This window comes from Perognathus longimembris, chromosome 25 (genome assembly GCF_023159225.1).
Source record: "Perognathus longimembris pacificus isolate PPM17 chromosome 25, ASM2315922v1, whole genome shotgun sequence".
Classification (NCBI taxonomy): Eukaryota; Metazoa; Chordata; class Mammalia; order Rodentia; family Heteromyidae; genus Perognathus; species Perognathus longimembris.
The window spans coordinates 20,967,320-21,036,541 of NC_063185.1; the positions used below are offsets into that span (position 1 = coordinate 20,967,320).

General features: G+C 47.0%; 4 protein-coding genes across 7 annotated transcripts; 3 read left to right on the top strand and 1 right to left on the bottom strand.

Annotated features, from left to right (window-relative positions):
* Positions 1-10,668: 10,668 nt before the first annotated feature.
* On the top strand, positions 10,669-16,962 carry Ccng1 (cyclin G1). The gene is made up of 6 exons (XM_048333971.1): positions 10,669-10,854; positions 11,404-11,667; positions 12,528-12,781; positions 14,398-14,476; positions 14,552-14,650; positions 14,877-16,962. Exons 2-6 carry the CDS (start codon positions 11,404-11,406, stop codon positions 15,066-15,068), a joined length of 888 nt encoding a protein of 295 aa, XP_048189928.1. The 5' UTR covers positions 10,669-10,854; the 3' UTR covers positions 15,069-16,962.
* A 1,354-nt stretch (positions 16,963-18,316) lies between these two features.
* Positions 18,317-23,096, bottom strand: Nudcd2 (NudC domain containing 2). The gene is made up of 4 exons (XM_048333972.1): positions 22,835-23,096; positions 22,151-22,199; positions 21,802-21,953; positions 18,317-18,876 (listed from the first exon to the last, which is right to left on the bottom strand). Exons 1-4 carry the CDS (start codon positions 23,021-23,023, stop codon positions 18,793-18,795), a joined length of 474 nt encoding a protein of 157 aa, XP_048189929.1. The 5' UTR covers positions 23,024-23,096; the 3' UTR covers positions 18,317-18,792.
* Positions 23,097-23,757: 661 nt separating this feature from the next.
* Positions 23,758-48,844, top strand: Hmmr (hyaluronan mediated motility receptor). 3 transcript variants are annotated; one of them, XM_048333968.1, is made up of 21 exons: positions 23,759-23,827; positions 26,333-26,431; positions 26,804-26,883; positions 27,965-28,012; positions 29,117-29,305; positions 30,043-30,129; positions 30,220-30,320; positions 30,538-30,612; positions 30,741-30,916; positions 31,424-31,572; positions 33,700-33,914; positions 34,665-34,781; positions 37,984-38,130; positions 38,759-38,911; positions 39,241-39,340; positions 40,081-40,257; positions 42,321-42,480; positions 42,781-42,883; positions 43,100-43,199; positions 45,645-45,647; positions 48,833-48,844. In XM_048333968.1, exons 1-18 carry the CDS (start codon positions 23,782-23,784, stop codon positions 42,798-42,800), a joined length of 2,139 nt encoding a protein of 712 aa, XP_048189925.1. In that variant the 5' UTR covers positions 23,759-23,781; the 3' UTR covers positions 42,801-42,883; positions 43,100-43,199; positions 45,645-45,647; positions 48,833-48,844. The 3 variants fall into 3 exon arrangements, with proteins under 3 accessions (XP_048189927.1, XP_048189925.1, XP_048189926.1); XM_048333969.1 differs by having other exon boundaries at positions 27,968-28,012; XM_048333970.1 differs by lacking the exon at positions 38,759-38,911 and having other exon boundaries at positions 23,758-23,827.
* A 4,254-nt stretch (positions 48,845-53,098) lies between these two features.
* Positions 53,099-65,713, top strand: Mat2b (methionine adenosyltransferase 2B). 2 transcript variants are annotated; one of them, XM_048334198.1, is made up of 7 exons: positions 53,099-53,149; positions 57,791-57,985; positions 58,872-58,986; positions 59,171-59,323; positions 63,138-63,329; positions 64,217-64,329; positions 64,832-65,713. In XM_048334198.1, the coding sequence occupies exons 1-7, from the start codon at positions 53,120-53,122 to the stop codon at positions 65,000-65,002; spliced, it is 969 nt and encodes a 322-aa protein (XP_048190155.1). In that variant the 5' UTR covers positions 53,099-53,119; the 3' UTR covers positions 65,003-65,713. The 2 variants fall into 2 exon arrangements, with proteins under 2 accessions (XP_048190155.1, XP_048190154.1); XM_048334197.1 differs by lacking the exon at positions 53,099-53,149 and adding an exon at positions 54,451-54,566.
* The last annotated feature ends 3,509 nt before the right edge of the window (positions 65,714-69,222 follow it).

Genomic DNA, 69,222 nt, shown 5'->3' on the forward strand with positions numbered 1-69,222 from the left:
CCACCCCCTACTAATCTTCCTGGATAAGAGAATCAGAGCTGACAGGCTATTACGGCAGTACAGTACCCTGCTGACAATATTGACTGAAAAGCAAGTGCCTTGTTTGTTTTCTGTTGACTTAAGGATGGGAGAGGCATAAGTAGAGCTTACTGCCTACGCTTTGGGTCTTTAAGGCCGTCATAGCTCTTAAGCACTACCATATTGCTCATGTGGAAAGAGGTATCAAGCTCAAAACAAAAGCTTGTCCAGGGATTTTTCGCAATACCAGACTCACTCTGATACTGAGTGGGCATTCTTTTATGAAAATGCATTCCAAATCCTTCATTAAAAAATAATTTTCGTCTGGGGTGTTGGAGGCGTGGCTCAGGACAAAGAGCTCCAGCCAATGAGCACATCTGATACTGAGTTTGAGTCCTGGTCATGGACAAAAACTATTTTTTGTCTGAATCTTCAATTATAGGTAGATATACATTTAGATATAGATAGTTGTATCTTTTTCCTGGAGATTTCAGTTACCAAAAGTGGTGTGTTGAATTTTCACACGGGATGGTGCCATCTGTAAAATTTTGTGTCCTCTGTGAAAGTCTGTCAAATTTTGCCTCAATCATTTTGAGAAATATTAGCAGTGCACATATTTTTAGATATCTCAAGAAATTCTCCTTTTAAAATTATGAAGTAAATCTCTTCATTTGTAGAAAGGAAAATAACAATTTGTTGGCACTTGACTAGTACTCATATACAAGATGCTAAGTCGATCTCTGGCACCATATAAATAAGTAAAATACTAATTTTTTACTGTAAAAAATGTAAAATATTTTATGCAATATTTGTTAAACTATTTGGCTCTAGGTAACCCAGTGGATTAATATAAGCAATCATGACACATATTTAAAAATTCTTGTTGTTGTTTTGGGTTTTTTTTGGCCAGTCCTGGGCCTTGGACTCAGGGCCTGAGCACTGTCCCTGGCTTCTTTTTGCTCAAGGCTAGCACTCTGCCACTTGAGCCACAGGGCCACTTCTGGCTGTTTTCTGTATATGTGGTGCTGGGGAATCAAACCCAAGGCTTCATGTATGCGCGGCAAGCACTCTGCCACTAGGCTGTATTCCTAGCCCCCTATTTAAAAATTCTTGCTATAAGAAAATCCATCTTAAATTTCCAAAGTGAATGAAACTTTATGATTTATTTAAGAATTAAATAAAATAGACAAAATGCTGCATTTTGTGAGTATATGACATTTATTACATCAAATTATTAAAGTTTTTCCTGCCACTTTCAAGCCAATTTTAAAAAGTCTTTTTCAGATCTAAAATATGGCCCTTTTAAAAGCTCTGAAGTCTTAATTTCTCTGCCATTAGCATCAGCCATGGGGTAGAGATGAACAGACTCCTGTCCCTTTTCAGAGAAAGACAAGGGAAGTAAAGTCTTTGCCATCCTTAAAAATATGTATGTTGGGGCTGGGAACATGGCCTAGTGGCAAGAGTGCTCGCCTCATATACATGAATCCTTGGGTTCGATTCCTCAGCACCACATATACAGAAAAGGCCAGAAGTTGGCAGAGTGCTAGCCTTGAGCAAAAAGAAGCCAGGGACAGTGCTCAGGCCCTGAGTGCAAGCCCCAGGACTGGCAAAAGAGAAAAAAATGTATGTCTACCAGAAAGGAAGTACTTGAAGCATTTTTTTCTCAAGTTAGTTTTCTACAAAGTGGTCTAGAAATAGCAGTTCTACCTAAACCAAATATGCACACATCTTTTTTTTCTGTAACAAAAAATGATTAGGTTAAATTATTTTACCCTGAGCCTCTGTGTCCAACTATTTTGGAACTTCTGATGTCCTAGAAACTCTTTGGAAAAGTTAAATTTAGGTCTGATTGCTTTCAGAGAAACGGTTTGCATATAAAACATAGTCATGGGTACACATTTATTTTGCTCTCTTTCCCTTTCTTTCTTTCCCTCCCTCCATCCCTCCCTCCCTCCCTTTCTTTCTTTCCTTGCTAGTCCTGGGCCTTGCACTCAGGGCCTGAGCACTGTCCCTGGCTTCTTTTTGCTCAAGGCTAGCACTCTGCCACTTGAGGCACAGCACCACTTCTGGCTTTTTTTGAATAGTTTCTGTAAGAGCCTCCGGTGCCACTTGCGGCTTTTTTGAATAGCTTTGGTAAGAGTCTCGCGGATTTCCTGCCTGAGCTGGCTTTGAACCATGATCCTCAGCTCTCAGCCTCCTGAGTATTGGGATGACGGGTGTGTGCGCCCCCAGCGCCTGCTGCCAGTGTGTTTGAAGAAAGTGTAAATCGGTGTTGAGGAGAAGATGTCATCCCAGGTGTGATCCACTCAGTCACCGCTCTCCCCAACACTTCAGTATTAGTGTTTGCTGCAATTTGAAGCAAACCTTGTAAAGCACATTGATGATTAGGTAATTTTCCTCTTCAGCTAATTTTTTCTGAAACTCATCTCCAATTGAGCGCATTAATATTAAAGTCTGGAAAAAATAGCAACCCTGGGAGGGAACAAATGGATGCTCTTAACTTTTCCCCATCCACAAGTGACTTCATCAGAGTCTGAAGTGATCTGACTCTCTACCAGCGGAATATCAATGATGACGATTAATATTTATGGAGCATGAGAACATGCCAGCCCTGTACCAGGCACTTTACATACCTCATTTGATTTCTACACCGACGCCATGGGATGAAAATCATTGCTGTTCCACAGATGGCAGAACTGAGGCCTGGAAGACTTCGGCTGACCACACGGTCTCCCATCTGAGGAGCGGTGCAGGTTGCAATCCAAAGTCCAAGCAATGTTAATCTGACTCTAAAAGCTTACACCTTTATCTCGAAAAGTCTAACTGAACCCATAGTTTTGTTGGCACAGGAAGCATTCTAGAAGGTGATGGATTTTGCTTTACTAGACAAATGGTTTTGACTAGGGCAACAAGAGCCTGAACTCTCAACTGCTAAGAGGTATTGTTTCTTACTGTCAGTTATTCAAAACAATTCAACCAGCGGTGAATGCAGATAAAACCTTTCCAATTAGTGGGATGGAGACCTAGGCACCCCTGTACCACTGGCCTTGTCTTAAAAATTACACCTTGAGCCGGGCGCTAGTGCCTCATGCCTCTAATACTAGCTATTCAGGAGGCTGAGATCTGAGGATGGTGGTTTGAAGCCAGCCGTGGCAGGAAAGGCCATGAGATTCTTCTAGTAAAAGCTCTCTAGTAAAAGTCCTAAGTGGTGCTGTGGTTCAATCAGTAGAATGCAAGTCTTGAGTAAAATAAGCTCAGGGACAGTGCCTAGGCCCTGAGTTCAAGCCCTAGGGCCAGCAAGAAATTAAAAATAGATGAAGTATAATCTTAAGAAAGCTACAGCTTTTTATCTTCAAAGTAAAAAATTGATTGACTTGGGCTTTGTGTTCACTAACTTTTGAAAACAATGTGGCATGAAAATAAAAGGGTTAGCTAGGCTGAGAAGATGATTAAGAAATAATAGATCAAGGAAGGAGCAGGAAGAAAAAGAAAAATCTCTCCCTCTCTTCTTCCCTGTCTTGTGACTGCCTTGGTCTTAGTTCCAGAGAACTCGAGTCAGTTTTCCTGATGTAAAATAAGGGTGGGGATGTTGGGAGGATTCACTGAAACACCTTATGTAAAATCCCTGGCCTCCGCCCTTACCCTTCCTTCTCTGCCCTGAGGCAGTGCCCTATGAGTATAATTAAAACTTTGGCTTTCTACATCTCTGTGAACAAAAACTTTGAGTATAATAATTAATGGATAACTCTGAAATTAAAAAAAACAACAGGATGTCATAACTATGCACAGGATAGAAAGTTTCAGGGTGTTTTGGGGTTTTTGTTTTGTTTTGGTCTGTTTTTCCTCCCTAAATGTAGACTTCCATTTGCTTGGTAAATGCCCCGACCGTGCCATCTAGTGGCTAAATGAATGAAGACTCCATTTCATTTAGGAACCAGAGTAAGGAATTTTTTTTGAGAGGTTTTTCTAATTAGACTAAAAACAAAACAGTGTTGTAATAGATCGCATGGAGGGAGGGGAGATTGTGGAAGGAGTGACATTGGTCAAATTGTGTTGTATTCATAAGTTGACGTATTGAATTGAAACCCCTTTGTGCAATTACTTTAGGATCATAAGAAATGAAATAACTTTTAAAAACAAACTAATAAAATGTGTCAGATGAAAAATAAAGTAACCTACTAGATGATGGAAGAGAACCAGACACGTCAAAGATTCTAAAAAGAGAAATCTGCCATATTCTAAATTATTCAAAGCAGCATGCTGTTATCGTTTGAAGCCTGGTGGCCCGAATGTGGCACTGTGGAGCAGTAATTAGATCCAAAAGGGCTTACTTCATCAATGGAATTGCTGAATTCGTACCCCAACGGGCTTCCAGGAGGAGGAGTCTAGTAGGAGGAAAGGCAGGGGTTGGGGTGGCCTTTGAAGCCTGTATCTGATCCTGGCCCCTTTCTGCTTCTCACTCTGTTTACTTCTACCGGGAAATGAACATCTTTCTTCTACCTTGAAGCCCTTCTGCCAGGCTGTTTCTGCCTTCTGACAAGCCTGAAAGCACTGATGGAAGACAACCACAGACTGAAAGCCTGGGCCAAAATAAACCTTTCTTCCCCAAAGACTTTTATCCCAGGCACTTTGACACTGTGCCAAAAAGCTAACCAAACCTTCTCAAACTACCAAGATGGAACGTGTCTCTTTAGAATACCCCCATTATTTCAGGATAATTCATAAAAGAATATCAGATCTGCTTAAGAGGGAGATACTATTTCATACTAAATAATGGCGAAACAACAGATTTCATAGCAGCAAGATCGCAGACAAGGGAAACTACAGATTATGAAATAAATTTATGCTGCTTAAAAATTTATGGTCACAATGATGTACTGATTCATACAACAGACAGAAATTGAGTTAAGGATTGATTTTTTTTTTTTTTTTTTGGCCAGTCCTGGGCCTTGGACTCAGGGCCTGAGCACTGTCCCTGGCTTCTTCCCGCTCAAGGCTAGCACTCCGCCACTTGAGCCACAGCGCCACTTCTGGCCGTTTTCTGTATATGTGGTGCTGGGGAATCGAACCTAGGGCCTCGTGTATCCGAGGCAGGCACTCTTGCCACTAGGCTATATCCCCAGCCCTAAGGATTGATTTTTGACATCATTCTGCTAATAAAACTTTGTGAGATTCCTTGTCAGTCTTTCCTCCATATTGAACTTCAGACTGTTTATAACATATTCTAGAATTTCAGTGATTTCCTCACGGGCTTTGCCTTACCCTTTGATATTCAAATAATTCCTTTTGCAGTCATCAAACAGTCTCGTCATCAGCCTTCTACTGGACTTGTGATTTCATTTTGTAGTCCATTTGTGTTTTTGCTTTTTAAGGCTATTGACCTTATGGGTGAGCTAGACACAAGTGCTAATTGGTGAAAGAAGCTTTGAGAAGGGTCTACAGTCCACAATTGTAACTGAGGGGTAACTAGGACCACAGCCCTCAAGTAATTTAGGCTCCTTGCCCTCACCACATTGCGCTGAGCCTACATACAAACAGCGGCTCCACTGCCCTGGAGAATAATAAAGAAGAGTTAACCAGATATTCTACTTAACTGGTAAGTAGTAGGATTTCCTTCCCTTTAACCAACAACTCCTAGAAGGAAACTGGAAGTCAGGACGGGAAGCCTAAGAAAAAGAGCATGAAGCAGTGATACCTTTCTTCTCAAACTAATGTCATGATGATTAATTCTCACAACCAAAAATTCATTCACTTAATGCTCTTGTCCAGTGAGTTTCCGATCCACCCCCGCTCTCAGATGAGAGGCCTAAACTCAGGCTTGAGCTCAGGACCTTACTTACCCCTGAGCTATTTCACTCAAGGCTGGCATGCTACCATTATGAGCCACAGCACCACTTCCAGTTTTCTGGTGGTTCATTAGAGACAAAAGTCTCACAGACTTTCCTGTCCAGGCTGGCTTTGAACCACATTCCTCAGATGTCAGCCTCCTGAGTAGCTAGCAGTAGAGATGTGAGCCACCAGTGCCCAGCGAGCTACAGACTTTGATTTAAGTACTAAAACTAGATTTCATGTGAGAATATCAAATGTACCCATTTTCTAGAACTTTCTGAGTATCAAATGACAAGCAATACAAATTTGGGCCTAGGTGTGAGAATCTTTCCCAAGATGAATTTAACCTGGAAAATAATCTCACCTTGGTTATTATATAAATGCTACTCACTTGGCTTACAGTTCAAATACTCACTGTCACAATGGTTGGCACTCAAATGCAACTAAACCACTGTTCTCCACAAAACTCTAAGTGACCTTCAAATGTACTTCATTTATTGGTCTTTCCTTGCCTTCCCCCCCCCACCCAGCATTCATCTTTCAAACTGTCTAAACCTTCCTAACTTTCTAGTGCGATTGCTTCAGAGTTTGCAGAGAGCCCACACTGATGACACCAGAATGCGCTTGAATGGCCTCGTTTCTGTACAAGATAAAGCAGCAATGATAAAGGAATTTATTAGAACATTGCCTTCCAATCTAGGGATTAGTGAGTTTGCAGAAATACATTCTACTTTGCCAAGCTCTGCATGGGGAGCAGTTGACTTAATCCTCGGGAAAGTTTATTGTTCCCTTTCATAGCAAATCCCTGCACCGGAGAGGGCAAACACAATGCATACGTGTTTACCAAGTAGAATACGTGTCTGCCTACCTACCACTTAAAGGTTATTAAAGGAGCTGCATAAACGATCCCTCCTATGGGTTATGCTTTCACACCGGAAATTCCTACTTGGACATTCATTTCTTGAAATCCCCAAATTACCTTTTAAAATATACGTATACTTTTATTAAATTATTTGTTTATTTATTGCTGATCCTGGGGCTTGAACTCAGGGCCTGGGCTCAGTCTCTGGGCTTCTCTGTGCTCAGGGGTAGTCCTATACCACTTGACCCACAGTGCCACTTATGACTTTTTTTCTGAGTAGTTTAGAGGAGATAAGACTCTTTCGGACTTTCCTGCCCTTGGCTGGCTTTGAACTGTGATCCTCAGATCACAGTTCAGATCCTCTCCTAGACTGCTGAGCAGCTAGGATTTTTTGGTTTTATTTGTAAGATTTATTTTGTGTTATCTTGATAGCGTTGTACAAAGGGGTTTCCATTTCCTATGTCAATCTATGTGTAAAATGCACCTTCGTCAACATCAAAGTTTCATCGTGCACCCCACCCCCAGTCTATCCCAAACTCTAACGTCATCTTTTTTTGTTTGTAAATTTACATATTAGTATGGAGATTTGTGGGCGATTGCATTTTCCAAAAATAGCCACGGCATTCGCTGGGGGTGTCTCAGATTTTTGTCACAATCTTGCCAAGATGTAGAACCCATTTCCCTTCCCTGCCATTTGTTTATTTATTTATTTTGGTGTTGATTATTGGGGCTTGAACTCAGGGCCTTGTGTTTGATTGGCTTGCTGGCTCCAGTCCCCACTTCCCTTGAACTGGGCTAAGTCAGACTGTCTTTGTCAGTACAGAGCAGATGGCTACTGGATGACCATCAAGACATGTTCATAAAGGACCATTGGGCTGTGCCTAACTCTCTAATCTGTGCCCCAGCATCCTGACCGCCCCAATCTGAGTGTTGGATCTTGGAACTCAGCCCCCATGTCTGGCATGTGCACAAGAACTTTATAGAAAAGTTTATAGACTTACCCTTCCATGGGAAAAGAAGAATTAAAGTCATTTTCTTTTGCTATGATAATATCTTCTATTGAAAGTGTACAATATATAAGAGATAGGCCCCTGCATTAAACATATTTTTTTTGTGTTAACCAGATCAAGGATAAGAGTGTAATTTAAAAAAATACCTGGTTAGAAAAATGTTTTGACCATATTCTGTCCCTGAATGTAATATACACATTTTGGGTTGCGAGTAGAGAAATGATTAATCACATAAAGTCCTAAATGATATAACCTTTATATTCTTTGCTCAGTTTTGCACAATCCCCATGATATACACTAGATTTTCAGAGTAGGAGATGTTTGCCAAGGGCCAGAGAGTGGGGGATGGAAGACCTCAGCCACAGAGGCTCAACTAACCACTGGAAGATGAGTAACACAAAAATGTTGAGCCTTGTGTGAGAAAGACAAGACAAGACAGGGTGTTCCCGGGGAAGTTCAAGGAGGTAGAAGGTACAAGAACTGAGACTCTCTTCTACAGTGCATGTTCAATTTCCATATCCACAAGATATCCTGATAAATTCCCTGTTTTAAAAACATGAAGGAGGGGGCTGGGGATATGGCCTAGTGGCAAGAGAGCTTGCCTCGTATACACGAGGCCCTGGGTTCGATTCCCCAGCACCACATATACAGAAAACGGCCAGAAGTGGCGCTGTGGCTCAAGTGGCAGAGTGCTAGCCTTGAGCAAAAAGGAAGCCAGGGACAGTGCTCAGGCCCTGAGTCCAAGGCCCAGGACTGGCCAAAAAAAATAAAAAGCCCAGCCCTAAAAACATGAAGGAGGGCTGGGGATATAGCCTAGTGGCAAGAGTGCCTGCCTCGGATACACGAGGCCCTAGGTTCGATTCCCCAGCACCACATATACAGAAAACGGCCAGAAGTGGCGCTGTGGCTCAAGTGGCGGAGTGCTAGCCTTGAGCGGGAAGAAGCCAGGGACAGTGCTCAGGCCCTGAGTCCAAGGCCCAGGACTGACCAAAAAAAAAAACATGAAGGAGGGGCTGGGAAGGTGGCTTAGCGGTAGAGTGCTTGCCTATGCATGAAGCCCTGGGTTCAATTCCTCAGCACCACATAAACAGAAAAAAAAAGCCGGAAGTGGCGCTGTGGCTCAAGTGGTAGAGTGCTAGCCTTGAGCAAAAGGAAGCCATAGGGAGTTCAACCCCCAAGACTGGCCAAAAAATAAACCATGAAGGAAAAATCCAGATGTGGAACCGTGACTCAAATAATAGAGCACTAGTCTTGAGTAAAAAGGCCCAAGGACAGTGCCCAGGCCCTGAGTTCAAGCCCCAATATGGGCACAAAAGCAACAACAAAAACCTATGAAGAGTGGGAGGGCTGCTCTTGGTACTGAACCTTGGTGTGATGCCCAGAGTTCAAACTCAAGTACGGCCTCAGCAAACTAAGTAATTATAGATTGAAAACGAAAATTTCAGCTGGGCGCTGGTGGCTCCCATCTGTAATCCTAGCTACCTCATAAGCTGAGATCTGAGGATCCAAGTTTGAAGACAGCTTGAGCAGGAAAGTCTGTGCGGCCTTTTATCTTCACCTAATCACACACACACACACACACAAGCCAGAAGTGGAGCTGTGGCTTTGAACAAAAACAAACAAAAAAAGCTTAGGGACAGAGCCCAGGCCTTGAGTTCAAGCCCCAAACGAAACAGCAGCAATATAAAGTGGTGACCCAAGACAGGTTCTTCTGGTGGTAAGTAGGGCTTTAAATCAGGGTGTCACACTGCCCGGCGGGTGCTCTAACCCTTGAGCCAGGCCCGCAGGCCTGAGTTAGGCTCCTAATAGCATATCCTTATGCCAGCAACTTCTTGGCTTCCCTGGGCATGGAGCAAGCTTATCGTTTATTGCTAAGGGGCTTGTGCACTAGGCAGTAGAGAATAAATAAGCTCAGAGCGGAAATCCTCAAGCTGGTCCAAAAGGTACTGCGGGAGGAGGGGCTGAAAGTCCACAACAGTGAAGACGACTCAGGCGCCAAGGTGACTCATGAAATGGAACCGGTGCAGCCACACACCACGGAACCCCGAGCGTCATCTTGGTGTTGTCCGGTGGTGCCTGCGTTGACCGCACCACTAGAACCCTGAGCCCGTTCTTCGGTCCGCACGTTGAAGTCATCTCAAGACCACAGGCCATGGAGGAAATCGACCCCGCAGGGGACAGACAGGTCAGGAGGGACCCGACGGCAGGTGTGTGACCCTGCAGGAGCCACCTCACCTCCGTGGCCTTACTGTCCCCCCCCCCCAAGTGGATCCCCTCAAGGCGGGATCAAGTTCCCTAGGGGATGGGGGAGTGCGGGATGGGGGTTCCCCGGGGGTCCCCTCGCAACCCCCCCCCCCACTCCGCTGTCAGGAAGCAGGCTGTGAAGACTAAGTTCACTGAAATGAGCAGAGGAGCCCAGCGCCCCCCCACCCCCACCCCCCCCACCCCGCGTCGGCGGCTGCTTCCCGCGCGGGCATGGCCCCCCACTTTCTGTTTCAAAGTGAATTTGAAGACGACGACAATAAAAAGGGGTAGCAAGCCGAGGGCTTCACGTGCTTTACCGTATCTGAGGCACGACACCGAAAGCGAGGTAATTGGGGGCGGGCGGGCGGGCGCCACGCGGGGAGAAGCCTCTGGAAGCCTCTGGAACGACACCCGACACCCGCGCCGCCTCGGCCCGGCCAGGAACGCGCGCCGGGAAACTGTCCAATGAAAGCCGCTGGGGGAATGGGGCGTGGCCCCGGAGGGGCGGGGACGTGGCGGCCTCCGCGGAAGTGGGAGCTGTGCGCGGATTGGCTGATCCGCTTCCCGTCCAGCCCTCATTCGACGGCGCCAGCCATCCCTCAAGGGACCTCCACCAATCAGCGGTGACAAAACCCACGCTGCGGCGAAGCCCCGCCCCCTTTGCTATATTAACCGGGAGCCCGGGCGAGACCCCGCCCGGCTCTCCGCGGACCCTGTGGAAGACAGGGTCGCCTCGGAGGCTCGGCGGAGACCTCCACCCGGGACCAGCTCGCCCTCCCCGGGCCTCCCCGCGCAGGCCCGCGGCCCCCCTCGCGCTGTAGGCCTCTGGTGTCTGGTTTCCGGGGAGGGCGGGCACCGCCGGGGGAGGGGGGAGCCGCCGGCGCTGCCGAGGTGAGCTGGGGTGTCGGGGTGCTCCGCGGAGCGGGAGGCAGGGGGGCCCAGGGGCCCGCGCAAGGCGAGCACAAGCCCGGGCTTGTCCGGCCGCCGGAGGGGCGGGGCCGCGCCGCGCCCCTGGGGATCCGAGGAGCCGGAGCCCCGAGGTGGGTGAAGCCCCCACCCCGGGCCGGCCCTGCCGCCTGCGAGCCCCGTCCGGTGCCCGGATCCCCACTTCACTCCACCGCGGTCAGGCCGAGTGCATTCCCCCACCCGCCTCGGGGCCTTGCCTTGGTCGCCAGGGTGGATTAGCCGTGCTTGAAAATCCTGCTTCAAGGCTGGCACCCTTTCAAGGCATGGTTCCTCCTCATTTAAGAAGTAGCCAACTTGTAGAAGGGGGGGTGGGGGTGGGAAACAACCACCAACAACCCACAGTGAAGTGGCTCCGCTTGAGTTACCCCGGTGGAGGGGGGTGGGGGGGGGAAGACAGGGTAGGAAGCAGTTCTTGGCACCGTGGGGAGGAACACTCACCCCCCCCCCCTTTTCTGGGATTTGTTCTTTTTATAGATGATAGAGGTACCAACAACACCTGACACCCAGAATCTGCTACACCAGCTCAGCACCCTCCTGGAACAGGAGTCGAGATGTCAGCCAAAGGTCTGTGGCCTGAGACTGATCGAGTCTGCCCACGACAACGGTCTCAGGATGACCGCCAGACTCAGGGACTTCGAAGTCAAAGACCTTCTGAGCCTGACCCAGTTCTTTGGCTTTGACACAGAGACTTTTTCTCTGGCTGTGAATTTACTGGACAGATTCCTGTCTAAAATGAAGGTATGTGTTGAGCGACTTGACCACCTCACCCCACCCCCCCCCCCACCCCCAGAAGAATTTCTCAAGTTTTGCTCAAAGTGAGAGATGGGATTACGAATTGAGGGCTGGAATCCATAGCCTTGGCCTTTTTGTATGTCTTGGGTGGATAACTGAAAAACTGGCTACTTTGTACTCAGAGGCTTCCTCTCATAATCAAGAGGCATCATTTACTAGATGTATTCTGAGGTGTAAAAGCTAGTATCAAATAATGAACTGCATCATTCAGTAGGAAAGCTGGATGTCTTGAAACAAAACCTTGCTTGGTGGGTTGGATATTTCCACTTGATTACAACTCAGTTTTAGATAAAGTTTGCTAAAGACAGAATGGTTAAGAATGAGGTTCTAAGCTGGGTGTCAGTGCCTCATGCCAGTAATCCTAGCTACTCAGGAGGCTGAGATCTGAGGATTGTGGTTTGAAGCCAGCCTGGGCAGGAAAGTGTGTGTGTGACTCTTTATCACCAATTAACCAGAGAACTGGAAGTGGTTCTGTGGCTCAAAGTGGTAGTATGCTAGAGCCTTGAGGAAAAAAACAACTCAGGGACAGCACCCAGGCTCTGAGTTCAAGCCCTGTGACTCACTAAAAAAAAAAAAAAAAAAAGGCTCTAGCAGAACTGTTGGTGACATTGCACACATAAGTGGACATATTAAATTGAAACCCCTTTGCACAACTACGTGAAGGTGGGAGTGCATGTGAAATCTATCACCACTGAGACATAGATCTCAACCATAATTTCATGACTGGACTGTTGTAGATTCCCCCTTGTGTTTTATTAAGAGAAACATGGTAGCAATGGGGGCTGACTGTGGATTTTTGGTTGTAGGTACAGCCCAAGCACCTTGGATGTGTTGGACTGAGCTGCTTTTACTTGGCTGTAAAGTCAGTAGAAGAGGAAAGGAATGTCCCTTTGGCAACTGACTTGATCCGAATCAGTCAGTACAGGTTTACAGTTTCAGACTTGATGAGAATGGAAAAGATTGTCTTGGAGAAGGTGTGTTGGAAAGTCCGAGCCACCACGGCTTTTCAGTTTCTGCAACTCTATGCTTCCCTCATTCAGGAGAATTTGCCATCTGAAAGGTAGGTGAGCTTCATTTTGAATGAAGGAAATCAGAACTGTACTGTTTGCATATTGCATAAAATCACTACCCTCAGAATTCCAACTAAAGTAGGTGAACCAGCTTTTGACCGTTAGTACCCAGTCATCAGTGGCTTCCTGAGGCTCATTTTTAGGATGAAAGGACATTTACACACCCAGCTGGTAAGCATCTAACTCAAGCGTTCAAGGACAATCAGTAGGTGCTGACATAGAAACCTTGAGGAGCTAGGTATAGTGGCATACACCTATAAATCCCATCTATTTAGGAGTCAGGGAAAGGAGAATGGTACTTCAAGGCCAACCCAGACGAAGGTTAGGAAAGCCTATCTCAACAAAAACAAGCTGGGCCTGGTGGCACACGCTTCTGTTCCCAGCAACAAGGACGATCAAGGGTCAAGGAATGAGCCTGCAAAGTAAGAGACCCTATCTGAAAAACAAACTAAGAGGACATAAGGGCTGGGAGTGTGTCTCAATGGGAGGGGGCTTGCTTAACAATACTGAGGCCCCTAACACAATCAAACCACAAAAAAGTAAACTCGCTGGGCAGTGGCGGCTCAATCCTATAATCCTAGCTAATCAGGAGCGCGGGACCTGAGGATCGAAATTTGAAGCCAGTCAGAGCAGAAAAATCCTCAACTCATCTTCAAAATTACTAGCAAAGGGAGGTAACAAACAGTACAAGAAGTGTATCCAATGCCTAACGTATGAAACTATAACCTCTCTGGACATGTTTGACAATAAAAATTTAATAAGGGCTGGGGATATGGCCTAGTGGCAAGAGTGCTTGCCTCGTATACATGAGGCCCTGGGTTCGATTCCCCAGCACCACATATACAGAAAATGGCCAGAAGTGATGCTGTGGCTCAAGTGGCAGAGTGCTAGCCTTGAGCAAAAAGAAGCCAGGGACAGTGCTCAGGCCCTGAGTCCAACCCCCAGGACTGGCCAAAAAAAAAAAAAAATAAAAAATTTAATTAAAAAAATACTAGCAAAAAGCTAGACTGAAGGTGTGGACCAAGTAGTGGACTGCCAGTGTGAGCAAAGCTGAGAGAGCAAGAGGCACCTCGAAACGGGCAAAAAGACAAAGGAATCCTAATATTTGTGGCATAATCCTGATCTTCCTTCCTTCCAAGTCATGCATTTCCTGTTTGGTTCCTTTTAAGAATTTAATGCCTCTGATGAAGAGGAATTTATCAAAAATGTAATACTCTTTAAAAAAGTGTCTGACTCATGTCAGACATTAATATTGATCTTTTTTTTTTTTTTTTGGCCAGTCCTGGGCCTTGAACTCAGGGCCTGAGCACTGTCCCTGGCTTCTCTTTGCTCAAGGCTAGCACTCTGCCACTTGAGCCACAGCGCCCCTTCTGGCCGTTCTCTATATATGTGGTGCTGGGGAATCGAACCTAGGGCTTCATGTATACGAGGCGAGCTCTCTTGCCACTAGGCCATATTCCCAGCCCCAATATTGATTTTAATATTAACATTAATACTAGCTACCTTGAGTCACATTACTTTAATCCTAAAATTAATACCAACAGTATTTTTCTGGTATTAATGTTACTACTATCTACCTGACATCAGTCTCATTTTCTTTTTAAAGGAGAAATAGCCTTAATTTTGAAAGACTAGAAGCTCAACTTAAGGCATGTCACTGCAGGATCACGTTTTCTAAAGCAAAGGTAGGCATTTCCTGGAGATGAGACCTATTTATACAGCCCTGTTTTTGTGTCTGACACTCACTTGGCCTCTTTCAGCCTTCGGTGTTGGCCTTGTCCATCGTGGCCCTGGAGGTCCAGGCCCAGAAGTCTCTAGAACTCACGGAAGGCCTTGAATGTCTTCAGAAGCATTCCAAGGTATGTCTGAGCCCTAAGTCTGTTCAGAACTATGTATGACTCTCAACCCCTTGTGTGAACTTCTATAATCAAGTGGTAATGCCACATGCTTGTCTGAAACTTAAGTAGCTAGCCTTAGTTTTTGATGAGAGAAAAAGATAAAAGTTATAAGAAGATGGTCATAAAATGGCCATCGATTTGGTGGGGCTGTGATGGGATTAATGATGTCTACCAAATTTGTGTACAGATAAGTGGTCGGGATTTGATCTTCTGGCAAGAGCTTGTATCCAAGTGTTTGACTGAATACTCATCCAACAAGTGTTCCAAACCGAACATTCAGAAGTTGAAGTGGATCGTTTCCGGGCGGACCGCTCGACAGTTGAAGCACAGTTACTATAGAATAAGTCACCTCCCAACCATCCCGGAAACGGTTTCTTAAATGGGCAAACTTGGTCCTCTGTGTAGGGAAAAAAAAAAGTTTCCAGTGGTATCATTTTCTTCTGCAAGTGAAGAATTGAAATATGATCTTCAAAATAAGCCAGATGGAATTGGAATAACCTCACTGCTCTAGTCAGCGAGTACTTGAAAGCATTTATTGTGTATGCAGCAGAACCTGCATTCCTTGAATTCCTGTAATCAGTTTAACTCATTACCTCCCCTTTGATAATGGGCATCATTTCAATCATCAGTGTAGGAAACTGTGACGTCCTTAGAGTCTGAGTCTGTAAGGTAGCATGGAAATAGTGGTTTTATTGCCTATCTTGCTGTAGGTAAACCCCAAATATAACTCCCAAGTAACATCAGCCAAAGTTGAGCGGCAGGACCAAAACTCGGCCCTGGCTCACGAGCCCTAGCATTTCAACCTTGGTGAGAAACAAGGTTATGGACAGTGCTTATCTTTCTTCATCCTGTGCTTTATGTGATATGCTTTTAAAAAATGTAGGTTTGGTCACATTCTCTATGCATTAGCCCTCTAAATTTCGTTACCTCTAAAGCTCGTTACCATTTTGTACTCAAAAGTAAATGTTACCATTTAACAAACCTACATATAATTATGAATCTTAGCTACCATTACTTTGAGAAGCTAGTTGACATTTAGGCAATTTCAATGCAATTGGGATTTTTGTTGACTTAAATTTGTGGTGTTGAAGAAAAAAACAAAACCCTCTGAAACCTTCCTCTACAACCCTAAGTATGGATCCCATTTTATAATGGATGTAAGCTATGATACCTTGAAACACCACAACTACAGATTATCACTGTAACCTCAGACCTGGGCAAACTGGCTAATGAACGCTTAGTACAACTGTGTTTAGACTTGAATTCACCTGTATTCAAGGCTAAAGCATTCAAGGCTAAAGGCACCAAGGTGAAATAACAACAAACCTAAGAAGGTAAACTGTGAATCTTCATTTCTCACTTTGCTCTAACTTTCTATATTGGAGCTGTTGTTTCTAACTGGTATTGGTGATGGTAAACTACTTAAACATTAACATTTTAAATGATAAAGTTTATATCAAAACCAACATTTCACGAATGCACTTTAAGGCTTCAGAGTTAATATTCTAGGCAGTAAATGGCTTCTTGAACTCACAACACAGGTAGCAGGTAAAGGGATTTTCCTGATAAATATGAGTTACATTTGAATTTGCAGGCATTTTATATAAAGCAAAAAATAAAAAGACCTGGGAAGTTTGGTATATCATCTTTAATATTTCTCCTAGAACAGGTGATGTTTACATCCATGGTGAATTTTTATAATCTACTGCCTTAACTCTAGTCCCATTGTGTTAGTAACTCAAAACTCAAGTGTCACTCTGAAAACTTGTTTTACCTCCACTAAAATAGCTAAATAAGCTAGATAACCCACTCCAGTTTTTACAACAGACTTTTTATAAAACTGCAATTGCTTCTAATGCAGAATTTTGTTTTTAAAAGAAGAGACTGTATTTTCACAAACACCCCTCTGTGTCTTAGGAAAGATCATCACCTGCATAATCACAAGATGGCAGTAGTAGTGAGGGTTGTTCCTGTTGGCAGGTCAATTTAAGGAGACGTAGGAAGTGTTACAGAGAGTGCTTGCATAGCCCGAGTCCCTCCAAAAAGGCGGTTAGCAATTGACCTGTTACGGATGAGTGCTGAAGAAACAAACCAAAGCCCCACAGAGTATGTTTTCCCTTTCTTTTGTAGACCATGCTTTATGGGTAGCCTTTCGGTTTCCCCAAAGGGCTGATTCATTTCAACATTTTAAAAACATCAGTGTTAACTGAGTTGGCAGATGGAACCTGACCAACTATTGTTTGGTACCTTTCAATAAAATTATTGAAATGCAATCTTGGCTGGGTATTTTTTTCTTCCCATTTTCACAGTGTGCTAATATGATAAGAAGCTGGGTTCATATATTGTAACTCCACAAAGATGCATGGAAACTAACTTAAAATTCTGGTGGTATTGGGGATTGAACTCAGGGCTTTGAACTTGCTAGAAAAGCACCCTACCACGTGAGCCACGCCCCCAGCTCCTTTTTGCATGGGTTACTTTGGAGCTATGTCCTCATTTAGTGCCTGAGCCAGCATAGGCTGTGACCCTCCTATTGGTGCTTCTGTGTCACTAGGAATGACGAGACGCACAGTCACTGTTTCCATGTATGTAACAGACACCCATTGGGTGAAATGGAATCACACTAACTACTTGGGTGTTGGCCCTGAACCTTTATCCTTTGGTTTCTGATTCCCAAATAGCTGGCATTCCTCAAATGATTAAACACCTCCTATAAGCTAAAAAAAATATCTAGTCCTAGGTAAGCAACCACCACATGAAAATCTATACAAATGTTTATAGCAGTATTCAGAAGCCACACCCAGGAGAATACTCCAGACAGCCCTCAAGTCACAAGTGGACTGAAATGGGATAGCACCATATAGTGGAGTATTATTCAGATAGAATTAAGCAATGACAGCCTCTAGAAGGAGAACCTCTGGAACAAGTGAAACCACCCCATAACCAGGGCCCACATAGTATATGATGCCATGTGTATGGAATGTCCACAACAGGGAAATCTTTGCACCAGGAAATGGATGGTGGTTTGGGGGCAGGAGGATAGACATACGAGGTTTCTATCTGAGAGAAGGGAAATGCTCTGACCGCGGTGACGCTTGCATACAGTGTGGAAACTGAATTATACCACTGGGGGAATACTGGCCTGGCTGCCCAGCCGTGGCTCCAATCTGAAGACGATTGTCTGAGAACAAACTGGGCAGAAAAATCCTCCGGACTCCACCTCCAATTAGCCAGCAATATGCGAGGCTGGAAGTACGGCTCAAGGAGTAGAGCAAGCTACGAGCAATAGAGCTGAGGGCTTTTCACAATTACCTGCAGTGATGGCTGCCTATGATGTGCATAATGAACTCTACACTTTGGGTAAGTGTAGGATAGGTGAATTGTGTCTCAGTAAACACTTCCCGAAGGCTCTCTATAATCTTAGAAATACAAAACCACAGATAGTCTAGGTCAGTAGTTCCCAGAGTTTAAATTGAGGGCACAGGAGGAAGTGCCAAGTTTTCTGGTCTCTCTGGGGTGACTGGAACATAGGGGTGATTGTGAAAGTGTTTGCACATTCCTACACATGTATCCATCTTCACCAGAGTATGTGCTAGAAAATTAATCTTGACATTAAGTTGCCCAAAATACCATTGCCATTTTTAATTTCTTAAAAACCCTTTTTAGAACTTTGTGTGAAGTAGGGTATGTAGAAAAAGAGGTACACAATTCCTACTTAGAAAAGTTTATTGAACATTATTCTTGCATCACACTTAAGAAAAACTTAATTTTCCCCAAAGGCACCCTTCATTTCATATGATTGATATTTTGGTAGTAAAAATACAATTAAATATGAAATTAGTAAAAGGCAGAATATAAAACATCATGCTGAGCAAAAACAAGTCCAAAAAAGTCACCATATATCCACAGAATATTTCCTATGGTACATGTTTTCTATGTAAATCATATCTTAATGCAATTTTTAGAACCATATTTAAATAGTCTTACAATTTGTTAACTGTTGTTATTGAATTTTTCTTCCATCACATAATTAATATTAAATTGTCTACATCTGCTATGATGCACACACTGTAACCCAAAGTTTTTTTTTTAAAGAATTGCAGTTACTTCTCAAGGTTTGAGAAATCTGGTCCTCCTTTTGTGTAGTTTCCTGATATTTCAGCTCCACTGAAGTCAAAGCCAGGATTCTAAAAGATATGGAAAAAAAAAGTAATAAAATAGCTAAGGAAAAAGGTAAGTTGAATGAGGAGAACTGACAGGAAAGGTGATCTAAATGTCCACAAGATGGATGAAAAGATCACCACCGAAGTAAAATCCAAAACTAGCGGTGCCTGTCAATCTTTCAGAAGTTGGTATGTGTAATGGATGTTGACAATCTATGGTAACACACTTCACAACCCCTCCATTTAATCCATTCACCCTCCATTTTGCTGGGGTTTGGACTTGGGCCTTGCGCTTGCTAGGTAAGTAAGTCATTACTTGAGCCACGTGCCAGTTCCATTCACTCTTTTTTGAGATAGGGTCTTACCAAATTGCCTAGGCTGGTCTTGAACTTGTCAACCTCTTGCCTCAGCCTCTAGAGTAGCTGCTATTGCAGGCATGTGCCACGGTTCAGAGCCAGCTTACGCAGATAAATTCACAATGAACACAAAGCTGGAGTGCAGGTGTGAATCAAGTGGTAAAGCACTAGCTCTAAGCCGAGCGAGTGTGAATTCAAGCCTCAGTACTGGTGTGCACTTGTGCGTGACACCAACGCATACACAGAAATGGCCCGGAGCTTAGTTTGGCCCATAGGAAGTACCAATCAATCTAGTGTGCTGAAAACAATCGAAATGCTATATAAAAAAAATAAGAAGCACAGTTTCAGAGATGCGAAGGCACCAACATTAAAATATAGAAAGTTAGAGAATTTGAAATCATATTTAAGAGTACTCAGGAAGTACTTATGATATCTCCAAATTAAAGACTGGATCAGTTTTCTGATTTGCACATGTTGGTATGTCATAGCAGAGACCAAGATATACTACGAAGGAGAAACATGAAAAAAAGAAATAAGGTGGGGGGAGAAAATAACAGTTATGAAATGAAGTACTCAAAGTTTGCTTTGGGCATGGATTGAGTTGAAAACAGTGAAGTGAGGCAAGCTGCTGGCCAGCATTCCTGTCAGAGACGACAGAAGGAATGGGTCACAACATTGAGGCATCAACAAAGAGGTGAGGACGATTATGAAATCACGGACTAGTTGACTCCACTAAGGGGAGGGGGGTGCAAAGTCCTGAAAAGCGACATGACCGGACTTGCAGGGCTTCATGTTTTGTTTTTTGCCAGTCCCAAGGCTTGAGGTCTGCGACACACGCTTGCTTGCACGGCTGGCAGAGGACTGCAGGAGCCAGGCCTCCGGGTCTGTAGTGGCCTGGTGGTTTTGGAGATAGAATCTCAAAAGAATTTTCTGCTTCGAGCGGCATTCCTGCAGCTCTCATTCATCCTGCTAAGTGGCTGTGATCACAGGGCTGAGCCCCTGGCGGGCAGCTGGCCTGATTCTCTAAGGCCTCCTCTAACGGCTATTTTGAGAGGACTGTGGATGGACGAAGGCAGAAACCCGGAGACCTGTTAGTTCTTGAAGTAAGGCAGACAACAAGTCACGTGTGAAGTGATTCACTCCACAGTGGCGTTGCTGCTGAGAAGCAGGGAGATTCGGCATGTGACTCCAAGTAATGCCAGTAAAGATTTGCTAGCAAATCGGGTAGGGGTCAAAAGACGTTTCTTAAGTCTTTTGTTTTTGATCTCAGCAACTAGCTTTTAACCACCTGAGAGGAGAAGGCTCAAAAGCAACCTTGAAGCCAGGCGCGCGGATGGCATCTGCCTTTAATCCTAGCTACTCAGGAGGCTGAGATCTGAGGATCAACAGAGTCAGCCTGGGCGGGAAAGGTCCTGAGACTCTTACCTCCAGTTAACCACCAGAAAACCAGAAGTGGCGCTGAGGCTCAAGTGGTAGAGTGCTAGTCTTGGGCACAGAGAGACTCAGGGACAGAGCCCAAGTCCTGAGTTCAAGCCCCAGGACCACCACCAACACCAACAACAAATTGCAGGGAGAAATTAGGGCACTGGACTTGGACACACTAACTGTTGGATATATGTTAGCCAAGTGGACAGGGTGAATAGGTGATTGTATATGCAGGTGCCAGACTCAAGTCAAAAGTCTTGTCTAAACATAAATATTTGGATTATCACCATAGATTACCCACTCAAATTACAGAGTCCTTTGATTTAAAGAGATACCTATCTTGGAGCAACTTGAGTAGTTTCAGAGATGAAGGCATCAACTTTAAAATATAGAAAGTTAGAGAACTTGAAATCATATTTAAGAGGAACAGCTCAGTAAGTACTTATGATATTTCCAAATTAAAGACTGGATCAGTTTTCTGATTTGCACATATTGTTGGTATGTCATAGCAGAGACCAAGATATACTACGAAGGAGCAACATGAAATGAAATAAGCACGGGCCGATAAACGAGATGAAAATGAGAGGCCTCAAGGGAAGGAATGAGTGAAGGGAGCTTGCATTTTTAAAAATATTTTTGTAATGATTCAATTTTTATAATTTACTAATCATAAGTTGCAGGTAGACTAAACTTAAAACACACACAAAAATATTCTTTAATTAAAAAAAAATTTAAAACTACCATGCGTTTTTCTAACTACACTTTCTCCCAATAACTGTTTGTGTATGTGCCAGCAACTGGGGCTTAAAGTCAGGGCCCCAACTTCTAATCAGCTTTTTCCATCATGGCTGCCCATCTGAGCCATGCCTTCAGTTCCAGCTTTTTACTGGTTAATAAGAAATAAGTCTCATGGATTTCCTTATCTGCTTTTTTTTTTTTTTAACCCCAGCTGGCTTTAAACTGTGATTCTCAGATTTCAGTCTGCTAGGTAGCTACACCCGTGAAGGGCTCTAATTATAGGTGTGAGCCAAGGGCTCACCAGCCCCAAGAACTGTTGTAACTTTTGATAACACTCACACCTGAGTTTTAATTTCAAATAGTACAAATTTCTCTAGGAGTCTCCAGTTATTGAATTACACATACACACTCATGCTTTCATCCGACTTACTTCTTTCTGGAACCTCTCTAACGTAAGCTTTCTCTGCATTTGGTCTTGCACCCAGGGATCGGCTGCATACTCAGATTCTAGAAGGGAAGTCCAACAGTTGGCTGCGTCTCTCTTTGTCTTTGTAAGAACAATGCGGACCATTTTTCTATCCTCTAAAAAACAACAAAAAAAGACAAAGAAATGATGAGTTCATCATTTTATTTTCAAAATCCACCAGACAACTGTGACAGTGCATGGTTTTCAACACATTTCTCTATCTTTCTCGGGCACAAAACAGGCTACACGAGAAAGGGGGGGGGGGGAGAAGACACTAAACTTCAACCCCAAATTAACCTTAGATTATTCTTACCCAGGGTCCATGTCCCTTCATCCGCGATTGTGGAATCGAAGAGCTTGCCCTGAGAGAGAAACACACACAGTACAGGAGGAAGATCAACACTGAAGAACCTCCTCCTGCTCAATCAAGGTCACGGGTCCCCGGAAGCCCGTGGGGAGGGGGGGGGGGGCGCGGAGTCCACGGAAGGGCGCCCCCCCCAATGTCTCCGGCAGCCACTCGCCGACCATCATCAAATCGCCTCGACTTTCAAACTGTGACCCTTTCACTGCAGCCGGGTGCTGGTGGATCACACCCCTAATACTCAAGGGGTGCCAGCCCCGGGTCCCAGACAGAACCCTGGGGACCCCAGATCCTCCAGGCCGCTAGTGAAAAGAAGTCAAGGAAGTGCTGCGTGCTGACAGCATTGGGGCGGGGTGGGGGGGAGGGATGTCCAAGTCGGGAGTGCGTTTTCCTCCACCCTCACTGCATTATGCCCGGGCTTGAACTCGGGGCCTGGCGGGCGGGGGGGGGGGACTGCCCCCCACCCCAGCTTCCCCGCTCCGGGTTAGGGCTCCACGGCTGGCTGCCCCGGGTGGCTCCCTGGAGAGAGGGGACGGGAGGGGGGGGGCTGGCTTCGAACCGCGATCGTCCACTCTCGGCCTCCCGGGTGGCCGGGACCCCGGACCCCCCCCCCCCCGCCCTCCACCCCCCGGCTACCTTGAGGATGTCGCGGCCGCCCACGGCCAGCGCCACGTGCCGGCTCTGCAGGCCGCACTGCACGTCCTGCGCGCGCGTGCCCGGCGGCACCTGCACCTCGATGAACACCTCCTCCAGCGTCTGGTACCACTGGCCCCACGGCGTGCCGCACGGCACCACCCCGCTGCGCTCCTCGAACGGGGCCGACATGCTCCCCGGCCCGGCCCCGAGCCGGCCCGGGATCGCCCCGCCGCCGCACCGAGTGTGACGTGCGCACGCGCGCAGCGCCCCGCGCCCCGCCCCGGACGCCGCCCCGACGCACCGAGTGTGACGTGCGCACGCGCGCAGCGTCCCGCGCCCCGCCCCGGACGCCGCCCCGACGCACCGAGTGTGACGTGCGCACGCGCGCAGGGCCTCGCTCAGGTCCCGCCCCGCCCCACGCCCGCGTCATCGCACATGCGCACAACCCCTTCCTGACGCCAGCCCCCGAGTTTTGTTTTTCCCTCTCAGAGTCCACGTAGGTCACGGACCGGATTCGGTGTGGACGAACGGGGGCCCGGAAGAGTGGGCAGGCAGAGCGCGACGTCACAAGGGTAGAACGAGCGAGGCCAAGCGCGCCCTCCCCACGCTCACTCACCCCGAGGAAGGCGCGCTCGCCCACGGGGTTGACCGAAGGCCAAACTCCAGTCGGGAGTGGGCGGGACGTAGCGAAGAGTCTCCGCCTCCTATTGGCTGCACGGCCTCGCGTCACGAGCCACCTCATTGGACGCCTCCAGGCTTCGGTGCACGTGCTCCCCTGTGTTCCTCAGCGGGATTGGCCGGCCTCGCGGCTCCCGGCCTCCCGATTGGCTGCCGCGGCGTGGGCGGGGAAAGGCGAGCTCATTTGAATGCCGGCGCTCGGGCCGCGCCCTAACGGTCGGCGTCGGCGGAGTTCGGGTTCCCCGCTGCGCTCCCCGCCCGGCGGCAGGATGTCGTTTCCCAAAGCGCCCGTGAAGAGATTTAACGAGCCTTCGGGTGGGCGCGGAGCGGGTTCGGGAGGGGGTGGGGGGTGAGGGGCGCCCGGGCGGCGGGCGGGTCTCCGGGCGTCCCGTCGGGCCGTCCCCGCGGCCGGCCGACGGCGGCTGGGGGGCCGGCGCGGCGTCTGCCCGCGGGGCTTTGCTGTGGTCCGGTCGCGGGGAGCACCGCTGCGGGCTTGGGGTGCCGCCGTGGGCGGGGAGGGCCCGGCCGGCGGGGGCGGGAGGGAAGTGGCGCGGACCACCGCGCGCGGTGCGGGGACGGGCGGGCGGATGGACGGACGGGCGGCGCCCGGGTCCCCGCCCCGGGAGCTTCCCGTTGGCGGGTGAAGGGAGAGGTGCTTGGGAACACGGTCTGTGGCGTCATGGAGAACGCTGGGTGACGTCACAGGGAACGCCGACCCTCCCCCGTCACCCCCACCCCCGTCCTGGCCCCTGGCCCCCCGGCAGGTTGCGGGGGGGGGGGGGTGGGGTGTTGAACGCTGGCCTCGAGCGCGCGGGCCACGCCTCCTTCCCCCCCTCCCCCCCAGGCAGGGAGCGGTGGAGCCTGCGTGCGCGCACCCGCACCCGCACCCGCGGGCGGCCTGACCTCGGGGCCTGGCTACTGTCCCTTAGAACGCCCCAGGCTGGCCCGGAGACGGGAGGATCTCGGTTCGAAGCCAGCCCGGGCCAGGAAGTCCGTGAGGACTCGGAAGTGGAGCCCTGGCTCGAGGGGCGGAGGACCAGCCTCGGGAGGAAAAGGTCCAGGACGGCGCCCAGGCCCCGAATTCAAGTCACAGCACCCGCGCCAAATAATAAGAGGAAACGCTCGACCGGCAGGCACCAGGCCCCTTGAGCCGCACGCACAGCGTCACCTCATTAGCTAGGATCATAAACTTGGGCCACCCCGGGCCGGGCCGGCCGTGCTAAGCAAATACAATTCTTGGTACCTGCCTTCCCGGGATTGTGGGTGTGAGCCACCACTAGGCCCCCCCCTCCCCCCGCAGCTAAGTTGCTTCTTTTTAATCTAACAACCCCTAAACAGCCCTGTTATCCATTTCACTGTTTCACTGACCCTTTGAACTTAGTGTTGTAGTCACATATTTTAAGGTCGCGCTTAAACATTGTTAACATACTGTGTATTCCAGAAAGCTAGAAAAAGGATGTTGAATGTTGTCACCACCAGGAAGTAGTAAATGAGTAGAAGAGTGGTGTGAATCCTGATTTAAACATGGCGTATTGTACACATTTATGGAAATATGCTCCATAAGTATATACAGTTTTATGCATCAGTTAACAAACTTTTATTGCCTGGTATGGGATGCTCACATCTGTAACCCTGGCAACTCAGGAGCCTGAGATTCGGTGATTGCAGTTCAAAGGAAAGTTTGACTGCCTGATTATAAGCCCCAGAACTGGCACAAAAAAAAGATGAACTGTTGTGGATTGTGGCTGTAGCTCCAGTGGAACAATAAGTGCTCTATGTGGTCCCATTACCACAAATTTAAATGGTGTTTTTTTTTAAGAGGGAAAAGGAAGAACAGTGGGGCTGAAATATGCTCATTAGAACATAATCAGTTCCAGAGTATAAACTCAGGCTTCTATGATCTATCCACAGAAGCCAGGTGTCATTGACTTAAGTATAGTAGATATCACTTGACAAGCACTAACTATACACAATAGGACTTTAAGTATAGTAGATATCACTTGATAGACACTATATGCTGTGACTGCACTAAAATCTAGATGTTCTTCCAACAGCCAGAGCAGCAAAGTGTCAGTATCAGTAGGTACTAATCGTTTTCCCTTACAGAGAGAATACCAAATGGTATGGAGCTGTATTGAATGGCTATTCAGTAAGGAGTAGAGCTGAACATCAGCGCCCTTAATTTATGGATTATAACCTAAACTATTTAGTGGTCACTTTGCCTGAAATTGCTCACAAAGGATGATTGAGCTAGCACAAACATTATTGCCTTGGTGTTCAGAGAATCTACCCCTAATTTCATAATTTTGCTGGGATTAGTCCTCTTGCCTCTGCTTCAAAATTAGTGGGAGTTACAGCAGTGTGTCCCCAAAAGGGACTTCTGCTTATTCCTAGCAAGTTATTAGTGATATATGTGCTAACAAGTATTGTAGCCCAAGCTGGCCTTGAGTTCAAAATACTTCATTCTCCTAAGTTTTGAGATTATGGGCATATGTTACCATACCTGGGCTTATCTTTTTTATTTTTTTCCTTTTTGTCTGTCTTGGGTCTGGGTGCTGTCCCTCAGCTCTTCAGCTCAAGGCAGCACTTTACCACTTGAGCCACAGCTCCACTTCCAGTTTTCTGGTGGTAATTGGAGATAAGTCTCAAAGACTTCCCTGCCCAGGCTGACATTAAGCCTCAATTCTCAGCCTCCTTAGTAGCTGGGATTCCAGACATGAGCCACGGCCACCCTGTTTCCTGGGTTTTATCTTGACATGTTTTTAACAAGAAATCATGACAAATGCTAGATAATTCATTAATGTCTTATGTTTTCTCTAGGTTGTGCACCATCTCCAGGTGCTTATGATGTTAAAGTTTCTGAAGTATCTAAAGGACCAGTATCTTTTCAGAAATCGCAAAGATTTAAAAAACATAAAGGTAATGAGTTTATAAATAAAACAGTGGTAACATGAACTTTTAAGATTTAGATCTGTAAATGATGATACTTAAAAGTAAAGTTACATTTCTAGAGATAAACAGCCCAAACTATATTTAGACTGCTTCATTTGATTGATTTATGGAAGGCTCAACTACAGAATGATGCTTTCATCTTTATACTGTGCGTGACCATAATAATACTACAACGATCAGAAAGATGTTAGAGATATAAAAATACTATATAGTTATTTGGAAATGTACCATCAAAAGAAGGTTGATTCATTAATAGCACTAAGAAATTTGGAAATTTATGTTTCATATATGGTTAAAGCATGCAAAACCCAATCACAATCGTTTCAATTCATTTTTCAGAAGAATCTCAAAATCTTCATGATGACCCAGACACTACCTTGCCTACTTCAGCTAAAAGAGCTAAGACTACGGGATTGAAGGTGAGGAACTTTATATGACAGCTGATTTATTAACTGTATCCAAAAATAAGCTAAATATATAAATCAAACTTATAAGTAAATCTACCAATTAATGAAGTTATCATTAGGACTCTGGCAAGTTTTTAATCTGCCCAGTGATTACTAAATCCACTGTTCGTTTCCTAAGGTCATCATTACAAAATGGTCTCTACTTTGGAGTCATTTATATAACTAGATAGGTTTCTTACTACTTTGTCAGCCTTTACAACTCGTATTATACTCTGATCTGTTAGTTGCCACTGTCTTGAGTTGTTTTGTTTTCTGTTTGTTGTCATCTTGTTTCTGGGAAAGGCTGGGGATTGGTAGAAAAAAAGGAATATTCCAATGCCTTATGGTGTCACTTGGAAACTTAAGATAGCAGTGGAAGGATAAATTTCTTAGTTTTTGACAGTTGTTTATGTTCTGCTATTAATATTTTCACTTGTCATAAGTCGGCAATTCTGCTTTCTTAAGGAGTTGCACAACATGATCAGGTGATAAAATTCAGAGTTGGGAGTCCAAAGGTATAGGTTTTACTTAAACTGTTTACTTATTTGGCAATCACTTAAATCTCCGGATTTGCAATATGGAATAGTTTGATCCACTGTGGAAGTAAGTAGCCCTATGTGGCTATTGAGCACTTGAAATACTGCTAATGCATTATCCATAAGCCTCCGCCTGTTATTTTCATCAAGCTTCTTAGAAAAAGCTACAGATAGATGTATTGCAGACTTTTCATGCTGAAATGTTTTTAGATTTTAAGAACCTTTTTTACTTATCAGAGAAGTTATCTATAATGTATTTCATGAACCCACTAAAATGTTTAAACTAGAAATGAATCTAAGTCTGGGGTAGCCTATGCCTTTAGCCCTAGCACCCAAGAGACTAAGGCAGAGTATTGTGATTTTGAGACCAGCCTGGCTACATAGTAAAGCACTAAGCACAAAAGATCAAATAAATAAAGATTAACTGTTTAGAACCTTTAATTTTTTTAATTTAAAAATCAGGTTCGGCTGTAATGTTTGTGGTACTTGTTTATAACTGTTTCTTGGCTTTTAAACAGAAGGAATCTCAAAAGAATGATAAAGATGTGAAGAGTTTAGAAAAAGAGGTAAGCAATTCTTCTTGAAATGCTTTTTTTTTCCTCAGTGCTTTATTGAAAAATAAATAGGCCAGCTACATATACCTGTTTTTGTTTTTTTGTTAGTGGCCTGGGTGCTGTCCCTGAGCTTTTTCTACTCACGGCTGGCTCCTACCACTTGAACAACAGCTCTACTTCCAGCTTTTTTTCTGGTTAATTGGAGATGAAAGTCTCATGGACTTCCTTCCTTACCTGGGTGTTCAATGTGTTATACTCAGACCTCAGCCTTCTGAGTAGCTAGGATTGCTGGTGTGAGCGCCTGTCCTAATAGCTGTTTTTAAACTAAATAATGTTGAACAAAATTAGGTTCTTGGGAGTTTTACTAGTCACTTGTTTTTTGTTTTTTTGCCAGGCATGGAGCTTGAACTCTCAGGGCCTGAGCAATATCTGTGGCTTCTTTTTGCTCAAGTCTAGTACTCTACCACTTGAGCCACAGCACCACTTCCGGCTTTTTCCATATATGTGGTGCTGAGGAATTGAACCCAGGGCTTCATGTATATGAGGGCAAGCTTTGTACTTACAAGTTTATGGCAAGTATAATGCTTATGTTCTTTGGATTAAGAATACTTTCTCAAGTGGTGGAGCTGAGCCACCCTTGTAGCTGAGCATTCGGGCTAAGCTAGACCACAAGGGACCTAAGTTCAACCCCATACTGTCCCATACAAAAAATGTAAAAAAAAAATAATAATAAGTTAAATGGTATTATTCCCAAAGCTAGTAAAATAGTACGTGTGGATGGGTACTGGTAGTTCATGCCTGCAATCCTAGCTATTCAGGAGGCTGACATCTGGGGATTGTGATTCAAAGTCAGCCTGGGCGAGAAAGTTCACGAGTCTTATCTCTGGTTAATTACCAAAAAGCTGGAAGAGGAGCTCTGGCACAGTGAGTGGTAGAGCTCTAACTTAGAGCAAAAGAATTCAGGTACAATGCCTAGGACTGGCATCAAAAAAAGTTATCTGTAGAATGTCAAAATGTATGTCCTTTCTAGCGGCCTTAGTGCTATCTTTACCAATAGCATCTACTTTTATTGGCACAATGTTAGTGAATCATTTATTCTCAACTTGTTTTCTTGAGATTCGTGTTCTTGCACATGAACGTGGTACTCTGGGCAAGCAGATCCAGGAGATGGAATCTGCGATGGAGAAAATGGAAGCAAAACTAACTGCTGCAGTCAGGGAAAAATCAGCTCTGTCTGCAAATAACGCCTCACTGGAAAAACAGCTTATGGAGCTAACCAGAGCAAATGAGCTACTAAAAGCTAAGGTACTTGTGCCTCATGATAGCTAAAACTGGGTAATCAAGTTGTCTTTTCTCATTTATTAACTTGCTTTCAAATAGGATTGTGTCTTTTTATTAGCGAATCTGGCACATAAGTGGTTATAAATAAATTACATTTTGTTGTAGTATCTGACATCTTCTCATGTCTTAAAACCTTCCCCCAAATATGACCATTAATAAAAAATCAGAATTTATATTTGGAAGTTATTTAACAGATTGATCTCTTTCCCCTCCCCCTTTTCCCCCATCCCTTCCCTTCCACTCTTCTCTCTCCTCTCAACTCTTGTACTCTCCCTTAGAAAGGGAATAATCAAAGAATCAAACAGAGAGAAGAGAATAGATTTCTTGGTCTCACCCAAAGGAGATGATGTTTTAGTAGACCTAGGGTGGGCCTCTACATTCTCCATACTTCAGAAATATGTTGGAATTCAAGATTAATTTTTGTTAAGCATATTTGATCAATTTTTCAGAGACCCTTGATTTGGGCATATAAAGGTAAATACTTAAAAAGTTTCAAAATTAAACCATAAAGTCATACTAACGGGTAGAAATAAAACAAAACAGTACTAGCATTTGTATAGGTTGCAGGCAGCAATTATGGATGAAAACTATTTTCTCTACCAAAGTACATTGCAGGCAAGTATAGTTACAGTGATAGAATGAAGTCATTATATATGACTTAGCAGAAAACATTACTAAAATTTTATGTCTACTGTACCTAGTTTGCTGATGATGGTAACCAGAAGAATATGAGAATTCTCAGCCTGGAGTTGATGAAACTTAAAAACAAAAGAGAAGCAAAACTGAAGGTGAGTGCTACCTTGGATAAGTAAACAGTCTGCCATAGAGATGTAAACAATTGATCATTTCCTAAGTCAGACATCTCTGTTTTATTGTAGAGTGTGCTGGCTAACCAAGAAGGCATGGAAGTGAAGCTACAGATGACTCAGAGGGATCTGGAAGAGTCTAAAGGGAAAATAGCACAACTTGAGGGGAAACTGTGAGTGACTAAAAGGAAAGCGAAATTATTAAATGTAAAGGGTTTTTTTCTTTATTGAACTGATACATGAAAACAATTGCACATATTTATGGGGTACTATTTTTTATTTTAGTACACATGTTATATTTAAATCAAGCCTAATTGTATATAATGTTATATGTGGTATTGAACCAAAGTCATTGTCTATTAACATCACCCTTTTCATTTTAATTTTTAGGGTTTCAGTAGAGAAAGAAAAGATGGATGAAAAATGTGAAATAGAAAAACTCTTAGAATACATTGAAGAAATTAGGTAATATGAATTATAGCTTTAAATTGTGCCTTATTTTTCTGAATATTGATGAATTTATCAAAATCATTTGCTGAAGTTTTCCCTGTACTAAAGAAATACAGTCTTCAAAATCATGTGTTCTAATGCAGTTGTGCATCAGATCAAGTGGAAAAATACAGGCTAGATGTTGCCCAATTGAAACAAGATTTGAATGAGAAGAACTGTGAAGTTTTAAACCTCAAGGAGTCTATTGAAGAAAATGTCATATTAGCTAAACAAGTAGAAGAACTCAATGCTAAATGTCAGCTACTTGAAAAAGAAAAAGGTATTTCGGTGATTATAGTTTTGTAGGTTTCTCTTTTGAGAAGTGTTATATACCAGATTAAGAAAAATATAGTATGTAATGTATATTATTACAGTGATGATACAAATTTCACAATATGGGGAGTTCCCCCCACCTCCAGAAATATTTAACTTATACAACATATTAAAAAGGATATAAGGAAACATAGGAATCTGCTCATGTTATTGAGTGGGGTGCCAATGGCTCACACCTTTAATTGTAGCTACTCAGGAGGCTGAAATCTGAGGATCCCGTTTTTCAGTCAGCACAAGCAGGAAAGTCTGTGAGACTATTATCTCCAGTTAATCACCCCAGATGCTAGAAGTGGAGCTGTGGCTAATGTGGTTGTGCGCTAGTCTAGAAGCAGAAAAGCTAAGGGACAGCTGAGGTCCTGAATTCAGGCCTCTGAACCCAGCACCACAGAAAAAAGGTAGTAGTATTTAGTTAACAGTGGTCCTAATGTTTACCTTGTATGTTTTCCTTGTATAGATGACCTCATCAACAAGAATAAAGAACAGGATGGAAATCTAAATGCTGAGATGCAAAACTTAAAAATGGAGCTCATTCTTAAGAAGCAAAAGTATGAACAGTTACAACAAGAAAATTTGAAAATTGAGTCACTTCTTCAACAAGAGAAGGTAGGTTGCCCCAATGTTAAAAAACTGTTGTATGTCATAAATTTCCCTAAATGGTAGTCTTTGTATGTATATCCTTTAGCAATTCTAATTTTAGACTCTTAGCCTGAATCAATAATTATAGATACATTGAATATTATAGGTAGGGGCCCTTGATTACGTCGCCCTTCCCCCTATCTCCCAGGGGGATGCCTGAATCCCAAACTATGAAAGAACACTCTGCTTTGGCTTTATCCCTCTCGCAGCCCTCCCAAGAGCTGGGTCTCTGTAGAAGTCCCCGCCATGATGGCAAGCACGTGTTCGCCCCCCAGGGGCGGGGACTTCTCTTCCAGTTGAAGCCGGAAGAGGCTAGATTTTTACACTGCCCCAGGGCTGGGGGAAGGGCAGCATGAATCCACAACATCAGGTAAAGATATTTATGTCATTATAAGGTTAGTAGGTAAATGCAAAAGTGCCGGGCTCGGGTTGCCTCCCCTGGCGCGGGGGTTCAGGCTCTACTTCACTCTAATCGCTCCCTTTCTCACCCTCTCCCCTGGTCACCTGACCCGCAGGTAAGGCCAGGGTAGAGTAGTGGGGGGGCTCAGGAAAGACCTCAGGTGCACGTGGCTATACGAGATCGCTTTACCTCCCTCCTTACCCGTGAAGAAAGCCAGGCATACGTGGATCTCAGAGACGCTTCAAGAGCAAATCTGATTTAATAAGGGAGGGGCTAGCAGCTGATATAGTAGGGGTGGCGAGAAAAGGGGTCATCAACCAGAGAGCTGGCAGTAGGCTGGCGAGCTTGTCATAGGACCCCCTCATGAGCTAACAAACGTCACTTGGATAGCGCCACCCCAGGGGCGAAAAGCCTGCGAACAGGGAGCACATGGGCTGGCGAGAAAGTTTGGGGGGCTGTTCGCAAAGCCAGTTCTTCTGGTTCTGGACCCAGAGAATTGTGGCCTGCTTCTGCATTCCCCCAGGGCTGGGGAAAGGGCGGCATCTCGGGTGCGCTCTCCGTTGCCCTTCCCCCTCAAGGCCAAAGCTGAACCCCAACACAAAGGTGCAATAACATATATGGAAAAATAGGAAATAAATTTTTTTACTAGGAAATTTTTGTGTTAGGCTGTGTAGGTATTTACAGCTTGGACTCAGGGCCTGAGCACTGTCTCTGAGCTTTTTCTACCACTTTGAGCCACAGTGCCACTTCCGGCCTTCTGGCAGTTAACTGGAGATAAAAGTCTCCTGGACTTTCCTACCCAGACGGTCTTCGAATTGCCATCCTCAGATCTCATCCTCCTGAGTAGTTAGGATTACAGGTGTGAACCACTAGTGCTCACCTACAGTTCTGTTATAAAAGAGTAACTATAGGGGAAAAATAACTTCTAAAATTCAGTTCCCATAAAGAAATTTTTACTTGTTTCTTTTTTCCTTTTGGTTGGTTCTGGGGCTTGAACTCTGGGCCTGGGTGCTGTCTCTGGGCTTCTTTTGCTTAAAGCTAATGCTCTACCATTTGAGTCACAGGGCCACTTCCAGCTTTTTTTGTGAGATAGTCTCATGACTTTCGTACTGGGCTAGCTCTGAATATTGATCCTTAGATCTCAGTCTCTGAGTAGCTAGGATTATAAATGTGCCCAGCTCGTAAAAGTATTTTTTATCTGACATTAGAACCATAGTATTCTAATATGAGAAAAGAGTATTAAAGTATATATAAGAACCAGATATAAATTTAGTTTCAGTTTCACAAAAGCTTGAGAGTTGCGTGTTTTTTTTTAAACTTAAAATCATATTTGTCAGAACATTAAGATATAGACCAGGCTGGGAATATGGCCTAGTGGCAAGAGTGCTTGCCTCGTTTACATGAATCCCTGGGTTCGATTCCCCAGCACCATATATATAGAAAACGGCCAGAAGTGGCGCTGTGGCTCAAGTGGCAAAGTGCTAGCCTTGAGCAAAAAGAAGCCAGGGACAGTGCTCAGGCCCTGAGTCCAAGGCCCAGGACTGGCAAAAAAAAAAAAAGATATATAGTCTTATAGTATTTATACTTTGTAATGTTTCTGTGAAACTTTTGGATTTAGATTATACAGAACTTGTGTCTTTGGAAAACCTCAAAATAATTTCATATTGTTTTCTGTGCTGCTTGCTTGAATACAGGAATTATCTTCTACCCTCCAGCAGAACTTATCTAATTGTCAAGAAGAAATTAACAAAGAAAGGGAAAACTTTAAAGAAGAACTAAAATCAACATTGGATGAGCTGGAGGAAGCACAGCAAAAGGACTTACAAACTGAAATACTAATCAACCAGTTAGAAATGGACACCAGATCTGCAAAAAGAGAACTAAGAATCCTAAAAGATCACCTAGCACAGTTTGTATTCACAATATCTCAAACTTATACCTGACTTTAGATGTGAAAACATTTTATAGTTTGTTTTCTTAAGATCCTCAAAATGAAGTTGTTTCAACTCTGAATAACAATGTTATACAGAACATGTCTTTATAGTTCTGTACTTTTTTCAAAGAACCATTAAAATGTCATCACTGTACTTAATATTTTCTGTATAACTTATATTCTGTAATGTATATTTTCTGTACTATGTACAGAAGTTTAAATTCCATTAAATCCAGGTGCTTTGTAACTGGTAATCCTTGTATTCTTTACTTTGCTGCTGCTATAAAATTGTTGTAGAGTTTCTTTAATTCCACTCTGTAAACTTTACGTAAAAGCACATGACATGGAATGATAAATTTAATAACTAATCAATTTAAAACAAGAGGCATGGCTCAGGTGGTAGAGCGCCTGCCAATGAGTGGAAAATAAGTTACAGTTCAAGTTCCCTCTTGGACCAAAGAGAAAAGTAAAATAAAAGCAGTAAAGATAAGATGAAACCAGTCAATAAATTAATAAATTAAAAAACAAACCTGCCATGTTTCAGAAATAGTGAGCCTATTTACATTCTGACCAGGAAATTTGAGTCCAGAATATGCAAAGGCTAGTACAATGATGTATGATTCCATTTCTATACATTATCTTAGAGTAATGATTTAATGGAAAAATTGAAGAGTGCTGTTTCTATAAATGTATGTATTTTATCTTCTCATTTTTATATTTTCTTAGGAAAGAAGTTGAAGTGGAGAAAAATAATATTATTCATATGCAGGCTACCATGATTTTGCAGAAAAGCTATAATAATACACTGCAGAACCTTGAAGATGTTACTGCCGAATTTAAAAGGTATTAATTAATCTTACTGTATTTACATAAAAGTTTCCTTTTCCTAAGCATACACAGTGATTGTAATCTCAATACTGGTAGGCAGAGGAAGGAGGGATAGCAAGTTTGAATCCAACCTTACTTGCCCCCTTCAATCTTACCAAGGAAAACAAACTCTTTGACCTCTTGTAGTAGCTCTCTAATACCATTCAAATTTAGGATCCTTCTTAAAATTCTGTTCTTCCTCCCAGTCTGATTGGTAGATATGCACACTGAGTTGTTTGCGCACTATATTCATTTCTGTATATTTTTCCCTCTTGAAATGTGTTTGCAGCTGAAATCTTAGCTACTCAAGAGGCTGAGGTCTGAGGATCCCAGGTTGGAGGCCAGCTGAGGCCTGGGATCTGTGAGACTTCCAGTGTGCCAGCAGTGAGCCAGAAGTGGAGGTGTGGCTCAGTGAGCACCAGCCTTAGACAAAAATGCCTAGCAAGAGAGGCCCTGTGTTCAAGCCCCAGTTTTATAGCACATGCAATGAAGGTTTGATTGTAAAAGTTAGGGAAATATATTGTACATTTTATACTTGAAATATCAATAGTACTATTTTTGTCATATAGTAATAGTAATATTTCCATTTGTTTACTCTTTTTGTTGTTGTTTCTGGGCCTAGGTGCTGCCCCTGAGCTTTTGTGCTCAAGGCTAGTGCTCTTCCACGTAAAGCCACTGCATCACTTCTGGTTTTCTGCAGTTTAATTGGAGATAAGAGCCTCAGACTTTTCTTGCTTGGGCTGGCTTTGAACTGCCATCCTCAGATCGCAGCCTCCTGAGTAGCTAGGTAGTTGGCTATTTATTTACCTTTAATTTTGAAGAAGATTCTTTTTCTGTTTAAAAAGAATGTCCAATTTTGTACATGAATTATAAAAAAAAACAACAACACATATGAGAATATAAAAGACAGCCACTTAGCCAAAAGATTTTCAACAGTCTTGTGTATTTATATATTCTATCTCTATGCCTTCCCAGATCAGATAAGACTTTCTTCAGGTAAGACTTTCTTCAGGCCTTAGTTTAGCACTAATTTTTAATCTCATGAATTGTAATTTGAAACATATGTTCATACAGAAAGTCACTATCTAATTTTGCTTTTGTCTCATTGCCAGCAAAATACATTGTCATAGCATAACAATGTCCTAGGATTTGCCTTTACATTATGCATTCATTACATGTAACTAGCATTGTACCACATTTGTATATTGAGTTAACTGCTGTGACTCTAAATTAATAGTATAGTTTGTTCTCTATTGCACATATATGTAAATTTTTCTATGCTACCATCCAACCTTAAAATTTAGTACTAAATCACTTTCCAAAGTCGATATGAGTCTATATTCCTATTAGTGATATATAACCTTACTTAATGTGTCTTATTGAAAAACTTATTCTTTCTAAAGATATTTTTCTTCTTAAAAGTTTACAATTTTACTATATAATTTGTAGGAACATAGCTATATGTTATATACTATAATATTTATGCCCGTGTATTATATATGTTATATATGTTACAGTAATGGGGAGGCCTATACATACATATGTACATACATGCATACATACATAATATATGTTATATTACTCTCAATCCTTTTAAGGAATTCTCACTAGTTTAATATGTAGATCTATAAGTGATTTGTACTGATTCTATAATTTCACTCACTGTAAATATGCTAATGCCCTTAAAATGTATTTCTTCAAAGCAGATCTTTTCCATTCCATTATTACATCTTTTTTTAATTTATTAATTGAACACAAATTTTTTTGACAAGGTGTTGTGTAGAAAGGGTACAGTTACATAGTAGGGCAGTGTGTACATTTCTTGTGATATCTAATGCCATGTATTACATCTTTTAACATCTTCAAATAAGTACTTCATTATCACCTAGTGCTGATCTGAACAATGCAGTTCTTGGTCTTTCCTTTTGCTTCTATTTCTAGTTTCTCCTTTTTTATTGTCATGTTTTCATTGCAGTTGGTTTCATCTTCTCCATTTCATTCCATAAATAATCCTTTGTTATTTTTCACTCTGATCCTTCACATCTAAGCCATCAATGCCAAAATTGTCTATTCTGTCTCTTTCCATTGCCAAAGTATTAGTCTAAACCCCACTTTTTCTCACCTGGCTGATAAATTACTATCTTTCTATTTTCTAGTTTTTCTTCTTGCACTACCTTGTACAATCCATTTATCTCATCTCTGGATTAACCCACATACTTACTTCGAGATCCCTTAAAAGGGGGCCTCTTATTCCTCAAGTACTTCACTATGCTCTGATGTGCTGATCAGTGTTCACCTCTAACCTCTTCTCCCACCTATCATTCATGAGGCTTCATCTCACCTCTTGAAAGACTGTGTTCTGCCTACCTCTTAACTCACCATTCAAAGTGTAGGATCCCGGGCTGGGGATCTAACCTAGTGGCAAGAGTGCCTGCCTCGGATACACGAGGCCCTAGGTTCGATTCCCCAGCACCACATACACAGAAAACGGCCAGAAGCGGCGCTGTGGCTCAAGTGGCAGAGTGCTAGCCTTGAGCGGGAAGAAGCCAGGGACAGTGCTCAGGCCCTGAGTTCAAGGCCCAGGACTGGCCAAAAAAAAACAAAGTGTAGGATCCCTATTCTATCAGCTTAAAGCCTTTTGTACTTTCCCTTCCTAACACATATTGCAGATGTGTCTGTAGCTGTATGTTTATTTATCTGCTTCTATGAAGGACCGTAGACTGACAAATTCAGAGATGGTGTGAAGTAAGTTTTTGTTGTTTTTTTTTGCCAGTCTTGGGGCTTGGACTCAGGGCCTGAGCACTGTCCCTGGCTTCTTTTTGCCCAAGGCTAGCACTCTGCCACTTGAGCCACAGCGCCACTTCTGGCCATTTTCTTTATATGTGGTGCTGGGGAATTGAACCCAGGACCTCATGAATACGAGGCAGGCACTCTAGCCACTAGGCCATATCCCCAGCCCGTGAAGTAAGTTTTATGTTTGGTACTTAACTTCATCTCTGTGTGGATACTTAATTTACAGAGTAGCCACATGATTTTGCTGTCATTGAACAAGAAGTGTCTTAAAGACTCATTAGTACTTACCTCTGAATATTGAATTCTAACGTGTAAGTGCATGAGTATACTGTATGGTTGTGTGAATGATGCACATTTAAAATGCTATTTTTTTCCTTTTAATAAGCTATAAAGCAGCAATTGCTAGTGAGATGGAAGATCTTAAACTTGAGAATGCATCTCTACAGGAAAAACTAGCCATGGCTGAAAAGCACTTACAGGATGTTCAACATCAGATAGTGACAACAGAAAGCACAAATCAAGAATATGCAAGGTATGTAGAACAAGTAACATTTCTATCCTGTAGCCTTAGAAAAGTATTCTTCACTAAAGAAGACCAGTAGGAAAGTGGGACAAAAGGTAGTAAGAGAAAAGGATATGATCATGAGTTCATTATATACATGTATAACAATATAATGGGATCCATTTTAAAATGTCCTTCCTCCTAAAAAACCAATCAGCTAAAGGAGATTTTAAAATTGGTCTCAGTGGGGGCTGGGAATATGGCCTAATGGCAAGAGTGCTTGCCTCATTTACATGAAGCCCTGGGTTCGATTCCCCAGCACCACATATATAGAAAATGGCCAGAAGTGGCTCTGTGGCTTAAGTGGCAGAGTGCTAGCCTTGAGCAGAGAGAAGCCAGGGACAGTGCTCAGGCCCTGAGTCCAAGGCCCAGGACTGGCACACACACACACAAAAAATGGTCTCAGTGGTACCTGAAATACCAGACAGACTTCCTGCGATATGGTATGTTTATAACTTATGAAACGTACATGGGGGGCAGGGCGGGGAGAAATTAAAAAGGTTATTCTTAAGGGGTTCCTTTAGGGCTTTTATTTTTGTATAAGAAAAAAATGAAATGTCTGGACAATATCTAGTGGATTCTTTTTCTCAAATTCCAGGATGCTTCAAGATCTCCAGGACAAGTCAGCACTGAAAGAAGCAGAAATTAAGGAAATCACAGATAGTTCACTTAAAAAGATAACTGACTTGCAGAACCAGCTCAGACAACAAGAGGAAAATGTTAAGAAGCAACTAGAAGATGAAGAAACAAGGTTAAATTAGATTTAGAACTTGAGTGCTATTTAACTTTTTGTGTGTTGAGTATACGCCGTTCCTAGGCCTTGAACCTGGGGCCTGGGCAATGCCCCTGAACTTTTATGTTTAAGGCTAGTGCTATACCATTTGAACTTCAGCCTCAAAAGCCTTACAGGTTTTGGTTTTTGGTGGTGAGAGTCTGGCAGGTTTTTCTGCCTGGGCTGGCTTTGAGCTGTGTGATGCTGTGATTGTCAGATCTCAGCCTCCTGAGTAGCAAGGATTGCAGCTGTGAACCGCTAGAACCTGGGTTCTAAATAATAGGTTTTAATTTAATTTTATCATACAGGAAATCTGAGAAAGAAAATACAGTGGTGGAATTAACAGAGGAAATGAATAAATGGCGTCTCCTTTTTCAAGAACTATATGAGAAAACCAAACCTTTCCAGGTTTGTTACATAGAATTAAACTTGTTTGTGTTTATTTTAGGAATTCGCTTTTTTTCTCCCCTGAGACAGTCATGATAGTGATTGGTTTTGCTGAAGGATCACTTTACTATGTATTTATTGTTCCAATTTCCTATTAAAAGTTTGTAAATTTTGTTACAACTTTTCTCCAGCTTTGTTTACAAATAAATTATTAAGAAATTATTGACAGGCATAAAGTTTTAATGTAAGCTATATTAGTCTATTTTTAGAAAATAGTTTGAAGTTAATAGTCCAGAATATTTTCCTGATTAAGTACATTGATAATTTGTTACTCTGTAAAGTGCATTTTTTCACAGTCTGTTAGGATGTTGATTTGGGCATTTACAGTAGAAATACATGTGAAGGTGATGATATAGTTGATACACAGAGAGGTGGCTGGCTTTCCTCTGGGTTTTTTGTTTTTGTGTGTGTTTTTGGTTGTCTTTTGTTGTTGTTTTGTTTTTAATGGGCTTTTTGAGACAGTGTCTTGCTATGTAAGCCAGCTCAGGCTGATCTCAAACCTGCAGTCCTCCTGCCTTAGAGTTCTGAGTGCTGAGATGTGTATTTGCTACTTTGTTCTTTTTTCCTGCCAATGACCTTTAAAATGAAAAAATTAAAAGAGTTTCTTATGTAAGAATAGTCTTATTTTGCTTATTGGTTTCTTTATTTTGATGGTTTAAATAAAGCTAGTAAGATGAACAATTTCAGTTTTTTATTTTTAGCAACAACTGGATGCTTTTGAAGCAGAGAAGCAGGCATTGTTGAATGAACACGGTGCAACTCAGGAACAGCTGAATAAAATAAGAGACTCCTATGCTGAACTATTGGGTCATCAGAATCTAAAGCAAAAAATCAAGCATGTTGTGAAATTGAAAGATGAAAATAGCCATCTCAAATCGGTTTGTGAAAATAATTACTAAGGATACGGGTAAAGACCTTTTTTTGCCTCTCCTGGTGTGACACCATTACCGCATGAGGCAGAGCAGAAGTGATCAGGCCCCAGCTTTCTTTTTTTTTTGGCCAGTCCTGGGGCTTGGACTCAGGGCCTGAGCACTGTCCCTGGCTTCTTTTTGCTCAAGGCTAGCACTCTGCCACTTGAGCCACAGCGCCACTTCTGGCCATTTTCTGTATATGTGGTGCTGGGGAATTGAACCCAGGGCCTCATATATATGAGGCAAGCACTCTTGCCACTAGGCCATATCCCCAGCCCCAGGCCCCAGCTTTCTCAACACATTGTGCCCAAGTAGAATTCCTCACTCCACAACTCAGGCTGATTAAAATGAATCCTTTCTCCACCTCAACTACTATTTCAAGGGTATAACATCAGCAACTGGTAGCTGCTGGCAACATAAGCAGTGATGTCCTACTCCTCCTGGGAAGAAGTACCTTTGTGGAAGTTGAGGAAAGAAGAAAGCTTGCATTCTTAGCCACAGCCTTTGGCCTGGAGTGTCTGCCTTTAGCCAGCTTGGAGTGTCGAGGGAGGGAGCACTTACATCTTTCCTACTAGTTTTTTAATTCGTGAGTGTGTGTGTGCGGGCGTGTTTTCTGTGTGTCTTTTTTAGATAGGGTCTCACTACGTACACAAGCTTGGCCTTGAACTCTTGATCTCTTCACTTAGCCTCCTGGTCATCTTAGTCCAAAAACAAATTTATGATGCAGACCAAAGCTGCTCAAGACAGACTCCAAGGCTGGGTGTGATGGCGCATGCCCCTGATGCTGCCAGCTCTGGGAGAGGCAGCGATAGGATAGAAGTTCAAAACCATCCCAGGAACAAAAGTTGCCAGAAAAATGCCAGCTATGTTGGACATTGAGGTAGGGAGATTATAAGGCCAGTTCAGGCAAGGAACCTGTTTCTGGATGGATATTTTGTAATCCCTGGCCTCCACTCTTCACAACTGCTCATCTGTGACTATAGTGCTTTTGGCCTTTAACCCACAGAGCCTTCATAGAGGACCAGCTGGATGTGGGTGGCTTTTTGTTTTTCTTTTAGTTGTACAAGGGAGTTTTCATTTTCACGAGTAGATTGAATGTAATGCATCCTGGGCAATGTCACCTCCCATTGTTTCCCCTGTCTCTCCAGATCATCGCTGTACCCTCAGGTCCCCCAGTTCAGCACTAAGTGGCTTCTGGTGAATGCTTTCTCTCAAGTGGCCAGGGCTGTGTGTCAGCCCAGGAATTCTATTGTTCCTTACCTCCAGTGCTCTCCTTCATCTGTAATAGATGTTTCTGCACGTGCTTGTCCCCCAGTGCCATTTTCACAGGTCTGAACTGGTTGCCCTTCTCATGTGTAGTGGCATAAGGCTGCCTGTCACAGAGCATTTATGCTGTCAAGCCAAAACGTGATTTCCAGTAATAAACTGGTTGGTTAAGCTGCCCAGCTTCTGTTTTGGTGTACTATCATTTCATGATCAGTATTCCCTTAAAATCTACCTTTGAGCTGGGCACCGGTGGCTCATACCAATCAGGAAGCTGAGATAGGATCTCATTGCAAAGCCAGCAGAAAAGTCCTTTAGACTCTCCAATAAACTCCTCAGAAAAAGCCAGAAGAGGCTGTGGCTCAAGTGGCAGGAGCACTAGTCTTGAGCACAAATTGGTTCAGGCCGAAGATAAGCGAAAAAAAAAAAAAAAGGGAAAATAGGTAGAATAGCTTGAATGGCTCTGCCATTTTGTCTTTCAGCAGTTTTAAGTTGAGCTTTTATTATAATAACAGCTTTGTAACTGTAGGACAAGAAATTTATATATCCATCCTAGGTGTTCCAAATCATTTTATTGTTTGTTTTGAAAGTGTGTTTGCAATAGTTACGTTGCCATTAGGTATGATGCATAAGCAACTTTGCCTGCAACATTGGTAATACATTTCTCTACTGTGATCTTTATGAGGCAAGCACTCTTGCCACTAGGCCATATCCCCAGCCCCTACTGCGATCTTTAATAGTTGTCTATTTATGTTTTTCTCACATAGGAGGTATCAAAACTCCAATCTCAGCTTGCTAAAAGAAAACAAAGTGAACAAAAGCTTAAAGAAGAACTGAATAAAGTTCTGGGTATCAAACGCTTTGATCCATCAAAGGCCTTTCATCATGAATCTAAAGAAAATTTTGTTAAAATCCCATTAAAGGAAGGTAAGAAATCAATACATATATAGAATAGTCACACACATGCACTGTACATTTTAACTTAAATGTTTATTCTATTTATTAGTTTGTAGTTCTGGGAGAAATAAATTCTCTTCTCTGACTATAAATCTTTACACCTTTTCAAACTGGTGGAAATTATGAATAAAGAAATACAAATAAATTATATTGCAGAAGATCAAGCATTGCTTCATCTATCTTCAAGAAAACGTCTTTTTATTTATTTATAATTTTGTAATGATTGTTTGAGTTTAAAGTAATAACATTTCTTTTTCACAATTTTTTCAGGCAATACAAACTGCTGCTAAGGTCCTATGCACATCAAGAATCATGCAAGTAAATATCTGAGAAATTCGCTGCCAAAAGCCTATTGGGAATCACTCTATTGTTGATTTTTTTTTTTTTTTTTTTTTGGCCAGTCCTGGGGCTTGGACTCAGGGCCTGAGTACTGTCCCTGGCTTCTTCTTGCTCAAGGCTAGCACTCTGCCACTTGAGCCACAGCGCCCCTTCCGGCCATTTTCTGTATATGTGGTGCTGGGGAATCGAACCCAGGGCCTCATGTATACGAGGCAAGCACTCTTGCCACTAGGCCATATCCCCAGCCCCTGATATTATTTTTATTACTATGTTTATACTAGATATTTGATAATGTATTCAATATTAACTGCTGATCCTTTGGCATATGGAAGGAAGTTGGACATTTGTAAGTACCTCTTTAGCATTTCATTCTGACCTATTAAATTGGCTTTTCAGCTTCCAGTACACAGCAACAAATGTTTCAGAACATCACTATCAAATTGTTTTCCCCTTTGTTTCAGACTCAAGATCCCAAATTCTATTCCACAGATTGTTTTGCCTTGATTCTGGAAATCTTTTGTCATCTGAGAAAAAATGTTTAAAAATAGAGCACCCTGACTTGTGTATTTTTCTTTGATTTCCCAATATTGGTCATTCTGTCCTCCTCCTCATAGGTACAAAAATTAAGGGTAACTTGCTCCATAGTAACCTTGTTACCTTGTGTCAAAGTTACTGAATTATTTAATAATGTACAGACTTACAGGCTATACCTCAATTCTAACAGTTAATTCTCGTATGCACTATAAGTCTGAACAACTCCACATGTAGCCTCTTTAGAAAATAGGTCGTCTCTATGTGTACTGAATATTTGTGTCACATAAAATAAAGTAAAAGCATAGATTTGCCGAGTTATTCCCTTCTCACATTATGAAGTTACACTAATACTTGTATTCAGAATGTGTTCATTGTCTCTCTGTCCCGCCACCCTACCTTGCCCAAAGGTTCACCAATGGTACTGTTGAGAAAGTGGTAATTCTGCCTCTCTTCTCTCTGATTTGCAGAGGTGGTATGTTGTGAAAAGCCTCCTTATAATGTTCATGGACCAGTATAGACAACCACCGTCAGAATTGCTTTTCATAATTCTGTGCCTAAATCTTAGTATGTGAGTGAATTTTAAGCCATCCTTTATAAATTAGAAAAATTAATAAGCCAAATGGCTCAAACTAAGCTAATAGCAAAGAGAACAGCTAGGCATATTGCTCAAGATCCTACCCACTCGGAGGACTGGAAATAAATCCCTTCACTACTGACAGGTATGAGTGTTCCAGACCTAAAAATGGCCCTGGGTATTGGGATGATGAGACGAGAGCTTTATAACTCTAAGGGGTATAATTAAAACCGCATGAAAACACAGTGACCCTGAGGAAAGAGAATGAGTGAGCTTGCGGCCACCCTGTGGGGACAGAATAAAAGATGTCTGATACAAGAAGTAAAACCATAGGAACACACACACGGTGTGAGGTCAAATGGGGATTCCTTAGATAGGCTTAACCACAAAGTTTCCAAACTGAAAAGTTAAGAAAATGAAAGATTCGAGCACACAAGGTGTGTGGAATAATATCAGATGGCCTACTGCATGGGAAAGTGAAGTTCCAGAAGAGAACGGATGGAGGGGGAAAAGATGTACAGAGTTCATTCCATCATTATAGGTATCAAAAGACATCTTTCATAAATCCAAGAAGTGAGCAGACTGAAGAAAATGATGTGGGCATATCACAAAGCTAATAGCAGGACATTGCCACTCCCTGTCTGGAGTCATTCTATAGCCCAGCAACAGCAGCTGCGGGGTCATCTCAGCCCCAGAGCTCTCCTCTGAGGAGGTGAGGTTCAGTGCTGGCTTGAAGGGACCTGATGGCAGCCCAGGCAGAAGATTGTGACGCATTGGCATTGTGTGTGAGTATAGGCCAGGCGTTTGTAGCTCTGCAGGGCACTAGAAAGTCTGCTCTGTATATGTTTGGTGACAGAACTTTTTGGTGTAAAATGTCCTAGAAAATTCTTATAGATAGGTGTGATTGGCTGCCTCTGGTGGCTCTTGCCTGTTACCTGAGGATTGCTGGAAGCCAGCCCTGGCAGGAAAGTCCTGTAAGACTTACCTCTGACCATCGAAAAGTTGTGACACTGTGGCTTAAAGTAGTAGAGCACTGGCCTTGAGCTGAAGACCTCAGGGACTGCCCAGGCCCAAAACCCACCACCAAAAGGAGGAAAAAAACCCAACAAGCCAAGACAATACTAGGATTCCAACTTAAACATACCAAAATTTCAATGGACCTACATGAACTGATACCCTTGAAGAGGAGGATTAGAGCTATCATTTGCACAGAAGTTTTTACTTGCATCTTAGTCCTGCAGTGTTGGGGATTATTAGGGCCTGGGAAAGACTGCCCTTCCACCAGCCTTGGGACAATAGAAGCCCCTCCCACCTTTTGACCTCCACCCCTTGGGAGGTGAACACGTGCGTGCCACCATGATGGGGTTGTCCCGCCCACAAAGGGAAGTTTCGTGATGTCACTTGATGAGCGTGACCCCTAGCCTATGACTGACCCTTTGGCCAGCCCCCTTTCTTTCCCGCCATTACTTCTATATAAGTGCCCTTCCATATTAAAGTCTTTGAGACGCTTTTCACCACCGCAGCGTGTCCCTGATGCCTTCCTTTTCGCCTCCGCCCTCGGTAACATGTGGGGGGCCTGGGGGGAGGGGAAGCTTCAGCAACCCGTCCTCTACTTAGCGTTTGCCCAGGTGAGCACGCCTTTGGCCTTCCGCTGGCGGAGGGCCAGGCTGGGTGCTCTTTCATAGAGTTTGTGGTTACCATTCTCCCCGTGGGGGGAGAAAGGGGGTGTCCGGAACCCCAACATAAATGGCGCCCGAACGGGGACCGAATTGTACGGCCGAGAAGTTCGGGGTACAGTATCCCCACAGATTGCTAAGTAGGGTTTTAGAGGAGGGTCCTGCCCATCCAGATGGGGCAGAAGCATGGAGACATGGGCTCGCGGGACGCGGCCAGAGAGTTGCCCCGCCGTGGCGATTTGGCGCCAGGCTGGGGAGGGAGCGGGGCGCGCTTCCCGCGGAAGCATGTCAGTGGAGCAGTGGGGCCGGAGCAAGAGGAATGCGACCCCGGGCTGGGGTCGGTTAGTTCTGCTCTGTGCGCCCCGGGCCAGACGGCGGTCCCGGCACCCGCAGCGGCGCTTGAGAAGCAGTGGGTGGCCGAGCGCCGGAGCGATTTGGCTTGCGCGGGCTGAGCTGAGTACACTGGGCTCTGCGCGGCCCGGGTTCGCGAGCTGCGTGCGCTGGGGCCCGCGTGGCACCAGGCGTCTTTTGCGGTAACATTTCGGCGGCCGAGCACGGCGTGGCGGAAGCGCGGTTCCGCCATGTGGGAAGCTGTGGCATGGCGGCGGCAGAGCGTTGGGGATGGCTGCTGCTTTGGCCAGACTTGTATTTACAATGGCTGGGCTGGAGCCAGTGCGGCCCCAGCCCGCGGATGGATTAAAAAAAAAAAAAAAAAAAAAAAAAAAAGCGTGGCGTGCAGTTTAGACCATGGGATGGTGTCCCAGTTGGGGTGCGTGGGCTGCTGCAGCCCGGCAAACTGCTTTATGCCCGCCGATGGTCGTTAAGCTCAGAAATTCGGGTGAGTTGGTTGAATCCTGATTTCTCTGACTTAACACACACGTGGAGCACAATGGGGCGCGCCATATTGGAGGCGGGGCCCCACCCATTCCCCCCAGGTGAGGGGCGTGCCCAGGCTCGCCTGGGCTGGCCGATTGCGCTGCAGCTGAGAGAGGCAAGCACCCCGCTGTGCTTGCCTGCACTTTTCTCTCTGTGTCAGCTGCAGACGGGGTTGGAGACAGGAAAGCCTCAAATTATAAACTAAAATGGAATATTGAAAGGAAAACAAAGAGTTTTGATACAGCAATAGGTAATTTGATTGAACTTCCATGTTTACCAGTTCAAGGAGATAAAATCAACTGGAGTTTTCTAGATGGATAAAAGGGTTTGCTTGTCCACTGTGATTTAAAAATTGTCATGTTGGGAGTGTGTAATTAACAGGTTTCCCTTTTGTTTTTTATTCAACCACGTGGTTCTATTATGGGCAAATTAATATCATTTGCCGCTGGAATTCCAGAAAATTTAAATGGCCAATCAAAGCAATTTTAAAGAGCGCTCAGGTATTTTTGTGTGTGTGTGTGTGTGCACGCGTATGGTTGTTGGTAAGATTTAAAAGCATAACAATAGGTTTCCATCCCGGTGTTCGATGGAGATAAAGGTGCCTATAAAAATTTCCATAAGGTTCAAATATGCAACATGTGGTAAAAGTTCACCAGTATGTTATTTTATATTCAGTGTGTTTCCATAAGGTTCAAATATGCAGCATGTAGTAAAAGCACAATGGTATAAAATCAGCATGTTATTTTATACTCAGTGTGTTAAAAGTTAAGTGTGCATGTAGCCTTAACAACTCTTTGGCATAAATTAAGATTTTACCTTCCCATTTTCTCTCCTGTGTTCTCATAAACTCTCAAGATCAAGAAATTGAGATTGCTTCATACAAATGTGACTATTAACCTCAATTTTCCTGACCCAGGATTAATATACTGCTTTATAGGATACAGGTGGACAGATGTTCTAGCCGCATGGACGGTCGCAGCTCCTGGATAGGAAGATGCCACCACATTCTGTTCCCAAACTGCCTTGTTTCACTACTAATGATTCTTTGCTCTCTCTCCCATTGGAAGCTGCTCGAATGATTTATGAGCCTTGAGTAGGATGTGAATAGTTCCATCTTAACAGTTACTCCAGGTTAAATCACCATAGTTATGTTAGTGGTCACAGCAAGCCAGGTAAAATTTTGGGATTAAGAAAGTCTTTGAATTTTGTGATTAAGAAAGTCTTTTCACCCTGCTTAAACCAGAAGGGCATCGATATACCAGAGCCAGAAGTGCTGAAAAATTTTGAACACCCTAACCAATCTATATAGAAATTTTGCAGGCAACCCAGAGCAAGATGTGAGCAAGAGATACCACTACAGCTTTGCCTCGAGTTCCCCATCGCATGGCATGGAACTTGCCAAATGGGGATGAGGGACGCAGCCACTTCCGAGACTGAGGATTCCACAATGCTTTAACCCTTTGCCCTTGGTTGTCATTTATCTGTGTTCTCTTTCACTTGCCAGTGGGATTCAATGGCGTGATTCAAGTTGATGGCATGTAAATCTCATGTTTTCTAAGTGTTATAGCCAAACCTTCACAAGCAGTTTTTGGTCAGTTCTCAACGGGTTACAAATGGATTATCTCTGTTGTGTTTTTTCCTTGTTGCTCAATTGGGAATAAAAAGGGCTTGTAGGACTATGACTCCCTGGATAGTTCAAAGCCAGCCCGGGCAAAAGGAAAAAATCTCTCCAAAATCCCACCTCCCAGTTAAACAGCAAAGAGCCAGATTGAGAGCTCAACCACAGAGAGCGAGCAAAAGGCTGAAGCAGCACCGTGACTCAAGTGGTAGAGCACTAGCCTTGAGCAAAAGTGCTCATGGACAGTGCTCAGGCCCCGAGTTCAAACGCGGATGGAAAAATGCAATTCCAGCCACAAACGTTCAAATTCCTGGGACTTAGCCAGTCCAGGAGACGGAAAGGTGGAGTGGAGTGAGAGGAGAATGGTGCCATATTATCCTAAAGGGAGATGCCTTGTTTCACCCTTTCAAAATGGATCAGAGCCGGGAAATCGAGAGAGATAATTCCTGTCCATTTTCTTCTTTTTTGCCAGTTGTATATAGGTGTATATATATATTTATTTATTTTGCCTCTGACTGGCTATGCCAAACCAGTTTTCTATCATTAACCACTTCTTTCAGTCGTTTCTCCTTACTCGTTCACTTTACAATTGGGTTTATGCTCCAAAAGGGAATTGTTCCTGGCTTATGCCCAGGGTGTATTCTATGCCATTCATGCCAACCAGCTCTGAGAACTTGTCGATACTTTGCCTGACCTTTTCAAAAGTGTCTTTTGACAGAATAACATCTCTTGCTGAGATCACCAATGGGGAATTTGCCGTTCACAGTCGTCACCCTAACACAGGCCTGAACCCTGGAGGCACCAACCTTGGAAACTTCTGGGTATGCCCAAAGACTCAGGGGGGGCTAGAGAAAACCATAGCGCTCTCTGGCCCTAGTGACCATACTCATGGTAATGATGGGGACTTTTTGCCAGCTACACCGGACTGCCAGGCTGACCAGGGGCCCTTGATTTACGTCGCCCCCTTGACAGCAGGAAGTAGCTACAGAAGACGAGACCTCCATCCATACTCCCTGCCTGGTGGCCGCCGGTGTCATAATTTTAAAAAAACAAAAGGGGGAGGTATTCCCCAGGATTAATTAAGGATTCCCTAGGATTAATTAAGGATTAGTTATGCTTATGTTAATTATCCAGAAATTTTAAATCATCCCGAATCAGTGTGGGATGGAGTACAGTATATGTGTTTTTCCAGATTGGAAAATTAAACCCAGAGCACCCACTCTGGAGAAATGTTTTCTTGTTTTCTCCAGGAAAAGGAGGACCATGTTGGACTTCTGCTCTCCCATGAAAATATGGAAAGTAGGACTGCCTACGGTAGGAGGCAACCAAGCTTCCTTTCCTTGTCTGCTTTCTAGATTCCTTCTTGAGCATCTCATGGCTCATGGAAAGTAGGACTGCCTACGGTAGGAAGCAACCAAGCTTCCTTTCCTTGTCTGCTTTCTAGATTCCTTCTTGAGCATCTCATGGCTCATGGAAAGTAGGACTGCCTACGGTAGGAAGCAACCAAGCTTCCTTTCCTTGTTTGCTTTCTAGATTCCTTCTTGAGCATCTCATGGCTCAATGTTTTGCTGTGGCAATACTGCCTACAGCGTCACACAAAGAAACCAAAGGAATTTTGCACCGTGCTTCTTCCTTTCCTCTCCCCCTGCTGCTAGACTTGGGGAGTCCCGTTGGAAAGAAAATAGGAGCTGAGGGTATTGACACTCAACCCCAATGTTTTATGATAGAAATGTTTAAAAGGGTAAATGCAAAGGTTTAACACCTTGGCTTCAATGTTTATATAAAAGAATGTTTTACTAATCACTTATGTTTGAGTTATCAGCTACTGTGAACTGCCGGGAATGCCAGAGTTTCAGCTTCTACCTCACCAACAAAAGAGGGCGGCTGTCTGCACCTTCCTGCACTTGGCAGAAACCAGCTGAGGATTCTGACTTCTGGACATAGCCAGATGGATGGACCCTTACCTACCCCTCACCCCAGTTTTGTGGAAGGGGCCCCACAGATCTTATGTCAGCATTTGCCTTATGCCCACACATGCCATGTGTTTACAGCATCCCCTGCTTATTGAAAAAAACAAAAAGGGGGAGATGTTGGGGATTATTAGGGCCTGGGAAAGACTGCCCTTCCACCAGCCTTGGGACAATAGAAGCCCCTCCCACCTTTTGACCTCCACCCCTTGGGAGGTGAACACATGCGTGCCACCATGATGGGGTTGTCCCGCCCACAAAGGGAAGTTTCGTGATGTCACTTGATGAGCGTGACCCCTAGCCTATGACTGACCCTTTGGCCAGCCCCCTTTCTTTCCCGCCATTACTTCTATATAAGTGCCCTTCCATATTAAAGTCTTTGAGACGCTTTTCACCACCGCAGCGTGTCCCTGATGCCTTCCTTTTCGCCTCCGCCCTCGGTAACATGTGGGGGGCCTGGGGGGAGGGGAAGCTTCAGCAACCCGTCCTCTACTTAGCGTTTGCCCAGGTGAGCACGCCTTTGGCCTTCCGCTGGCGGAGGGCCAGGCTGGGTGCTCTTTCATAGAGTTTGTGGTTACCATTCTCCCCGTGGGGGGAGAAAGGGGGTGTCCGGAACCCCAACACTGCAGTACACAGCTGGTAAAACCAAAGCCTACATCCAGTGTAACGCTAAGAGATGTTCATCCACCAATGTACATGTGTGAAAACATTCCTGTGTTCTGCACTTTAACATGCCTTGTGAATAAATCCTTAAAGCATCATCTTTTACCATAAAAGTTTTTGCTCTGGTTAGAATCTAGATTTTGAAGAAATACACGCATGTATGTATTCTTAAGTGTGTGTGTGTACTTAATACAACTTGGCTGTGGACCAGACACTGATGGCTCCAGCCTATTATCCTAGCTACTTGGGGGCTGAGTTCTAAGGATTGAGTTGGAAAGCCAGCCCAGAAAGACAAGTCCAAGAGATTATCTCCATGTAAAACAGAAAAGCCAGAAGTGGAGGTGTGGCTCAAGTGGTAGAATGCCAGCAAGAGTGAAAAAGGCAAGCAAGAGCAAAAAGCCCAAGTTCAAGCCCCAGTACCAGCACACACGCACACACAAATGGTTTCATTGTACGTACATATACATATATGTATGTATATATACACACACCCTCTAGCACAGAAAGAGCATTGTACTTCCCTAAGATGCTTGTTACTGAAGGAGCTTAACAAGAAGCCACCCTGGCATATTCATCATTTTGTGTTAAGATCGCTGTGACCTTTCTGCTGTGTTTCTGAAAGCAGGAAATTTCCAAGAGAGATGCCCTCCTTGTATAACGTACTCCACCAGAATTAAGGTCGCCATCGAAGATGGGAAGAGAATTCCACGCAAACCTGATTAATGCTCCCATCTGCCTTCACCACACAATCTAATTCAATGCCTCTGTGTTTGGATCTTCATTTAAAATACCTGTGTCACATAAAACAAATTGAATAAATGTTCTGTTGTCCCAAGTCAATTCTCAGGTGCACCTGCAAAAGCTTATGTTAAGATTTTTATCTCCCTTGGGCTACATGAATATGAGGCAAGCACTCTTGCCACTAGGCCATATTCCCAGCCCTGATACTTTTTAAAAAATTTATTTTTGTGCCAGTCCCGGGGTTGAACTCAGATCCTAGGTACTGTCTCTGAGGTGTTTATTTTTTTCCCTTAAGGCTAATTCTCTACTACTTGAGCCACAGCTCCACTTACAGCTTTTTAATGGTCAGTTGGCGGTAAGATTCTCATAGACTTTCTGGCCTGGGCTAGCTTCCAGCTACGAGCCTCAGATCTCAGGCTCTTGAGTGCGTAGGATTACAGGTGAGAGCCACCAGCGCCCAGCTACCTGCCTTTTTAAATTTCGACCAGTCTACTTGTTCTGCAATGCTATCTTAGGTTTACATTTGTCATTTCTTAACTAGGCGCTGGTCCAAAGGGATTCCATAAACTGGGTGATAAGTACACTGCTTCTCGGTCACTCTATGTTTGCATTTGGGCTCACTGGCCATTTTTATATTTTCCGTTGGAAAGTGTCTACATTTTTTGTTCATTTATAATTTTTTTTTTTTTTTTTTTACAAATTGATGAGGTTGAGTTCTTTCACTATTTTGAACACACGTCCTCTTTAGGTAGAAGTAGTGTCGTGATTTTTCCCCAGCCCCTGGTTTGCTACTCATCCTCTTTTCATTGGGTTGAATTGCCGTTTATCAGTGTAGGGTGGGTGCGGCTTGGGTTCCTCCGCTGTCACCTCTGAGACGATGCCTGCTGGTGGGGGGGGGGGGGCGCGGAGACGCCCCGGTACACGTCTCAGCCTCTGCACCTCGAATGCCAACTTCAGAGACACATATATTAATAGAAACCCTAGGGGAAAAAACCCCACAAATCCCCTCTCACCGTGCGGGCCTCGGGTGCCTCCCGCACTCTGCCCCGCGCTCCACGCGGGGAGGACGGATCCCCCGGCGCTGGGCTCCTCGGACCACACGGAAAGCGCCCCCCTCCGCCTCCCGGGGCGACGGCAACAGCGGTCCCTGGCCGCGCGTGAGTGTGCGCGTGAGTGTGCGCGCGCGTGCGGCCGCCACCGCGCTCCCCTGGGCCTCTGGAATGAAGGACTGAGGTGCGCCGGGTGGAAAGGTACCGCGGGCCCCGCGGGGAGGGCAGGGGAGGGGAGGGCAGGGGAGGGGGCGGCTTGGTCCCGGCCGCGCCCGCCCGCCCGCCGGCCCGCCCGCCGGCCCGCCGCTTGGCGGTGGTGGGGGCGAGGGCTCCCCGCCTGGCCGGCGGTGGGAACGGGCAACTTCTCATTGGGTGTTCGGGGAAGGCGGAGGGCTGGGGGGTGGGACCGGCGGCCCGCTGGGTTCCGGGGCTGGGAATCCCGTGCCCGCGCCCGGAGCGCGCCCCGCACGCGCGCGCGCACACACACACAAAGCCCCAGCGCGGGGCGAGCGGCGCCCCCCTCCCTCCCTCCCTCCCTCCCCGCCCGGGGCTCCGGGGCCCACCCCGTCGCCATGCCCGCGATGCCGGAGGCCATGGAGCAGGTAAGGCCGGGCTGGCGGCGCCGGCGTCCCCCCCACCCCCCCACCTCCCCCCACCTCCCCCCCACCCCGGGCGGCAGCCGGGCCCACGTGAGCCGGGGAGGAGGGGGAAAACAGGTGTGTGGGGGGGGACAGCGGGCGTCCATTGCCTTCCCCCCGCCCCCCCCCACCACGGGGACACGGCACGATCCAGCACCCCGAGGAAGGAGCCGGGCTCCGGGGGGAAGCCGAGCCCCACTGCCCCCCCCCACTTTACCAAAGTCCCCGGCGGGACGGGGCGCCCCGCGGACTTGGGGTCCCGGGCTGACTCCCATCGGCTCCCCTAACTTTCCGCTCCAGGACGCCTGCCCGGTCGCCCAGGAAGTGAGGTGGTGTCTGTGAATGGAGGCGGTTTAATTCCCGGGGTCCCCCCCACCCCCCCCACCGGGAAAATGATTCTATAAAGCGCGCTCCTCCGACGCGCGTGCCCTCCACCCGCTCACCCCAGTCAGCCTCCGGACCGACCCCCCCCCCCAGTGTGGGCTCCCCGTCCCCCCTCCAGGGTGGGGGTGGGATTCGGGCCTGGGGTCGCCCCTGGCCGGGCTATCATTTCTATTTCCTTGTGCACTTGGGTCCCCCCCTTCTCTGCCCACCCCCACCCCACCGTCCCCCCAACCACTTTTCTTGATACTCGGTCCATTACGGGGTGCCTCGGAAACTAGATCCCTCTGCCTCGACTTCCCCAAGTGTCGTCGGGACGGACGGCCGGGTCAGCACCCCCCCTCCCACCCGCCCACCCCCCCCCACCCCCCGAGACGGCTCTCGGGGCTTCTCCTGGGGTCGGGGCCGCCCTTGGGATTCGCGATCGGCCACCGCCTGGGGCTTACGCGTTGTTATAAGGACTTAGTAAGGACTGGTAACTTTCCAGATCTCGGGACGGCCACCCCCCCTCCCCAGCCCCCCCACCTCCCCCGGCTCGGACGCGGGCGGGTCGCTGCCAGCCTGGAACGCCAGGCCCGTCCACGCTCGATCCTTCTTCCCCGGTGAAGAAGGAAAGAAGGGGAAAAAAATAAATAAAATAAATAAAAGATGGTGAAGCGGCGCCCCCGCTGCTCCCCCAGACTCTGCAGTCGGGGTTCCTTGGCGCGTGTCCCTTTAAGAGCCGGCGCGTGGGCCCCGAGCGTCCCGCGAGGTCCCGCCCCCTCCTGGGGGGCGTGGCGGAGCGTGGCCAATCAGCGGGCGCGGCCGGGGCGGCGGAAGCCGGAAGCGGGCGCGGAGGCTCGGCGGGGCCTGGCGTTGGGGGGGCGGCGGGGGAACCTGCGGCCCGCGGCGGTTCGGGGCGGGCTGTGGCGGCCGCGGCGGCGGGAAAACGGCGGGCATGGTGGGGCGGGAGAAGGAGCTGTCCATCCACTTCGTGCCCGGCAGCTGCCAGCTGGTGGAGGTAGGGGGCGGGGGTCCCGTGGGCGTCGGGGGGGAGCTTCCGGCGCGAGAGCCCGGGCTGCGGGCGGGGGGGGGTGCGTCCCGTCCCGGGGTGTCTGGGAGGGGGGTGTCCCCGGGCGGAGGGGTGCAGGGGCGGGGCGGGAAGGGTGTGTGGGGGGGGTCCCCCCTCCACCCCAGCCCCCACCCCCAGCCAGTCGCGGGCGCACAGCGGCTGCCCGTCGCGGGAGAAAGGGGGACCCCCCCCGACTCCACCCTGCGCGTGTGGGGAGCGCTGGGAACGGGGTGGCGGGGGGCGGCCGCTGGGCCTGAGGCCTGGGCCCCGTCCCCGTCGTTCCCCCCCACCCCAGCTCCATGTTCTCCATGGAGGGAGGGCTTGGCGCGCTCTGCCAACCTGTGGCACGAAAACCCCCTCCCTCCCTCCCTCCCTCCCTCCCTCATCACGGTATCTGAGAGGCGGCAGCAGCCATGGTTTCCTTCAGAGCCACTGGGGCGCAGAGGGGCTGCAGTGGGGGTGGGGCTGTCCCCCCCCTCCCCCAAGAGGTCAGGAGGTGCGTGTTAGGCTTCGTGAGTGACAGGACTGCGGGAAGTTAAAGGAGGGAGGGGTCCGATCAAGTTGGTACGTTGTGTGGCTAGAGGGACGTGTCAGGACGTGGTGACCCTTGGTACAGGTAATGGATGTGAATAAGAAAACGTAAGGAAAAAAAAAATAACAGCGCGGCCACACTGAAAGGATTCCAGGGGTCGAAAGGTCTTAGGTTAGGGTGAAGAGGGCAGAACAACCCTGTGCGTGCCACTAGTGCCATTTCATTCTTGACTCTTTCGGAGCATTTTTTTTCTTTCTTTTTTTTCCAGCCCTGGGGGTTGAACTCAGGGCCTGGGCACTGTCCCTGAGCATTTTTTTTTTTTCTCTCAAGGCTAGCACTCTACCACTTGAGCCACAGCGCCACTTCTGGCTTTTTCTGGGTATGTGGTATTGAGGAATCGAACCCAGGGCCTCATGAATAGTAGGCAAGCGCTCTACCACTAGGCCACATTTTTAATACATGTTTCCTAAAGTGGAAGTCAGTGTTCTGGTACTCAAGGACTGTATGGAAAGAGTTATTCATCTCCCAGTAGCCATAGCATTTGGTGTCATTTAACTTAACTAGACAGTGCATTTGAGATTTCAAGGTTGGCCTGCCTTCCTTCCTTCCTTCCTTCCTTCCTTCCCTCCTTCCCTTCCCCTCCCTCCTTCCCTTCCCCTCCCTCCCTCCCTCCCTCTTTTTCTTTGTAGTGCTACTGATGAAAGTTGCATTTTGGCATGTTGCACAAGCAGCTCAAGCTAAATCCACAGACTATCGGGAGTTATTTGGGGCATCTGCAAATAAGATGACCTAAAGTGTTTGAATTCCATATATTGAGTTTATGCTGTAGAGGCAGATGGGAGATTAGAGTAATTTCAAACGTGTCTTTAATCAACTATTCATAGACCAAAACTTGAGGAAATAGATGGCTCAGGCAGAAACGGTAGTCTTGAGGATCTACATGTAAGGGTAATGCAGAAGCGCTAGAATCGCAGCACTAACCGTCTTGTGGAAATGCTGCTTACCACCAGTGAGGAATTTAATTAGACCAATATGAGTGTTATAATTTCTAAGCAGATAAAACTGTCATTCATGAGGTCAAAACAAAATTCATTGCATAGAGACAAGACTCAAGCTCTGGTCTCAGTCTTTCCCTTTCTGTGGACAAAATGTTTACCATCTGTAGCATCTTTAGCTTGGAAATTACCAAGTGGGAGGAACCGCCTAAGCCTGACAGTCTTCAAATTCAGGATGGACGACTGTCCTTTCGATGCTCCCGTGTCAGATCCCTGCTTTGCCATCTGACCACTGGGTAGGGCGCACTCTTTCTCCTAGTTCCTTAGCAATAGTTCCTTAGCACAGTACACATCCACACACGGTGTAAGGAAATAAAGGTGCACATTCTCCTTGCAACCCCAATCCTTTTGTAAGCATCAGGAAAGAAAAACCAAACCAAAAATTTCGTTCTTGAAACTTCATACCGTGTCAAGTCTTAAGATCTTGTTTCTGATTGTACGATAGTCCAAACAGTCTCTTAATTTATTGTTGTTGTTTGTGCTGGTCCTGTGGCTTGAACTCAGGGCCTGGGTGTTGTCCCTGAGCTTTTTGCTCAGTCAAGGCTAGTGACTGCACCGCTTCTGCAGTTTTCCTGGTTAATTGGAGAGAAGAATCTGATGGACTTAGGGAACCCTGACCCTCAAAGCGCAGCCTCCTGAGTAGCTAGGCTTACAGGTGTGAGTCACCGCCCAGAGACGGCCTCTTATCTTAAGGTGCACCAAGGGACCAGAAAACACTGCCAGACTGGCACACTCCCAAGACTCACCTTTTGCCTTCAACACAAACATATTAAAATGAGAGAAACATGTGCTTTCGAAACTGAAGGGCGCAGCTCTCAGTTCACTCTTTAGCACTTACTGTGGGTTGCGTGACTGTGGCGTTTCTTTGTACCTGTCCTGCACCTCATAGCATCTCCTGTGGAACTTGTGTGAATCTGCCACCACCAGACTTGGCTTGTTCATCCCTCTTTACAGTTGCGTCTTTGTCGCGCTGTCTTCTTGCCAAAAGTCTAAGAAAATATTTGGCTGGCTGAAGTCCTTGTTTTCATAAATCACCTGGCTTAGAGCCAGAAGTTTCAACGGAGAGCCTGGATGAAGTTTCTGTACACTTTTCAAATGTTTTGCAACTAGAAGAACTATGAGAAAAGAATCTTTTAAGATTTTACCTTACTCAGCCTTTTCCTTTCAGATTTTTCATATGCTGGAAACAGCTGGATTTTGGAATCCTTTGTATATATTTGTGTGTGTGTGTATACATATACATTTTTTTTTCCGTAATTGAGATTTTGTGTTGCCAGTGTCTCTCAGGTTCTCCTTTGATCCAGGTAGTAGAAAGGTGGCAGGCGAGATGGGGTTGGAGGTCATGTTTATTCAAGCTCCTTGAGTCTGAAAGACAGGGAGGCATGAGCAGTAAGAATAAGACCCAGTCTCCAAACCAGCATGAACGCATAAGGCACGCGGTAGAGTTCAGACGGCAGTTTGCTCACCTAGCGTGTTGGAGGCCCCGGGTTCCGGCACCAGTCCCTGCGGAACAAGAGCAGTGAGTGGCTCCCTGTGGTAGAGTTGTTGTCGCCGCCAGTGACCCGGTCCTTTCCCCTGGCTTTCAGGAGGAGGGCAACACCCCCAGCCGGCGGGTTCTGGTCACAGGTGCCACCGGGCTGCTGGGAAGAGCCGTTTACAAGGAGTTTCAGCAGAACAATTGGCATGCTGTTGGCTGTGGTTTTAGAAGAGCAAGGCCAAAGTTTGAGCAGGTCAACCTGTTGGATTCGGAAGCCGTTCACCAAATCATTCACAACTTTCAGGTACAGTCTCCTCCCGGAGTTGATGTTCGCGCCTCTTCCTGGGTTTGGCGCGGGGGGGGGGGGGGGGGTGTCGGGGGGAGAGAGGGGCGGGAGTGCCCCGATGGCATACATGCTGTCGACGGGGATGCCGTGCACGGAAGCGCCAGCCCTCCACGGCCTGCTGAGGACCAAGCCCGGCCTCCCCGGCCCCCGAGCGCGCTTTCTTCAACACGGCAAGATGTGTGTAACTCCTGAAAGACAGAAATAGTAAGCTTTTTTGTTGTTGTTGTTGTTTCTTTTTGATTAATTGTGGGGCTTGAACTCAGGGCTCGGGCTCTCTCCCTGAGCGTCTTCTGCTCAGGGCCAGCGCTCTACCACATGAGCCACAGCGCCACTTAGGGTTTTCCGGTGTTTCCTTGGAAATGAGAGTCTCGTGGATTTCCCTGCCGGGGCTGGCTCTGAACTGCCCTCCTCAGATCTCAGCCTCCTGAGTAGCCAGGATTACAGGGATGAGCCACTAGTGCCCGGCTCATACTTTGGACAGTCTCTCCTGATCTCCGTCCAGGGTTTGGTCAATTTCTCTTTACTGGCCCGAGGATGTAGCTGGGTGGGTAGATTTCTTGCCATGTCCTGGCTTGGCTCCCCAGCACCATGAAGAAGAAAAGCCAAAGCAACAAAATTGCACTTTACTTTCCAAGGCGTATATGCAATTTGAGGAAGTCTGAGCCTTGTGGGAAATCAGGGAAAGGAAACTGCACTGAAAGTCCCAGGGATCCATCTCCCCTGAGAGGATGTTGAAGAAGCATCGTTTTCTCTGAAGGCGGCGTGGGCTTCCGGGCTTCCGGGCGGCGCAGTGTGCTGCGCTTTATCTGGTTGGGTCTGAAGTCGGTGGCTGTTTGCCTTGTAGCCTCACGTGGTAGTCCACTGTGCTGCAGAGAGAAGACCAGATGTTGTGGAGAGCCAGCCAGATGCTGCCACCCAGCTGAACGTGGAGGCCTCTGGGAATCTGGCAAAAGAAGCAGGTAAACTGCCTTCACACGCTCTTACCCAGGCAGCACTGCTGCAGGTTCACAGATGAGTGTTTTACAGACCGCTTGCGTGTGTTTCTGTGTCCCACAGAACAAACCATTCTGAGTTCTGCTAAAGAAAAGGAATGGCATGAAACATTGTAATAGCTTCTTATGCATTTCTTTTTCATCTTTGCAGCTGCAGTGGGAGCTTTTCTCATCTACATTAGCTCAGACTACGTTTTTGATGGGACAAATCCACCTTACTCAGAGGACGCTACGCCGGCGCCGCTAAATCTGTATGGTAAAACCAAATTAGAAGGAGAAAAGGCGGTCCTGGAAAACAACGTAGGTAAGACCCGGCCGCTTGAGCCTCCGATGGTTTCAGAGAACTACTTTTTGTTTATGAGCGACACGTGTCTAATTGTAGAAAGTCCAGGGGATGAGTCATTAGAGAGAGATCAGAGAATATAGTTAATAGGAAGGGAAACTAGGTACTTACACGTCCTCAGGTGTGACTGCTCCGATTCCTGGACTCTGCTGGCACTGTGTTCGCGCCCATCTTTGTATCGTGAAACCGAGTGCTCATTTTTATACTCCTAAACCGTGGGGCAGTGGCATTTCTTCTTGAAGCATTCTGCTATTGTTGGGTTTTCTCTTTACCCTGTGGATGTGTTTGTTGGTTTTAGCAAGCATCTCTTTTAGCATAACAGGCTTACAGTAGTGGGGAGAAACAAACACCGAGAAACATTTCCTGGTCCACATGCAGGAAACGGGAGTTAAACATCCAAAATGGCCGTCGTTACCCCTTTCGCTGGAAGAATGCGAAGTTGTGTCAGTCCAGTGACGCCTGATTTTAACACAGTGGTTTGGGGTGGGGGAGATTGGCAGTAAGCCTGCAAAATGCCACAGTGGAGCTGAGGCTCAAGTAGTAGAGGGCCCGCCTTGAGCAAAGGGGGGATCACCCTGGCCCTGAGTCAAAAAAGAACAAGAGTAACAGGGAGGAGTTCGTCTGCTTTTCCACTTTGCTTCCCTGTTGTAATTTTTGATATCTGTTGAGAAGAGTAGAATTTCCCGACTCCTCACCAGTGTATCCCTGGCATCACCGCCCCCTCTAATCGTACGAGGGTAAAAGGCGCATGGTCCATCCTCTGCGCGTCACGCTAAGAGCAGACACTTGGCCGCGCCTGGGAAGGAGGAAGGCAGAGGCCCCTTCCCTTCAGTGTAGGAAGTAAAGTGGGGGATTTCAGCTGGCAGGCTGCCCCCCTCAGCACTGGAAGACGACAGGGTGGTCTTCAGCTAAAAGAGAAGTGAGAGATCCTGGTGAAAACTTGACTTCAAAAAAAGCAAGCCGTTTTTTTTTTTTTTTCCGTGTGGCATGTGTCATGGAATTTTTTAAACGAATCATAAGTTCTGTAAGGAAATGCTACGATACAACCTAGGCGTCATCTATTCAATGCCAGAATACCTGATGGATGGATGTAACACCTAGTGTAGGGCCATCCACCGGAGTCCCAAACCAGCCTGGTGGCTGTAGTAAGGGCGCCGCCCGTGTCCGTCTGTCTGTTGGAGGTGCAGTGGTCAGGTCACTTGCTGTTCCACTGTGAAAGGGGCACCTCAGCCTCCTAAGGAGCGAGGATTACAGACGTGAGCCGCCTGCACCTGGCTAACAGCTTCCATCTTCAACATGCTTTATAAGACCTACTCTCACATCTTATACAACTTTTATAGCCTTCTGATTTCTGTGTTCTGGGTGTTGGTTGTTTTTTTTTTGCCCCTCTCACACTCTGTTCTCCCCCACCCCCACCCCCCTTGCTGTTTTCATTTGGAACATTCTGGAACATTTTACCTTTTAAAAGGATTTTACTTTCTAAAATCCTTTCTCATCTAAAAGCATTTTCTCTTTCTCTTCACTCCCCCCCCAAAATAAAAACAACTTCTTATAAATTTCTAGATTTTCCCTACCTGAGAAAGATCTCTTGTACAAAATCCTTCTTTTCTTCCCCCCTTTTGTTTAATTTGACCGAATGTTTACAAAAATCGTGAACTTAAACACAACCTTTTCCACGAGGATACATATATTCTTAGAAGCTATTTTTGGGGGGGCATAGATCAAGGAAGAACAACCACAAATTATCTTCCTGCAGAACCATTTCCAAAAGGACACTTGTCCCTAAAGTAAGGGACAGGTACTAGCCCTTCTGGTGAGAGCAGACATCTCAGAGCGGGCGGGCAGGGCCGCCGCGGGGCTTCCAGCAGGCACTTCCGGTTGGCACTGGGGGCCCCCGGCCCGCTGCCCTGTGAGACGCAGCTCAGGCTCGGGCCACTCGGCCACGGCGGAGCCTGTGCAGACAAGCAGCTCTCAAGAGGAGCAGAGGGGAAGCCGAGGGCTTTGAGAGGAAAAAGGCTTTACCCAGCTCTGCCCGGGACTGACCCTCCCCCCAACAGTGACTGTGACCTCACCCCCCCAGCTCTGCCTGTGACCTGACCCTCCCCCCAACAGTGACTGTGACCTGACCCTCCCCCCAACAGTGACTGTGACCTGAAACCCCCCCCCCAGCTCTGCCCGGGACTGACCCTCCCCCCAACAGTGACTGTGACCTCCCCTCCCCAGCTCTGCCTGTGACCTGACCCTCCCCCGAACAGTGACTGTGACCTGAAACCCCCCCCCCCCAGCTCTGCCCGGGACTGACCCTCCCCCCAACAGTGACTGTGACCTCCCCTCCCCAGCTCTGCCTGTGACCTGACCCTCCCCCCAACAGTGACTGTGACCTGAAACCCCCCCCCCCAGCTCTGCCCGGGACTGACCCTCCCCCCAACAGTGACTGTGACCTCCCCTCCCCAGCTCTGCCTGTGACCTGACCCTCCCCCCAACAGTGACTGTGACCTGAAACCCCCCCCCCAGCTCTGCCCGGGACTGACCCTCCCCCCAACAGTGACTGTGACCTCACCCCCCCAGCTCTGCCTGTGACCTGACCCTCCCCCCAACAGTGACTGTGACCTGACCCCCCCCCCCAGCTCTTCCCGGGACTGACCCTCCCCCCAACAGTGACTGTGACCTCACCCCCCCAGCGACTGTGACCTCACCCCCCCAGCTCTGCCTGTGACCTGACCCTCCCCCCAACAGTGACTGTGACCTGACACCCCCCAGCTCTGCCCGGGACTGACCCTCCCCCCAACAGTGACTGTGACCTCACCCCCCCAGCTCTGCCTGTGACCTGACCCTCCCCCAACAGTGACTGTGACCTCACCCCCCCAGCTCTGCCTGTGACCTGACCCTCCTCCCAACAGTGACTGTGACCTGACCCCCCCAGCTCTACCCATGACCTGACCCTCCCCCCAGCTCTGCCTGTGACCTGACCCTCCCCTCAACAGTGACTGTGACCTCACCCCCAGCTCTGCCTGTGACCTGACCCTCCCCCAACAGTGACTGTGACCTGACCCCCCCCAGCTCTGCCCAGGACCTGACCCTCCCCCCCAACAGTGACTGTGACCTGACCCCCCCTGCTCTGCCCATGACCTGGCCCTCCCCCCAACACTGCCAGTGACCTGACCCTCCCCCAGCTCTGCCTGTGACCTGACCCTCCCCCCAACACTGCCAGTGACCTGACCCTCCCCCAACACTGCCCATGACCTGACCCTCCCCCAGCTCTGCCCGTGACCTGACCCTCCCCCCAGCACTGCCTGTGACCTGACCCTCCCCCCAACAGTGACTGTCACCTGACCCTCCCCCCCCAGCTCCGCCCATGACCTGACCCTCCCTCCCCCCAGCACTGTTGCCCTGGGGATTGAATCAGCGCGGAGCTCTGGAGGGAGTTCTGGTGGAGACCACAGCAGTCTCCCTGTTTACTTGTCTGATCATTTGATTATAAAACTTAGAATTACTTGCAATTAAAGCGCTAATTATCCATACACCATGCCCCTCAGCGGGGACCAATTAGAGCCTAAGTGCCCTGAAATCCCTCCCCCCGTGGTGGTGGAGGAGCGCGCAGCGGCTCCCCGCCCGCCGTGGCGAGGCCCTGGCCGCCCCCCCGCCCCGCGCCCGGTGCTCCGGTGCCCCGTCCCGAGGACACGGCGGGGGGAGGGGGATCCCCGCGCCGGGCGTCCCCTCAGCACCGGTCCCCTTGCATCCGTCCATCCGCCCGTCCGTCCGTCCTTCCGCGCAGGCGCGCCGGTGCTGCGCATCCCCGTGCTGTACGGCGAGGTGGAGCGGCTGGAGGAGAGCGCGGTGACCGTCATGTTCGACAAGGTGCAGTTCAGCAACAAGTCGGCCACATGGACCACTGCAGCAGCGCTTTCCCACGCACGTCAAGGACGTGGCCGGCGTGTGCCGGCAGCTGGCCGAGAAGCGGATGCTGGTGAGAGGCCGGGGGGGGGGGGGGGGGCGGGGGGCGGGGTCCCCACTCCTCCCCGCCCAGGGCAGCAAACCACAGCTTGGGGAAAGCCTGAGTTTCCGGAGCGGGCCCGGTGCCTTCCCGGTCCCCAGGACTCGCCCCCAGACCCCATCTCCAGGCCCGCGGGGGGGTGGGGGGGGGCAGGAGCGCGGCCTAGGGCCTCGAGGCCCTGGAGAGGCCAGCTGCCAGTCCTGGGCCTTGAACTCAGGGCCGGGGCACCGTCCCGGCTTCTTTCTGCTCAAGGCCCGCACTCTGCGCTTAAGCTACTGCACCACTTGCAGAGTTTTCTGTTCCATGTGGGTTGGCGCTGAGGAATGGAACCCAGGGCTGCGTGCGTGCGAGGCCGCCGCCCTGCCGCCCAGCCCCGTCCCCCGCCCCCCAGGCCCGCGCGCCGCCTCCGGAGCCACAGCGCCCACCGGCGTGGTTCTGATGGCTCAGGGACGTTCCCGCGTGGGCCGGTCTCGAACCCTGGTCCGGGTGGGTAGGGTGACCGGCGTGAGCCATGGCCAGCTTCCGAACCACCGTTTCCAAAATGTGAAGGGAGTTATTTTGAGAGATGACAATGCTTAAGGTTGGACTAGTCAGCCCGTCTGCAAAGGTATTTTTATTTTCATGTCTAGTTGTAGCTTCTTAATCTAATGGGAGCTCCGCGTGTTACGTTAGACCGGGTCACTGTCAGGACTCAGGCTGACCCACAAGCGATCCCGAGGGCCAGCCTCGCGGAAGGCACATGGGCGGGGATGCGCCCTGGCCCCCGCGGGGTCCACTGCGGAGAGGGCGGGGGCTGCGGCCCGCCCCGGCCTGTGGGCGTGGCTCCCGCGTGACCGCAGCCCGCGCGCCCTCGTCCGCAGGACCCGTCCATCAAGGGCACCTTCCACTGGTCCGGCACCGAGCAGATGACCAAGTACGAGATGGCCTGCGCCATCGCCGACGCCTTCAACCTCCCCAGCAGCCACCTGCGCCCGTGAGTAGCCCCGCCCCGTCCTGCCCGCGGCTCCGCCCCGTCAGTGGCCCCGCCCCGCGCAGCGTGTGCCGCCCGGCCAGAGGCCCCGCCCCGTGAGCAGCCCCGCCCTGCCCGCGGCTCCGCCCCGCCAGTGGCCCCGCCCTGCCATAGGCCCCGCCCCATGAGCAGCCACACCCCGCGCAGCCTGCTTCTCCCAGGCAGTGGCCCCGCCCCGCGGTCAGCTCTGCCCCATCAGCGGCCCCGCCCCATGAGCAGCCCCGCCCCTCGGTCAGCCCCGCCCCGCGGCCAGCCCCGCCCCACCAGCGGCCCCGCCCTGTGGCCAGCCCGCCCCATCAGCGGCCCCGCCCCGCGGCCAGCCCCGCCCCATCAGCGGCCCCGCCCCGCAGTCCGCCCCGCCCCGCGGCCAGCCCCGCCCCATCAGCGGCCCCGCCCCGCGGTCAGCCCCGCCCCAGAGGGTGAGCCTGGGTGGGGCCCTCACGGTCCCCTTTTCTTCCCTTTGGAGATCACCGACAGCCCGGTCCTGGGCGCCCAGCGCCCCCGGAACGCGCAGCTGGGCTGCTCCAGGTTGGAGGCCCTGGGCATCGGGCAGCGGACGCCGTTCCGGCTGGGGGTGAAGGAGTCGCTCTGGCCCTTCCTCATCGACAAGCGCTGGCGGCAGACGGTCTTCCACTAGCTCCCCCCACCCCCGCCCCGCCCCGCCCCCGGCCGCCCTGGTCACCCCGGACGGAGCTCGCTTTGCACGCGCACTCCGGCGGTGACCGTGCGCTTCCTTCCAGGTGAACAACGCTCTTGCACTAGTGACATGGTCTAAGGCCCCCCTCCCCGGGCCCCCCGCAGCCGCGGTCCTCTGTCTGCTCCTCCCTCTGTTCCGGCTCACCTCACCCCTGCAGTAACTCCCGAGAGCCAGGGTGCCCCCACCCGCCGCCGCCGCGGGCTCCCCGGGGGGGAGACGCGGCCCCGGTGCCTCCCGGAACTGCTGTACCTTCAGGATCCCTTCTTCCCCTTGTTCTCGTTGCAGCGGTTGACTGGTTGATTGTTGTAGAGCGCGTGAGGTCGTATGAAATCATTGGTGTTCGTGACTTGCTTTGCCTGAGCTCAGATCAAAATGTGTGAGGAAAGAAACTTTATTTTTGCAACGTAAGTAAGAGTTTTTATGCCCGGTCAGCACTCGTGTCTGTGGCTGGGCGCCCCGCTCGCAGCCGGACGTGGCAAACACTCCAGGGGGGGTGCGTGTGCGCGCACGCGTGTGGTTTTGTAATATAAATACACAACTGCCCTTTTCACTCCGTGTTGCAGACATTTCACATGTTCGGTTATACTGATAATAATGAGCCTGTCAGTCTTTGGACCACTCCCGAGTGATAATAAATACGTACTGCTGGCATGTCAGGCCTGGTTTCCTGTGTTTGTTGTTCTTCACGTGCCGCCCACCCGTCTGAACCAGCGTTCCTCTGTGGCTCTAACTTCCCTTTTCTTTCTTTCGGTGCCAGTCCTAGGGCTTGAACTTGGCCTGGGCACTGTCTCTGAGCTCTCTTTTGCTAAAGGATAGCACTCTATCTCTTGAGCCTCAGCGCCACTTCCGGTTTTCTGGGGATTCATTGGAGATAAAGAGCATCACTGACTTTCCTGGCCAGGCTGGCTTTGAACCGCTATCCTTGGAGCTCAGCCTCCTGGGTAACAAGGATTACAGGTGTGAGCCACTGGCGCCAAGCTCACCAGCGGCTTTCTGTGGGATTCCTCTATCACCTAAAAATGTGTTATTTTTACCTCTGGGCCGGTCATTTCATTTAAGGTACTTCAGAATCACAAGGATTACACGTTTATCTCTCTAGTAAATATTTCTTATACCCCTTCCCAAAGTGATAGCTGTCCTAATGGGGCAGATGGGAGGGGACAAATTCTGTTCGCCACACTTAGGATCTGACGGACATTTAAATGGGAGGCAAATGAAAACGGAGCGACTGAATGGTTTAAGAGGCAAACTTTGCTTCTCTGCTGTCTCTTAATCCCAAAACTTCAGCATTGGAGCCTAAGACAGACCGCAACATTGTCTACTGTGTTTTATCATGCTCAAAAAAAAAAAAAAAGCAGTTGATTATCTTGGAAAGACTTCAAATGCAATTAAGAAAATCCCTTCTGTCAAGTTACATTTCAGACAGGACAAATTAGATGTATGGGAAAATGTCTCGATAAGGTACTCCAGGAACAATGAATCTGTGTACAATTTGTAATTACTCCTGCAAAAAAAAATATATTACAACACAAGAGCGCCTGTTAACCTGAGACTCTAGGTTTGAAAATGGGTTATTTCCCACCCTTCCCTTTCATTACAAATGCAAATGTTTTATGAAATGGAGCCCAGAGCATTTTTAAATGTCCAAAATGAATTCAAACACCTTGCTTATTACGTTTCTATCTGGCTCTTCTGCTTCGTGCAGCTGCTTTGTAAAGGCTGAGGTGTTGTTTTTTCCTTCCAGCCAGCAGGTTTGCAATAAACAGTGGTCCATTTGGCTGGCAAATGCACAGCTACAGGGCAGAACTGGCCAGACCAGAGAGCTGGGGTTAAAATGTCACGCAAGACCAGTGAGACGTGGCACGTGTGACGGATCCATGAGACTATTTCAGTTTTCAATGTTGAGCATTAAAGATAACGCATGGTAGACTGGCTCCAGGAACCTCAGGAAAGCTGACATCTGAGGTTCACAGTTCAAAGCCAGCCGGGGTGGGAGAGTCCTGCAGGCTCATCTCTGATGAACCAGCAAAAAGTCAGAAGTGGAGGTGTGGCTCAAGTGGTAGAGCACCAGGTGTGAGCAAGTGCAACTGAATGAGCGCTCAAGGCCCTGAGTTCATGCCCCAGTACAGGCGTAAAATACACACACATACACACACACACACGAGTGTGTGCCTTAACCCCTTCAGTTTGGTTAGAGCCCAGCATGCGGGATGCGGAGTGGCGTTGGTCAGTGCTGGGACCACCGAGTCACAGAGGAAGAGGTCTCATGTCGATGGAGCGCTTTGCTCACAGTGGGGAGAAATTCAAATTTGATTTCCTTCCCTGGTGAATTGCTCTTCCCCCTCTTGAGGAAAATACCGCCAGCTCTTCCCAATGACTTGGAATTCGTCCTCAATTCCCTGACTTCTGCAGCATGACTGCCCCTGACTAACACCCCCTCTCCCGGGGACCCCTCATTATCAAGGGGGAAGTCACTGGGGGCTTTGTATCCAATAGTTATAGACTGCTCTTTTTTTTTTTTTTTTTAATTTCCAAAGTGTTGGAAGGTCTCTTACGAATGAGCCGTTTCCGAATAGCCTTGGGCTCGTTTTTCCTCTTGCTCCAATTCCCAGGGAAGCAAACCCATCAGGAGGCTCTGAGCTGAGCCCGGGAGAGCTTGGGGGGCCCAGGTGGGGGCTCCATGGGGCCTGAGGCTCCTGTTAGAGATGGGATCCCCCCCACCCCAAACCGTGCAGACTGCATTTTACACACCACTGCTTTCGGGTTGGGCATCGACAGAGCGTGGTCTTCTCGGGGTCCTGGTGGTGATTCCAAAGCCAGAAAGAAAACCAACTTGAGAGCCTTCTGACCCACGGGGTGACTGAGTTCTCCCTTGATCTTCATGCTCCAGCCCATTCTTGTTGGTTCCTGGATGCTTGTGGGAGACAGACAGACAGACAGACACACACACACACACTATGGCTCCCATCACAGCCTGACATCGGACAGCTGAACCAGACTCCGGAGAATAAGTCACGTAGCAGCAGTTCATAGCAGGCAGCTAGCTACAAGATGGCTATACACAAAGTGGGTATACAGAAACAACATGCGCTGTATAAATGTGACAACCATATATGATATATTCTATGTACATGTAGAAGATGTCACACATACAATATAACATATAACAATATATCAAATACACAATATTAATATTTGGCATAGATTATATAATGTGTATAAATAAACTATTTTATACACATTATGTATTACACATGATATAAAAATGTATTACATGCATAATTACATACACATATATGATAGGTAATGTAAACAATATATTATATGTAATTATATAAAATATATATGGTAAAATACAAAATTATAATGTTATATAATATAGCCATAGCATAATAAAATATAACCAGAGCTCTCTGGTTATATCCACAGCACCTATTATTTCTGTTCCACTGATCTACTGTTCTACTGCTGACAGACCGCATATTCAAGCAAACCAGACTCCACAGGCGCTTTTCCAATGGGATATATCCTTGGTTTACACCTTTGATAGACTTTTTTCCCCCTGTATTGAAGTAGTTTAAGGCAAAGCAAACAGTGGGACATGTTAAAATATCCATTAACTAAACATCCAGAAAGGGCAGGGACTGCCTCCAGCTGTTGCGAAACCAATTAGGCTGCAAATATGCATTTGGTTACCTAACCACACGTTCCCCAAACATTTAGTTCTAATTAATTTTCTTCATTACACAACAATGCCTCTCCTAATTACACTGGAGAAATTCTATGAACCTACCAGCTATTCAAAGTCTTGATTGCACAAATTATTCTGGTTAGATCCCTCTGATAAGGAAATCTCCACTCTTCAATTTACACACACCTCGTCTCCCAGGGCCGCCAGCTACTTAGTACAACCCTTGACAGCTGGGCGGAGGGGATCTGCGGTGTGACCACGCTTCCAACGAGTCGCTTGAGTGAGATAGAACGTCAAGCAAGGATAATTAAGGACCGATCGAGGTAAGGCCCAGGAAGCATGTTGCTTCTGGATTCCTACTCGGTGACAGGAATAGACTTCGACGACCAGGGGAGCCAGGAGCCCCACGGAGCCCGGGGCAGGAAGGGCTGTCTTCAGACACTAGGAGGGCAGAAAGCATAACATTGTT

Excerpts from the sequence above, each read along its gene's own strand:
- Ccng1 (XM_048333971.1), top strand. The coding sequence starts at position 11,404 with ATGATAGAGGTACCAACAACACCTGACACCCAGAATCTGCTACACCAG. Across the intron at positions 12,782-14,397 it reads GAGAATTTGCCATCTGAAAG|GAGAAATAGCCTTAATTTTG; the intron begins GTAGGTGAGCTT and ends TTCTTTTTAAAG. Across the intron at positions 14,651-14,876 it reads GTCTTCAGAAGCATTCCAAG|ATAAGTGGTCGGGATTTGAT; the intron begins GTATGTCTGAGC and ends ATTTGTGTACAG.
- Nudcd2 (XM_048333972.1), bottom strand. The coding sequence starts at position 23,023 with ATGTCGGCCCCGTTCGAGGAGCGCAGCGGGGTGGTGCCGTGCGGCACG. Across the intron at positions 21,954-22,150 it reads TGAAGGGACATGGACCCTGG|AGGATAGAAAAATGGTCCGC; the intron begins GTAAGAATAATC and ends GTTGTTTTTTAG. Across the intron at positions 18,877-21,801 it reads TAGAGAGGTTCCAGAAAGAA|AATCCTGGCTTTGACTTCAG; the intron begins GTAAGTCGGATG and ends CATATCTTTTAG.
- Hmmr (XM_048333968.1), top strand. The coding sequence starts at position 23,782 with ATGTCGTTTCCCAAAGCGCCCGTGAAGAGATTTAACGAGCCTTCGG. Across the intron at positions 30,917-31,423 it reads GCTACTTGAAAAAGAAAAAG|ATGACCTCATCAACAAGAAT; the intron begins GTATTTCGGTGA and ends TTCCTTGTATAG. Across the intron at positions 38,912-39,240 it reads CTAGAAGATGAAGAAACAAG|GAAATCTGAGAAAGAAAATA; the intron begins GTTAAATTAGAT and ends TTTATCATACAG.
- Mat2b (XM_048334197.1), top strand. The coding sequence starts at position 54,504 with ATGGTGGGGCGGGAGAAGGAGCTGTCCATCCACTTCGTGCCCGGCAGC. Across the intron at positions 54,567-57,790 it reads GCAGCTGCCAGCTGGTGGAG|GAGGAGGGCAACACCCCCAG; the intron begins GTAGGGGGCGGG and ends CCTGGCTTTCAG. Across the intron at positions 64,330-64,831 it reads CCCAGCAGCCACCTGCGCCC|ATCACCGACAGCCCGGTCCT; the intron begins GTGAGTAGCCCC and ends TTCCCTTTGGAG.